Source organism: Myzus persicae, unplaced genomic scaffold, assembly GCF_001856785.1.
Source record: "Myzus persicae strain clone G006 unplaced genomic scaffold, MPER_G0061.0, whole genome shotgun sequence".
Lineage (NCBI taxonomy): Eukaryota > Metazoa > Arthropoda > Insecta > Hemiptera > Aphididae > Myzus > Myzus persicae.
The window spans coordinates 272,272-337,746 of NW_019100825.1; the positions used below are offsets into that span (position 1 = coordinate 272,272).

At 27.1% G+C, this 65,475-nt stretch overlaps 3 protein-coding genes across 4 annotated transcripts; 1 reads left to right on the plus strand and 2 right to left on the minus strand.

Annotated features, from left to right (window-relative positions):
- Positions 1–284: 284 nt before the first annotated feature.
- Positions 285–17,660, plus strand: LOC111026317 (epidermal growth factor receptor kinase substrate 8-like). Its single transcript, XM_022304377.1, has 14 exons — positions 285–1,205; positions 11,100–11,186; positions 11,248–11,315; positions 11,401–11,639; positions 11,705–11,845; positions 13,156–13,333; positions 13,455–13,620; positions 13,696–13,816; positions 13,902–14,137; positions 14,242–14,407; positions 14,482–14,669; positions 15,439–15,736; positions 16,466–16,648; positions 16,979–17,660. The coding sequence occupies exons 2-14, from the start codon at positions 11,134–11,136 to the stop codon at positions 17,120–17,122; spliced, it is 2,181 nt and encodes a 726-aa protein (XP_022160069.1). The 5' UTR covers positions 285–1,205; positions 11,100–11,133; the 3' UTR covers positions 17,123–17,660.
- A 10,158-nt stretch (positions 17,661–27,818) lies between these two features.
- On the minus strand, positions 27,819–44,679 carry LOC111026312 (tyrosine-protein phosphatase 99A). 2 transcript variants are annotated; one of them, XM_022304369.1, is made up of 14 exons: positions 44,180–44,679; positions 41,786–41,971; positions 38,017–38,306; positions 37,673–37,935; positions 37,241–37,527; positions 34,238–34,452; positions 31,422–31,547; positions 31,194–31,360; positions 30,822–31,110; positions 30,585–30,756; positions 29,844–29,974; positions 29,509–29,780; positions 28,920–29,055; positions 27,819–28,855 (listed from the first exon to the last, which is right to left on the minus strand). In XM_022304369.1, the coding sequence occupies exons 1-14, from the start codon at positions 44,289–44,291 to the stop codon at positions 28,667–28,669; spliced, it is 2,835 nt and encodes a 944-aa protein (XP_022160061.1). In that variant the 5' UTR covers positions 44,292–44,679; the 3' UTR covers positions 27,819–28,666. The 2 variants fall into 2 exon arrangements, with proteins under 2 accessions (XP_022160061.1, XP_022160060.1); XM_022304368.1 differs by having other exon boundaries at positions 37,241–37,545; positions 44,180–44,291.
- Positions 44,680–51,541: 6,862 nt separating this feature from the next.
- On the minus strand, positions 51,542–60,584 carry LOC111026313 (thioredoxin domain-containing protein 3 homolog). Its single transcript, XM_022304370.1, has 11 exons — positions 60,270–60,584; positions 59,791–59,896; positions 59,601–59,704; positions 56,167–56,238; positions 55,950–56,066; positions 55,758–55,854; positions 55,188–55,462; positions 54,384–54,619; positions 52,989–53,148; positions 52,600–52,769; positions 51,542–51,962 (listed from the first exon to the last, which is right to left on the minus strand). Exons 2-11 carry the CDS (start codon positions 59,876–59,878, stop codon positions 51,674–51,676), a joined length of 1,608 nt encoding a protein of 535 aa, XP_022160062.1. The 5' UTR covers positions 59,879–59,896; positions 60,270–60,584; the 3' UTR covers positions 51,542–51,673.
- Positions 60,585–65,475: the final 4,891 nt, after the last annotated feature.

Consider the following 65,475-nt stretch of genomic DNA (forward strand, 5'->3'; position numbering starts at 1 on the left):
TATATAATATATAATATCACAATAATGCAACATATTTCGTATCGTAACGCGGCTGCTCGCCGCCAGGTAGATAGATACTAACCAGTAACCAGAGTCGAGCGTGCTACGACGACAACAATATTCTGGTAGGGAGGGCGGACGGGCACCTGTTCTCGCCGATCGCGTATCGCGCAGTGCTGTTGGTACGTATTATTATTATTCTTGATCATCATCAGCATTATCATCATCTTCATCGTCATCATCATCATCATCATCATCGTCATCGTCGACGTCGTCGCACTTACTCGAAGGAGCCGTAAAGGTAAAGGTATATACTAAACACACTCCGACGACGACGGTCGGCTTTCACAACCGCTGCAACAGCGCGCACACGCGCACGCACACGCCGACGGTCGACGTTTCGCGTTTCGCGTTTTTGTGTTTTCTCCGCCGTGCGTGTTTCTCTTTTCCCGTGTCAGTACAGTCGCCGAATCCGTCGGAATCTCTCGCGTTGTACGCCACCTGTACTTGGTACATTCGTCTTGCCCATATCGTATTCATCATCGTTTGTTTGTAACAATCATTTTTGTACCAGTATTACGTGCGAATAGAGAGAACCGTGCTATTACTATTCCGACCCTCGTCGCGTACCTTTATCGATTGTTATTATTCGCCAACGATCGACTGCGGTCGATATATTATCATATTACTGATCGTGTACTTATGATATTGTAGGTAGCCAGTTAGGTATTATATGGTTATTATAAACAATACGGCCGCCCGCGCTCTCTCTCTCGCTCTTTCTCTCTCTATATCTGTCTCTCTCTCTCGCCCATCCGTGCCGTCGTCTGCCTGAGGAGGAGAGACGATAGATATAAAATAAAATCTCAAGTATCCTCGCCGCAAATTGTATACTAAATAATAGTGTTGCAAATTGTGCACCGCAGTCCACCGCAGTCGTCGGGGAAATTCGTGGACCGAAAAGACCTGAGAAGAACATCGCGCATTATCATCAGCGTCAACGGCGTAACGAAGACAACGGATTGGCACTGCACGCACATATACCTGTGGGCACAAAAAAAAATTATTATTATTGTTACAACTGTCGTAGCAGTTCGAGGCGCGTGAGTCTTCACAGCCGATCTATATTGATCCAGATTTAAAGATATCTCTACTCCTGTTCACACATGTTCGTCTCATCACCGCTGCTGGTCGTTGCTATCGAGGTATGTAAAACTCGCGATTCCGTCGAAATCATCAGTAGTAGATTTAACGGTTGTATAGGCTGTAATATATTAAATTTATTATGTCAGACGTTGCAGGAAATTGATTTTAACTGTTGCATAAGAAGTCGTTATAGGTAGGTTCTTAAATAAATTCCTAATAGCAAATCAAAATGGTAGAGCCGCCATCAGTGCACTGATTATTTCGATATGTATTGTATACCAATCATGTACCCAAAACGGTTAAAGGTGTATAACATCGTAATTTGGCACCCGACGGATTTCGACGTACTACAAATTATTTTAACTTCGTGTTATTTCTAAAATCGTATTTACAATTTACACTATGTACCTACAGTGTAAATGATAAAATCATTTATAAATTTAATATTATATGGACAGTCGGAAAGACTAGCTAGATATAGCTAGGTAGTCACATAATATGTACCATACTTAAATATAAGCCGTCTCGATAGACTACGTCCACCATGGAGATTTCTGCAACAACAGTATTGTAGCAGCAGTGTTCCTTTCACTGGAGTATGACAGTACACGACGTGTATTTTATATCTATATATGCACTGATATATATATTCACTGAGATTAGACGTACCTTCAATACAACTGGTGTAACACCTATTATTATTATTAATCTGGTAGGTACCTACCTATATTATCTATGGATATTATTGGTACCATATAGGTACGTGATGAAAACCACCACAAGCCGAATCGAAATCACCAGTTGTTTATATTGCCCATAACGCTGAGATTAGTAAAAAATATCATATTCATTTTATGTTATAATAATAATAAATATGTCCATACGAGTATGAGCGTTCGTTTTCAGTGCTGTTGATCGCAAAAACTTGCTCGGAGACTTCAACGGTGTTATTATTATTATCATTATTATTATTTCATATACGTGTCTGCTCGGCGTTGCTTTGAAATTCCAACGATTCGGCTTGTTTGATTCTAGTTCAAGAGGTTGTTGAATATTATATACTATGGTATGCCAGATTTAATATGTACCTAAATTATTTACTCATAAGTTATAAGTTACTTAACCCTCAATGTGCCGCACTGGCTGTAACGGGCCAATAATCGATTTTTATCTCCTCGGAATAATCAAAATGAATTTTGGTGTGCGCAACATACTTACATATAAACAAAGAACCGATTATAATACATACATAATAATTAATACATTATAAATTAAACATACACACCGTGATTATTTATGCGAAAACGTGACGTAGGACCTAATGGCACTGATTGCGTAGTAAATACCTAATCGTGGCTATACCTAATATTTAATACGAATATTATTGTTATCACTAATTAATACTATACTAAATATTATATAAGTAATATATATCCAGCTACATGTTGATATGCATATCCATATGGCCGCACAATATAATAATGTATTTACGCATTCAGGTTGCGATGTGTATATATTATATAGGTATGCATTATGTGGTGGTGAAAAACGTTCTGGAATGTTAAAACGATCCGCGCACATATAGGTGTGGCATTTTGATGACCTTCGGTATCCATTATTATGTTGTTATTTACTCATTCCGTGCGGCATGATAATAATTTTAATAATATGTCACATATTTAATATTTATTGTTCGATATTATGTATTTACGTACGTATCTGTAGTCTGTATTTATATTTATATAGGTAGGCATTCGTTGAGATGTACCTACCTAGATATATAGGTAATATTAAATATCTGTGGGTATATATTTAGCCAATATAGGAGGGGCTTCAACTATTACATATACTACGTATTATACATATTATTTAATAATATTTTACATTTTAAAACTGATTTTATAATGGGTACCTACTAAAAGTATGTATACAAATTATAAAATAATTAATACATAAATATAACTACAAATTTAGGTACCTATTATTTTTTGGATTCTTCCAGTGAGTAGGTTCTGACTTGAAATACCAACTCTAAAACAATAATTGTATGGATTAAATATACATAATTTTTTGCAATTTTGGATGATTATTTGTTCAATTTTGATTTTAACATGTTATTCAAATAACATTTTGATTTTATGCGTACCTATGTATCTAATATGTTTTTGGCACTTTATGCTATTTCTATTAGTATTATAGTATGAAGACCATATTTTGTGTATTCATATATATAATAAATAATAATTAAAAATATATCGAGTCACGAAATAACGATAAATTTAATTACCATTCGTCGTTATGCTACATATCTGCATATTACAATATATTAAAGTATTCGTATACAAATGTATTATAATATATACTAATCGGTTCAAATAGCCCTCGGATGTAGGCAAATAAATCTACTCGGGTGAATGTGAATGTGTTTGTATACCGTATCCGTATGGGTTCATTATCATATTATCCCGCAGTATGTCGAGGATAAAATGGAAAAGTTTACCTTTACTAAGCTGTACCTATACTGTATAGCGTGAATAGCTGTATAATATTATGATGTTCATTTCATTCTTGCACTTTATTGACTAGGGCTCGGCTTGGTCTGTTGAATTAATGAGTCGATTGAATTTACTATCAACATATAACTTAGTGACATTTCTCACGGATAAAATAATAACTTTAATTTTTAATTTTTTCCTGTAGGTATTTGTATTTAAATTATTTACTATTTAATAGCGTTATTATTCATTATTAGGGCTCAGAAGTTATAGGAGCTAAAAAAGGAAAAATATGCACAAAAACGTTGTAAAATGTGCAAAAAAAATAATGAATATTTATTCATCAAAATTCAGAATTCCATAAAAGTCCATTTTTTATTATTACGAATTTGCACTAAAATAAATATAAAATATAGGAAATGAATTTATAATATTTTAAATTTGGCAGTAAAACTGTTTGTCATTTCAAAATTTTATTGAACTAAAAAAGTAAATTCGAAAAGATTTTATATGCGCATCCCACCGTTGTCGCTAAATTAATAGACGATAACAATAAATACCTAAATTAAATAATATTAAATATAAAGCTCAATAGTATAACTAAAATACATAGCTTTAAAAAAAAATGATCAAATTTTTTAGAATATATTTAATAGGTGGCATAATAATATGCTTATGAAAATTATTATGAAATATTCGCTTTTTCTTAAATATTGACGAAATATGCAAAATACGCATCTTACATTTTCGATTTTTAAACTCACGATTGTTTAGCTCGATTTTCCATTTTGAACTACTATAAACTTCTACAATTTCCCAGTCCTAGTTGTCATATTTTACGAAAGTGTGTAAAGTAGACACAAAACATTTAGAAATTCCGTGTTAGGGAGTAATAGCTGCGATTAATAATTTAGACAAAAAGTTTAATCTACATAGTATATATATTATATATAATAATATGTTTGATCGATATTGTAATAAAATAATAATAATAATTATTATTATAGTAAGTATATGCATTTATTAGGGATTGAGAATTGGAAATAAAGAAATTGGATTCTGTATCTAACGTCATTTCACTATGATTTATGGAATTGTATTTATAAAAAACTGTACCAATTACATACTCGTCATTTGGAGGGGGAAGGGGGCTTAGCCCATTATTATAACTATTAACTATATAGTCACTCCACATGGTGTTCGGCCCCTTGGGGCAAGTATGGAGAAAACTTGGAGGTGCGAAAATTTTGATAAGTTCATCTAATTCAAAAGTCAGTACTAAGCATATATAATTTTAGAAAATATTTGAGGAAGGGGAACTTAAGTCCTCCCAAAAAATTGGGATAATTTGAAAAAAATATTATTTTAATCTAATTTTACTATTTCTATAGTCCCTAATTTTTAAGTGTCTGGTAGTACTGTAAGTGTAATTTTTTTTAATAAAGTTCAGAATATTATTTAGTACTGCGTTTAGAAAATGTAAGTCCACCTCCTCCCCAATTAAATACCTCAAATTGCACATATGACCAAATACCAATCTATATCATAAGATATTTATCTTTATTAAAAACAAGGTAGGTTAATATCATAAAATTTCGTTATCAATATGTGAATAATTTTGTATTCATTTTTGAGAAAACATTTCCTATTTACTTTACACATCGTTAATAAGCTAAAGTTAGTGTTAATATTAAATTATTTGTGAAGAAGCTACTCTTTCCTCTCATTTCAAAGATTCTTCGTAAACTAACTCTAAAAACTCAATAGTTATACACATAAGGCTGAGCAATTGATTATACGAGTTAAAAAGTGATACCTATGCTATACTTAAATGACAGTATAGTACTTTATAAAAACGTATTAACATCAAAATGTTAAATATAAAATAGGTATTAGTTGAATTTAATTGATTTTAAATTTGATGACCATATAAAAATATTTAACGCTGGTATTTTTTCGTACTCCTAATTCCTGTAATATAAGACGTATTGACACATGACGTATAAACTATAGTAAAACTAAGTCGACCAAAAGTCTTAAGTTACCAATATTTCTCTCAATATACAATGTACAATTATTAGTCTCTCAATATTTCATACTAATCAGTAATCAGGTCTTAAGTCTTAAGTATAGTACTAACATAGTACCTACGTTCGTAGTTTTTATTATTCAAGACTTATCACATTATTTTCAGTGATTTTCTGTATATCATTTTAAAAGTAATTTTGATTTATACAACTATTGTTAAACTTTTATATAGGCAATTAACAATAATGATATAATATAAAATTATGATTAATTTGTAATTTATAAATGTAAATGTATCAAAAGTGAAAACACAAGAAATTTAATTTTAATTAAAAATATAGGTAGGTACATAATAAAATATAAAATAATGAGTTCTTCAATATTTCAATTGTATAATTTTAAAATTATTTTTAAAAATACGTTTTTTTAAGATATCTATACATAATATAGATAACCTAATTAATATAATAATAAGAAAATAAACGCAAAATATTTAGCCATCACACCATAACTACTACTACTGATACAAAACAATTTTAAATTGTGAATGATACTGCAAATAATAAAGTACTTCATACATTTTTAGTATATGGTTCAATATCCAAGAAACAATTATCGAACTTAAAATTGTCCAATATTTTGAGATTTAAAAGTGTAGGTACAACATTGTGTAGAATGTAGATACACAATCAACAACATTTAAATAAATGTAGGCCCTCAAACATCAATCAATTAAATGCAATTGAAAATGAAAGTTAGTTTTTAAAAATGTATAATACATATTATATAGTATTAATTATATTATTATTAATTGCTAATTTATGCTATTCTAAAAAAAAATCCAAGAACCGAAAAGTTAACTCGTTGGGTGGGGAGATGAATAAATTTCGATAAGAAACACTTTTACGATAACGATTTCTCTTTATGATTTACTCTAGTCTCTAATCCCCCATCATCTTCGTCAATTTACTCCGTTCGGCGTTCTTTCACAACTTTCAATTCACCTCATATTAATCGAATACTGACGGCTAAAATATAGTGTACCTAACTATAATATGATGACACATTTTATTATAGGTATTTACCGTTCATTGTTATACAATTGTCTTCCACAAGTAAGTTATTCCTGTATGCATTATAAAATCTAATTAATTTCCGTAACTTTAACCTAAAGGTTAAGTTTATACCTACTTGATTATATGTAATGAAATAATAATGACCTCTGATTTAATACGACCGCACAGCCGCACAGGAATCTGTTGGCAACGCATTCAGAAAATAATATTATAATGGCACTACACTGTATAAGAACACACGTGTATTGTAAAGTATTCCAACAAACAGTTAAGCTATTATGTTGCATACTTGCATATAATAAAATATTAGGTACCGGTGAATACTTTGCACATTAATTAGTTTCATTGGAATAACGTTGACATTTTAATACCTCCTATAGTGCTATATGTGTAATAGATAATGATGGTTCTTGAAAATAAAAAGGCCATAAACGAAAAAAACAATAGATTTGTAATAGTGTAATGGAAAAATTAGCATAATGTTATATGTTTCTCATAAATATATGACTTAATTTTATGATTTTATTTAGAAAAAAAACTAACAAATATAATTTATCCTCATATTCTTATAATAGGTACCTGGTACCTACCTCTATTTATATGAGTGCTTTAAAACAAAACTAATATATGTAGGTACATGTACGATATATATATATATATAGGTTATTATGTATAATTCGGCATTAAAAAAAATAATTTTTAACGGGTAATTTTTAACTGGCGTAATTTTTACATATTTATATTTGTTTAAAATGCACGAGCCTGTTTTTATATATTGACATATTGTTGACCCACCTCTTGAAGTATCTTATACAAACTACCTATATAGAGTACCTGTAGGTTATATACCACTACACCAATATGCTACGATTATACAGTAACATCCGTTGTATACTTTTAAAAAAATTATTCATAACACTATTTATACCATTTAACAGAACACTGTGACTACCGTTATTTTATATTTTATCAATCAATATTCAGTTGCATGCCTGTTTTAAATCTGTACGTGACAAATGCGAGCTAATCCGTGAAGAACATTTATTAGCGTTTGTTTTCTTCGTGTTCAGTAAATGTCCATCAACTCGAAACGACTATAAGTATGTATAGTGACGTAGAGTAAAAATAATTGTTAGTAATTACCTATCGTTAAAAATGTTGTTTACATGCCGTTAGTCGTTTCGTTTATGTTGAAACAAATATAATTTAAATCACCGGGCGTGTGATAGGTGTTATTATATGAAGTATTTTATTTGTAATAAATAATAATAGAAATAATAGAATCAAATCATACATTTAAACTATAACTACAACTATACCTATGTAGTATTATACTTTTATTGAATTCTGAACGAACGTAATTAGGTATTACATCAGTTTAAAATATGTCATCATACACCTAATTAATAAATACATAATAGTTTATATTATATTTGGGGTTTATAGTAAATGTGTATTTTAAAATAAGTTTTAAACATTATAAAATACTTTACAGAAAATATATTATTACACATTTTATACTCGAGATTTTGAAAGAAAATAGCATTCCGAAATATTATCATAAACTAGATGTACAGGTACGCAGACATAGATAACTTGCATGGCACAGCGACCAACTGGTTATATAGGTACCTACTACAGAGTGCAGATATAATAATATGTATTCCAGGTCTAGAGTTGAACCGTGTCAAGCATAGCTACATTCCGGATGGGTGACGATAGTAAACGGCATGCCAATTACACATTCTCTTAGATATACGAATACGATTACGATATGTACTAGGTAGGTATAATATAATAGTGTTAATGGGCGTTGGAATACTAAATAGTAAATACCTTCATAAATGCATTCGAGGAAAAGAAATATGAACGTTTTTATTAATGAAAGACCGAGACAGCTAAACCGCGTATATCAATTTTTAAACATTGTATTTATAAACGTTTGTCCCAACATAGTTGGTGCAGATATCAAATCTATATTTCAAGAAAACCTATAAGTGCGACAATGTCAAAGAAAGTGAAAGAATTAGATATTATAGTAGGTTAATACCTATCTTATGATTGGAGTAGCATTTAATGAAATATCTACATCTATTTCAAAGACTTATTCAAACGAATTTTTCATATACCTAGTTGAACTTAAAAAAAATATACCAACCTGGTGTTGTTTTGTATTATTTATAATTTTATAAATTATATTTGAAAATTATAATATTATTAAACTGATTTTTTTCTTGTTCTATATAGTTGAACAATTAAATGATAGTTATTACACTAAAATATATTAGGTTTACACTTTATATTATATTTCGAAAAATTAATAATTTTATTATTGGTTGTTTGAATATTGAACATAGTTTTCTTACATGAATATAGTTGGATAGCTGATAAGGGAAAGGAAAAATATTACTACATGTATATTATATAAATGGTTTAAAGAAAAGAATAATTAAATATTTTCAAAAATTGTATTTTATAGTACACCTTTTATTTGTAGTAGATAATCGAAATTATGTTGGAGGTAATTGAAATATAATTTCTTTCGTAGTATTACCTACTCTAACTCAAATATCGAGACTACCTACATCTTATATTCGAAATTATAGAAGGATAGGTTTTTGAGGGATAGTTCAGAGAATTACACGACAATATAATATAATGTGAATACTATGCAATTGAAAATTACATCAACCCTTGGATGGCTCGATCCGTTTCTGAAGAGTCTGGATTGTGTCTGTTGGAGTAGGAAGAATGATTTTTTGATAAGGATTATTACATTTTATTACATAGGTACCTATAGTAATAATTTAAGTGTGTACATATAAAATTATACCTATATAATTGTAATCATGATGTTAGACAATTAATGCTTTTGAAGTTATTTATTATTATATGATAGCCACAATTACTAGTATATGGAATTTTATATAAATTTGTAAAACATGGGGCCTTGAATTGTTGTAGCCAAACGAATGTTTGCACTTGCGATAAATCTGGGTCTGTAGAGTGTAGGTTAATAAGTTGATTACTTTGAGTACCAATCATAATTGATACCCAATTTACTTATGTTGCCTAATTTTATCCAAACTTACCAATATTGTGCCTTTTGAACTTGCTTTTCTTTTTTAAGTTTAGTTAATACTAAATGTAGATCAAATGATAAAACATCGAAATCGGAAATATAATTACATATACCTTAATATTATTAGACAGTTATAATTCTATATTCCGGTATCTTTACCTAAATAATTGTATTTATAAGTAATTTAAAAAGCTTTAAAAAAAAAAAAATAGTTTTGTTAGTTTTGGTTTAGTATGAATGCGTAATGATAGTAAAGTAAATATATATTTAATATAAAACAGATGTATACTTCGATACTCGTGTGCGATATACATCAGTACATCACAAATGACAGTATGCCATCAGTACTTATTAATTATTAAAAATTATAATCAAATATATACTTCCCAAAATAAAAAAAACAATACAAATATATATATATGAATCTATAGATTTCTATAAATTGAAAAATTAAAGCAGGCATTTTCTTAAAAATAAATTAAAATAAACCCGTTTCCTAAGCATTATAAATATTTTTAGGTTCATATCCTTCAATAATTAATTTTGATTTTACCTTACATAATACATTCATTAACATTTTGTAAGTCGACGATATTATTTTGACTCAATGTCAATCTAATATTTGCTACAAATATCATATCGACTTTTAAAACTCTCCAAGTAGGTATCCATTTGAGTCTTCAAATAATTCGGTATTTGACAGTTTTTTATAGATTTGACGTTACTTATCCTACATACCTAAAAATAGTCCAGAAGTAGTGACCTTTTTGCTCTTGCAGCACTTATAAACCACTCGCAAGTCAAATTATTTTTTGTTAGTTATATCTAATTTCCACAATAAACCATATCCTTGATACTAGTTGAATTGATGTATGAATTACAAAATATTGTTTCCATTTTACGTTGGACAGGTTGTATGTTCCATTTATTTAGGGAACGACATATCTACCTATTGCAAAATATATTAGGCTTGCCGGTATTGCAAAATTTTCCCATAAAATTGAGTTTCCACGTTGTTCAGGCTCCATATATACAGGTCTTACTACTGAAAATAATATTCTACCAGGGAATTATGTTTAAGCAATTTTAAAAATATTGTAAACTACAGACAATGTTAATAAAAGTATAACAATTATAAATGAACACTTAATTTTGATAACATGGTATATGAATATTATTATAATTAGTTTAAATTTATTAATCTAAAAAAGTATAAGTTATATTGTAATCAATCATATAAATACATGGTTAATGTGCATTTTTTTATTGTAGGCTTAGATGTTGCCTCAATTCACTGCCTTAAGAAATGCCTGGATTGAAAGATATGTCGATGCAACAACCAGGAAATAATAGCAAAAGGTATATTTCATAATATTATGTATTTTTAACAAATATATAAATTGAAAATTTATATTAACAGAGATCTAAACGAAAAACCAATAATGCCGTACCATCGAAACAGCGTCAATTCAAATGGATACTCAACAGGTAATAAACGATCATACAATACAATTTAATTTTAAATTATAATTTTGGACTTCTTGAATTAATTAATTTTGTTTACAATTTGAAGACGGAGGCCAACAAAGTATCGCCGGTGAGGAGAGGAACGGTGATGAAAATAATTCAGCCCCAACTTATGTGATCGAACATTTAGCCACATTTACGGTTTCAAAAAGTACTGGTATAGTTTACCCAGCAGATGGCATGAGGAGACTATTACACCTTGAAAAATCGAACGGTATTTGGTCACAAAAAATGCAACTGCGTCTTGATCAATCTTGGGTGTTGATAATGGATTTTGAAACGGGTGTAAGTAAAAATACATCGAAGTAAAATTATGTTTTGAAATAAATATTACTATATTTTTGATTTAGGTTGTAATGGAACGATTTCCGATTTCATTAGTAAAAGAACCTACAGCTTTTACGAGTAACGATCCAATGGAAATTTATAATAATATTCTAGTATTTGTAGTTGGTCAAGTTGATTCACGATCGGAGATGCACATATTTCAAGTAAGAGAAAAGAGGTTATGAATTTATACATTTGTTATGTTCTTAAGCAATTTTATAGAAAATATACAATGTAAAACAGGAACTAGGAAGACCTGATAAATGAAATAACTTTTGTTCTAATCAATATTTCAAATATTTTTTTTTAATAATATTATATAATTTATTGATTATTGCGCTTCATGTTAATATGATTTCTTTTACTTTTTAATTTTTGATACTGAAAATAAAAAAATTTAAATCCGATGTAATCAATTAAAAAAAACAAACATTTTTTAAATCTAGATTTTAGAAAGACGTTGATTGCAAAAACATTAATTTAAGTTGTCTAGTTTATTTTTCATAATTTTTTTAAATATCATTATTTTTCTTAAATAAAATCTATCGTCAAAAATCTTTAAATTCAAAAAGTATAAACTTCTTTTTAAATATTTTTTTTAAAATAATTTTTACATCTACATTTCAAATTTGAAAATATGTGTATTATAAGCTGGTTCTACTTAATTACAGCGTCTTATTTATTTATTATTTTGTTGTTATTGAATGTGATTCATTAATACTTATTCTATTTTAAGATTCAAATGACGAATAGTACCATCTGGGTTTAAATTATATTGTTTATTTACGTAATAGATGTTTTTTCTAAACGAAGATGGATCCTATAATCACTATATTATATTTTAATGTTAATCACTAGTATTTGTACAGTGTAAGATATAAATTATAACTGTCAGTTGTCATTTTCGAAAATAATTGCATCGTTCAATACATATTTTATGAAATAGACAACAATGTTTAGGAAACTAAAATAAAAAATTGTTAAATTAAACAATAATTTGAATCTTGTTACACCGTTACATTAACTAATAAAGGAATATAAAAAATTAAAATTAAAATTAAACATTATTCCAGTTATGCTATGTTTTAACTGGTTCTAAAAAATAGAAAACATGGAAATATATCAACTTCCAAACACTGCAATATAAATTCTGAAATACCTATACTTAAATGGGCATTCTTAATATGACACAATAGTTTAAAGCCAATTTTTCTTTGTTCTGGATAGGAAAATTATTTACTATTTGATTATTGTGGTTGAAAATAAATCAATGAACATGCAAATATTAAAAAAAAATTAAATTTCTATGATAAAAATAAAAATTATTTTTAAAATAATGACCGATTCAAGTTTTATTGTTATTCACATTTAATCTGTACAATATACATTTAACATGTTTATGGGTTTGTAATAGATTGATCATATTATGCCACATAAGGTTAATTTTTAATTTTCTGACCATGGTATATTTTAGAGTCAAAGCGTACCAGCTCAAGAATTAGTTGATGACCTAAAGCTACTGAGGTCTGGAAAAGGAATTAATAGAAAGTCAAGACATGTACCACCTCCTCCTCCAACACCACCACCAAATCCACCATCAAATGGAGTCAGTGTGCGAGAACAAGTGTCCGTTTTCAATGCTGTTGCTCATCGTTAGTTTTTTTCTTATTTTTATAAACTTAATGAATTAAAACGTTTTACTATAACATATTACTATTAGTTATAATTAATCATATGTACAATACTTTGAGACATATTCATTTCATATTTTAGACTCTGATAATATCACTAGAGTTGATGATGAAACAAGTTCAACGTCTAGTGAAAAATATGAGAGAGATGTTATAGTACTGAATCACTGCTTTGATGATATTGAAAAATTCATTGCAAGGTTACAACATGCAGCCGCTGCATCTCGAGAACTGGAACGCCGGAGAAGGTAATTTCATAATTATTATTTATTTATATTGTTTTGTTTGTAATCTTACTAATCATAGTGCTACTTTGTTTTAAGGAATCGTAAATCTAAAAAGAAGGATATTGGTGACGGAATGCTTACAATGCGAGCTAAACCACCTCCAGAAATCGAGTTCATTGATATCTTTCAAAAATTCAAACTGTCATTTAATCTTTTGGTAAATGCATGACTATAGTAAAGACAAAAATATCTTACATTGAATCGTTAAAAATCTACTATTATTAATAACTGTTACTTTTTAGGCTAAATTAAAAGCTCACATCCACGACCCAAATGCTCCAGAACTTGTACATTTCTTGTTCACTCCATTGGCATTGATTGTTGATGCTTCTCATGACACTCAATACAAACCAAACATTCCATCTAGAGTTGTATCACCTTTACTCACAAGGGACGCAATTAATCTCTTGATGAACTGTGTAACCAGTAAAGAAACAGAATTATGGCATTCTTTGGGCGACGCTTGGCTTATTCCAAGGTATTTTTGACATTTTAAATTATCTATATTATTTTGTCATTCCCTTACTACTTCATTATGGCATTTACAATCTTATAATTAATTATAAAAATAATTTTTGATAGAGAGCAATGGAAAGGCTATGCAGCTCCTTACCATCCAATTTTTATGGATGGGTGGTCACCTGAATATCCAATTCCAGTTTCTGATGACCATTTAACCAATGTTCCAACTGCAGGTGTAATTGAATCAAAGAAATCAAGAGACGAAATTAAAAATTCAAATCCTGAGGTAAACATTATTTAAAAAAAATGTATTTACGTTTAATGGTTGTTTATTTGTATCCAATTCATAATCTGTTTTAGGGAGAATTGCGAGACACTTTATATCACCATCGTGATCGAGAACACACTGGTGTAGGTGATGATAGCAGTGACTATTTTGAATATGAACACGAACAATCGGCAATGATGGGTATTAGACCTCAGTATACATTTAATACTGGTGGCAACTATTCCGGCCATCATCAAGAACAATTTGGACCAGATGATAGGTAAGTTAGATTGTTAATTTATGGAAAAATTTGAGTAGTTAAATTATATTTAATTATTAGTTGTTGGTGTTTATTTTAAGGGAGGTCAGAGTGGTTTTTCTGGGGCTGCATTGGCATAACTGGGTAGAGCCTAGCTAGGTGAGACTTGACCAAAAGTATTCTCATGGTACCCCCTTCCTCCAATCAAAATACATGTTGGGGTGGATAACAACAAAAAAGTCACTAAAAATGTTTCCTTTGTGAGTCGAAAAATTGGCTATCCTTAATATGCAATAAATGCTGTCAATTTATTTGAGAAACTCGATATACTGGAAATATGTAATTTAAGGCAGAGCATTTGTATTAAATGTATATATATATATGAAATATATACATACTAATATACATTTATAACTATCATAAACCATTTTCAAATAATATACAAACTTAGACTTGAAGGCAGGAGAGTATACAAAAATGATCACACAGATTAATATAGAAAAATATGAATGCTACAGCCTCCCTTCTCCAAAGAAAAATAAATGTTGTAGTTGACTCTATGGCTGGGGTTCTCTTTTCATTTATGTATTAATAAACATTTAACGTATAAAAAATCTAAATTCTTAAAATTGGTTGGTAGGTACCCAGAAAAAATTATTTTAAATAATCGTGGCTCGGCACTTAAAAATAATTTGAAGATTTGCTACTGGTTAGTAGTTAATATATAAATGCATTTAGGGCAGAGTAAATGCCATCTATCTGTCAGTATTGAGATCAAACTTTTTTTCAGAGATGATTCACATAGTTTGGAAGGCGAATCTGAACCTGATTTTAACACACTATCGCTTCATAGTCCACCAAGAATGGATAAAGAACGAGCAGATAATATGGCGGCACGCAGTGACATATCTGCTGATTCGATTGAGCGTAATAATGCAAGTGGGCCGGGAAGTGAGAGATTTGAAAGAGCTCAAGCTAGGTGGTTGGAAGACATGCGAGCTCGAGGTGTAAAAATAGTTCAAGTAACCTATCCGAGAACAGCAAATAATGACAAAGAACTATCTGTTGTACGCGGTGAATTGTTAGAAGTAAGTCTGCTATAATAATTAATAACATATTAACATTTGAATATTTAGTCAAGTATATTTTGACAATATTTTTCAATGGAAATAAAGAGACTAGTGGTTTAAATTGTTTTGTCAATCTGATAACGTCAATTTTTTTGAACATTTAATTAAAAAAAATATTAAAATTTAAACAAAGCATTGGATAGTATGAATATCTAGGTACTTATTTATTCTTATAAAAATCATTAGCACATTAATTGTATTTTGTTTGTACATTGTATACTACATAGATTATGTAAATAAATGATAAAGTAGGTATAAATAAATAAATATAATATAATAATAATTAAAATTAACTTTGGTGGCTTGGCGTGGCATGTTGGCTGCTGCCAGCCGTAGAGTGCGACTGGGAGTAAGTAACGGCCACAGCTACTAGCTCCCGGATGGGTGACCACCCAGGTTCATAGTAGTTAAAAATCTTGCCACACATATACGTGTTTACTGCCTACCGTAATAAGTAATAACCATAACAATCGTAAAAAAAAAACAACCTACCATACCAACCTTACCCCTACCAAGTGTACAGTTTGTACAAACTTTAAGTTTTAAGATTTTAATATTAGATTCATACTATTAATATATATATATATGTATTTATTAAATTTAGATATAGTTATAGAGAATATAGAATATAGTTTTTATTCAATGTATTAAATATTTATGTAAGTCTTACCCTTTTATTTACTTTAGATTTTGGATGATAGTAGAAAATGGTGGAAAGCTCGAAATAATCGTTCACAGGTGGCTCATGTACCTCATACTATTGTTACTCCATTTAATCCAATGCTGGACTCAAACGATATATTTACAAATCCAGTGTATGCTAAAGGGTATGATAAAAGATCAGCTTCACAATCACAAAATTACACACAAGTAAGGAACTCTTACTGCTCAATAAGGTTATGAGTAAAATTGTTTATGTTATATACATATTTGTTTACATGTATGATAAATTATTAATAGAAACCTAGAGAAAAGGTGGATTGATCCTAGAGGTACATAATAATCAGGCATACCTATTTTAGTTATTACGTTGGTTACCAAATACCAATCACCTTTTATTATTTTGTTTTGAATGCATTCCACCAATATTATATGATTTCTGTAAATATTTGCCTGTAAGAGCCTGCTAAATTAGAAATTCTACTATCTAAAAAATACTTCATAGTTTTTCGTAAGTATATAATTCATATTTCTTTACAGGAGTCTATAAAAAGTGACTTTGTAGATCAAAGCATGAGTTCTGATCCGTCTAGAAATACTTCTGTACCACCACCGGGTCCAGCACCGGCTGATTGGGTGCGAAAAGAACGAATTGGTAAAAAAGGAGAATTTCGTTATTTTTAATAACAAAATGAATAAATATACTTCAATAAACCTTGATTGACAATAATTTATATTATTTTTTATTTTTATTTTTAAGGAGCATTTTTTTTTGTTTTTATTTGTTATCAAATTTGTTTTGTGAATATATCATAATAATAAGTTATAATGCATGTTCTAGTTCTGTAAGACATTTTGATGATTTTTAAAATTGTTGAGTTTAAGTTTTTAATCAAGTTTGTTGTCTTTTAGTCTATTCTACTATTCTTGAATATAATATAACTAATAAATAGTCCATTAAAAGTATTTAAAACACAAAGAAAAACTATTATTCAACTTCTGGGTTCTTTTTGTTTCTTAAAAAAAAATGTTTTATACATACCTATACACCAAAGTCATGTCTTAAAATATAAGAATGTATTATAGGGTTTGATTTTTTTATAATCTCTGCAATAGACAGATATGTTGCAAATGTATCGATTAGTTATATTATATTCTAATAGAAAAAATTATTGTATTATTGAAACTGTAAAAAGCATTATGTACATCATTTTATTATTATTCTCAAATAACATTTTATGTAAATAACACATTTTTTATTTCAATTTAGTCTATAAAGTATTATAATATTTTTTAGGTCATTTATTAGAAAATATTATTATTCGATAAATTATTAAAATTATTTTAACAATATATTTAAATAATTCATTTTTTAATAATTTTATTCCAAAGCCAATAAAATAAAATTGATTGAAAACCATTAAATTATTTAAAAGTAACATACATTTTAATAGTTATTATATTTTATATGATAGGATAAATTTTTCTACATTTATTTCGGACAATTTTGTGTACTTATACTTGTCGTTTAGTTTTGGGTATTTAAATACTTCTTTTATATACATTTAAACACAATTTAAGTCCAATTAAGTTATTAACATAAACTAATCAGATTTCATAATTATAACTTAGTGTTTAATGATAATTATTAGAGTAAATATTAAATGTAGGCATCAATATGTTAGCAAATTATTTTATTATTAATATGCCTACAAACAATTAAATTTTTTCACTTAATAATCATTTAAATGTGTAAAATGAATAAATAAACCCAATTATTTCAGTATCCAATTGTACCTACTTAACTTTATATTAGTGAATTATATACATAATATTGTTATTAGAACAAATTCAAATGATTTATTTTTGTTATGCATTTATATAATATACTTATTACATTATTTTTAATTTAAATACTATATATATTTCAAAATATATTAACTCCAATACCTATATATTATACATGTATGTTATTATATCTGTAGGTCATGGTTATAACAAACATAATGTTAAATTATAAAATTAAGCGTTTTTAACAAAGCATGAAAATAATATTGATAAATTTATTTTGTCAAACCAATCACTAATGAAAATAATTCAACATTGTTTTTTTTTTTTTTGACAAAAAATACCAAAGAATATAACTTGTATAATGAAGTAATAAATGTCATGGTCTTCTTATTATTTATTAGACTTTTTTTACTAGTGTCAAAACTATATCACTTGTCTATTACTCGGTATTCTTCTCATCAGTATGACAAACGAAAACCGATTTTGTTATAATCAACTTTTTAAGGTACTTATTAAGTATGTGTACTGCTATCAGTTACAAATACTATAGATTGATCACTAGACCAAGGGCGCATGGTTAGTAATGTATAGTAAAATAGTAAAGGTTAGTAGTCACGTCAACCAGTGAGCAATCTATAGTTTTTATAATGAATGATGTATACATATCTATATATAATACATATGATGGAGTATTACAAACATTTTTATGAATATATGACCCTCATTTTTACGTCAATATTTGCATTTTTAATTTTTATAAACCAAATGTTTAGTACCTTTCTACCTTCTAACATATAACTTTGATTGGAAAACCACTAATATTTTTTGTTTATAATTTACTTTTTTGTATTCTAAAGTACGTATTATAATTTAAAAAATTGAACCAATACCTAGTTCATTATTATTTACTTTTAACAAACTAATTTTCTAATAATTTTCCCTACTAGTGGCTGCACGTCTGCACAAGTTGATAGGAAAACAAGTCCCAAAGAAAAATATCTGAGTTTATAACATGACACCTAATTTTATAACTTAGTCACTTAGGTAATTAACATAATATGAAACTACAAAATATTTAAATTTAAATGTAAAAACTGTTCTTGTTCATTTTTTGTACCTCACATTATATTTTGAACAATTACTTTTAAAAATGGTTTGAATTCAATTTTATTTTTCTGCAAAACGTGTGCATAAGATATTTATTCATGTTTGTATTTTAATTGTTTTTTTCCTTTGAATTTCTGGCTGTAATTATTATTATCATGTAGGAACCGATGGAGTTACATTTTTAACATGTTTGATGTTTTTAGTTTTATTAGGCACTTTGTTTTCTGTTTCCATGACTTCTCATCATACTAAGACTTCAATGCTTATAAATATTAATAAGCTGTATTAATTACTTATGACTTATGAATAATAAAAAAATATATTAAGCACACATATGGAATTTTCACTGAATAATAGCGTTGATTATTACTTCATATAAGCAATTTCTATGCACCATAACATTTTTGAAATATGGTGACTATTTTTGAGAAATTTATAGAGGCATAAGAAAAGTTCAATTTTATTTGTTTTTCTTAAATTATTGTCAATACAAAATTTTTCGCTCAAAAATACTTACAATTGTTATACAAGGTTTCTTGTAAGTTTTTGTTAGTGGAAATTAAAAAAAAAAGTTGAGTATTAATTCATAATAATTTTTATGAGCATTTGAATTTAGAATTTTGATGACATTCATAAAAATCACTAACATTTGCAAATTATTTTGTTAGAAATTCATAAAAATTTTTTTATCTTTTCTATCTTAAATTTGAAAAATCAATACAAGATGATCTTTAGTTCAAGAACTTTAGTTTGTAGATCTCAGTTAAAAATAAAACAAAATGGATCAGAAAGTCAAATTAATTTTTTACGAGCTTGAAGTTAGGATATTCATCCGTAAATTAACAAATTCTCATAAGATTTTGTTATTTTGTTTTTTATCAAAAATAAATGAATGTAGGTACTTGAAATTTTCATCAAATGTTTATTTTATCATTTTCTATTAATGATAAAATGTTTAAAATACTTAAGACTATTTTTAAATAATTTATGGAAAATTTCACTTTTCAATTTTTTTAGTTTATTTTATAGGTAAATGTCAAAACAATTTTATTCATATAAATTCAATGAAATTTCATTCAATGTTTAATAAATGGTTTTGTTAAACTAAAATTTTTCAAAACAGTATTATATACATAGTTATAAAAACCACTCTTATTAGTGATTACTGATTAGTATAAGGATTTTATATCATTAATAATGTGATGTGATGTCAGTTTAATTGGCTTTAAGATAAGATGTTACGCCCTTTTGGTATACTTATAAATACGAAAGATTTGTTAGTACGATGCATCAAAACAAATGTCAGAAATATATCTACTTGTTAATTGAATATATTAATTATTGTTATATTCTATTACTCATAAGTAGAGCCCGGAATTAAATGCATTTGCATGTTTGTATTTAGTGTATGCACGTTGATGGGGGTTTGAAATGTCTATGGTTCATATAACACAGAATTCAAATATCAAATTTGATTTTGAATATTTGGAGAATTATTGCATATTAGTTCATAAATGCATATAACATGCACAAGTAATGGGTTTTTAATAAATTAGCTATTTTAATTGAAGATAAATACATTTTAGTAATTTTACAGGAGAAAAAAATTGTTGACAGTGTCTCCTAAAAGAATATTGTGTAAATATTGTCATGTTTGCAATACTTCATGAGATCGGAAGATGTAAAGATAGATACTAAGAACAATAAATCTCATACGCCCCAGTGTGTGAAGTAGGTCCCCCAAAAAAAATCAATCCAAACAATTGTAAGTTAAAGATCTTTATTTGTAAGTAGGTTTTCATCGATATTTTCATTATAGGGGGGCCAACTTCACACACATACACTCGCGTTCCGGCATACTATATTGTTACTTGTTATCATTTTGTAAATACTTTAATCACATTGTTTATTCTTACATTATTATGTCTTAAGACCTAGTTTGGTGAAACTAAGTATGTATTTGTCTTTTTTTGTAAGTTTTATGTTAGTTTCTGAGTTAAAGACATATAATTAAAAATGATCTATAATATTTACTAATGATTTAAATTTTTTAAATTTTGATTATCTTTTTGAAAGTATTACAATTTTAATTATTAAAATATTTTTTTATTTCTGATGGAATATCTAGAACTTTTCTTGGTGTAAATATTTGGTTTTTTTTTAAAATCACATTTCATAATGTACAACACAATGCATATAATTGCATATTTAGCCACTTTTGAATATTCTTTGAATATTTGCATCATATTTGACGCTTTTTAAATGCATATAAATTCGGGCTCTAATCATAAGGTTTACATCACAAATATAATATGGTAATACAGCTAAAAGGAACATGAGGATGTCCCGAACCCTCTCTTTTAAATCTGCCACAACTTATTTGTACTGGTTAACATACACTGTACAGAAGAAAAACATCCTGCCCCTGCCCCTCCCCGTATATGTGGCAGTGACTAGTACATCAAAAATACACAATTCAAAATAAATTCATGAACAATAAATAAGGCGTATAAATATAAAATTTATTTTTTCATTTGTTATTGCGTGAATAAAATAAAGTTGTTATTACAATTTACAATGTAACTTAGAAATGTATTGTATACAAATGAATTACATATTTCATTTAAACTATTTAAACTAATCTACAGTATATTATAGTATTAAACTATTATATTATATTGTCTATAATTATTATACTTTACAAGTACATATAATAATAATAATAATAATAATTTTGTTCAAATATGCATACAGGTAAATAAAATAAACATAAAATAAAACGTTTGTATAAAAGAAGACATGCAGATGTGGTAAGGATATATTTTGGACAGTAAAAAATATTGGTTTATGCATTTATTAAAAGTACCATAGCAAGTAATTATTAACCATACCAATGTAATTTTTCCTTCAAAAATTCATGAAATTATGAATATTTGTAAATTAATAAATTATTAATAAATTGTGTGTGTGAGTGTGTGTATGTGTGTACCAATAATTATATAAAGTGAATCAAAAACTTAAATCAAACATTTCTTTATAAGGTTTTTTAGTTTTGAGATTATACACTTTACTAAGTTAACAGTAATAAATGCCATTTTATATGATAATAATTTGGTTTACACAGTTAACAAGTATATTTGTTCGTAATTTAATAATAATAATAATAATAATACAAATTGTTTAATGATAACTATATAATTCAGTTTACATTTATAAAAATTAAAAGAATTAAGATCATTTTTTTATTTTTTGGTATTTTAAATAAACTTTACAACAAAAATAAACTAAAAAACCAGTAGAAAACAAAGAATTTTTAAAATGTTGACTAGTTTTCTATACATACTATTTTTTTTCTCAATAATTAGAATGAACAAAATTCAATTATTTTAGTAACTAAAATGTGTATACAATAATTAGGTAACTAATAAATAAACAATAAATATTAAGCATTTTATTCTACAAAAAATTATATTAATTCAAGGGACACAGAATTTAATTTAAATAGTTAAATAATTAAAAAAAAAATTAATGTAATTCTCCTCAAACTTGGAGTGGAAAATAATCACAATAAACCAGACAGTAATACTTATTAATTTTTTACAATTGAAATAGTCAGAAAATTACCAAAAATAATATCATTCATATATAGCGTCTACATAACTACATCTATACTATTTAATCAGACTTCAAAACATTAAAACAAAATTTGTTTTCTATAAGACAGTCAACACTGTCGTATATTAATTAAATTTTGGCACATTTTACTGACAACGTGTAGGTTAGGGATAGAAAATATAAAAAAATACAAAATTTGATTGAGCAAAATCAACATTTTAATGTTTCTTACTCAATGATCTGCCAGTCATTATTTAAAAAATTTTAGCTTACAAAACTTCAAATAGAAATACACAGTTCATTAAATAGTTGTTAAAAAAACGGTAAACTTGAAAATCAACCATTTAATAAATGTTTAGCACAAATATAGGTAACTCTATGAAATTAAAACACGTAGCTGTAATTAGCTTAGTTATATACACCTGCAATTTAGAGACAAAATTATTTAGAAATTTTAAGTGCCGAAAAATTAATAAATAATAAAAAGAAAGGCACTGTTATATTTAAATACATTTACTTACTCTAAAATAAGTATAAATTAATTTTATGGAACTTGATGGATATTTCAAACACCCCGATAAATAGGAAAATAATAAAAATAAATATAAATTAGGCCATACATATAAGACTAGTAAACAAAGACATTAAACATAATGGTAAATTTATACAATGGACCGTTAGCAAACAATTATAAATAGGTAGTGACATTAAAATTAAGTTATACAGATGTAGACATACATGTGTGTAACATTGCTTGGAAGTTTGTAAACGTTGTATTATGTAGAGTTTGTATAGATGAAAGGTTACCAAATATTCTGGAAAAACCCATACATACATACATATTTTAAGTGTTTATATCTAAAGCAAGAATATCATACATTGATACATCATAAAAAGAAATAGAACCCTTTGGGTCATGATTCCTAAAAAATAAATAATAATAAACATATATGGTTTTCCCTTGGCAAATTTGTATAGTAAAATCATTATTATAAACATATAAAATGCATAATAAACCTGTAATTAACTTCATTGATATAATCTGAGTTTACTTAAATTTGATAAGGTTCATTCTATTTAATATTTATTTAAAAGATGTATTCACTCGAAAAAACCTTTAAACTAATAATATTTGCAGCCAATCTCGAAGTGTCACCAGTCTTCTACCTCTAATTTAGAAAATGTATTAAGTTAATTTATACTGTGTGTATCATAAACCAAATATATGTTTATCATGCATATTTTCTACAAATATCAAATTAAATGATTTGTTTTAATACATGGTATAAAACAGTCTTAGTAAATATTTATTAACATTTAAAACATCTAATACAATTGTCAACTACATTTTTTTTTAATTATTGACTAGTATTAAAATAAAATACACATTAATGTTATCATAATCTTAAGAGGTTATATAATAAATCAGTAGCGTTAGACACAATTGGGTGTATAAATATGGTGCAGCATAAAACTAAATCTAGATTGTGCATTAATTAAAAGTACATAAATATATAAGCTTTAAGGATCAATTAAGTGAGCTAAAATGTTGCCATAACGTTTACTTAGGTACTTCGTTATTTATTGTTATTTAGATTGAGTTTGTCACAAAAGTATAAATATTTGTCATATCCTTTAATATTATACATTTACAGGACTAATTATAAATTATATGGAAGTTTTTATGATGGCACTACAATTTCTGAATTGTATTTTAATTTTGTAAATTTTGCCTGATATAGGAACCACGAGGGCCTAAACTTATAATTTTGAACTGTAATAATAAACTAAAAATATAAATATAAAACTGTAATTACAATAAATATATTATGAAATATGCATTATGTTTTCAAACTCAAAAAATCATAATTTATATTGTAAGAAGAACAACTTAATAATTAAAGATTTTAATTATATGAACATTGATCATTATTAATTAACTATTAATTGTATTAATTTTAAAGCATGTGTTATTTAATGTAATTAAAAAATATAAGCAAGTTACATCTCAACAAAAAGTGACTACATTTCTCCAATTGAATAATAAAGGAACAAAATCAATTCAAATTTTCGAAAAGTAAGATTTTAAATTCTCTGCTAAGTTATTCTAAGGATCAATTTTTTGCTTAGATATTTGTCAAGATAATAATTAAAACGTGATAACAACAATTCATATACAATTTGATCATATCAAAATTATAAACACAATTTTAGGAAGCAAGGGAACAATTCAAAATGAGCGGATCAATCTGAAGTAATTAGACATTTTTAAACTTAAATAATTATTAGTAAAATTAATTGATAAAAATGTATTACTTGACTGAAAATTATAAAGTAAAAAAAAGAATATTTGAAATAATTGAATAATTTTTATTATTGATCTTAAAAATTAAGTATCATCATACAGAAAAATTATTTTAATAGATTATGTTACTTCCTTTAAACATTAAAAATGTATATTTTGATCAAATAATAAATTTAATTTAATTAAGAAAAATTGTCGAATTAACTGATGAAAAAAAATTATATGTTTAAAAGTTTATAACTATTTTATTATTTATTATTTATATAATAGACCAAAAAAAAAAAAACACAATTTCGAATAAACAAATATCAATATTAACATTTATAACATAACTATTAATAAGTTTTAATAGAACAAATATTAATTGGATGTTATTCTTTTAGTTTCATTATTGCAATGTATTATGTACAATAACTCTGATATACTAATAATAATACAATTATTACAAAATATAAAAATTGGTTAGGTTTAGGTTTGTTTCAAGTTAAAAACAATTGAAATGTTACGTAAGGTAAATGGTTGATGTATATTTAAAAAAAGTAGTTAGATTTAATAATTTCAAGTAAAACATTTAAAAATAGTTGAGAAAAATGTGGTTGATGTCTCATGTTATTGTTTATTAAAATTAGGCAGGTAATAAACGTCAAAATATAAAATTGAGTACGAAAAATACTTATTTTCTTATTTTAAAAATTTGTATAGTGCTAATAAAATGATTGTATAAGTACAGTATTATTAGAAATTAGAATATGGTAGTAAGTTAAAATGCAATAGCAATATGTACAAACAAAATACTTTTTGGCGGCCTTTAACAGTTATTACAACTTTGTTGAATAATAAACTACTACATTGGGTTAAATTATAAAAATTCTAAAATATTTTGTAATAGATTTTTACACAAAATGTATGCCATACAAAAATATTTGAAAATTATTTTTATATCAAATGATTACATAAATAAACAGTAACTGAAATTCAAATTATGAATACTAGTTAAAAATATTCAATATAACTAATAATTTTAATACAACTTTACAAAACGATAAAAATTTGTATTTTAAATTCATACACTTAACTATAATAACAGATTTTTATAACTGGAAAAATTATTTGAAAATCGAATCACTTAATGAATATGTTTAAAAAAATATCCAATTGTGTCTCACAATATTTCTTTTATTGACAAGAATAATTAGATATGTCTAGTTTAGAATAATGGTTTTATAATAATTTGAAATATTTACATAGGATCAATAATAAATTTAAATTAGTTATGTATGGTACACAACTTAAATTTAGTATTGGCATATTACCTAAATTCAAATTATATAATTAATAGTGTATAAAAGTGTTATATAATTAGTAGTGTGATAATTTAACAAATTGGTTGGAATTACTGAAGAAATTTGAATGATGATTATTTTATATTAGTTTAATGGTTCAAGTGCCAATATAAATGAACTATGGGGAAAAATTGTAATTAGGTTATGAAGTGAACTTATAATATTAAATCAAACATAACTAATCACTTGTAGTAAATTTAGATATATATTTTTGAGTATTATTATGTTCATCTTTCTATGGTATAAATGTATATTTACATATTGTATACCCAATCTAAACATTTCACATACAATAATAATAAGACATTTTTTAGTTTTAGTACAAATAATAAAGATTTAAAAATATATAAACCATTATTTCGAAAAGGGTAAAATAAAGAGACCGCTGGTCCATATAAAGTAAAACACTCATTATTTCAGAAAATATATCTTGACATAAGTTTAAATAGTTCTAAAACAACATTTTTGGAAAAAATTATATTTTTAACTACATTTGTTTGAGTACTTAGATCTAGAAAAACCAAATTTTGGAAAAGAAGTTTATTAGTTATAATTTCAAATACTTATAAACTGATATGCCAGGTTGAATGAAAAATTTATTTATTTAATGGTTAGGTTAAGTAAGGTAAGGTTTATACAATTTAATGGACCAATCATGGGTGACTATTTTATATTTAAGGGACCATTATCTCACTATTCATTAGTTAAATATATAGTGATTAACTAATCTGGCAATTAATAACCAAACTACTTGTCCAAATATCAATTTTTATATGTCAAAGTACTTTAACAAATATTCTGTTTGGATTAAGGAATTAAAAATGAACAAGATTTTTAAAAAAGTAAAATAATTTAAAAAGGATAAGAAAGATAAAAAAAATATTTTGAAAAAGTATTAAGCTTTTGAAATGTGAGTGTCCTAAGTTAAATGCTAAAGAAATATATGCAAAAGGCCGCCACAGAAGTATTTTCCTATACAGTATATTGATGTAAAGTTTGTTAACACATATATTAGCACATATATATTATTCTGTACATCTATGTAATTAAATCCAACAAAAACATAAAAAAATAATTTATGTACAAATATACATATTATTTATAATAACATAATATAGCATCATACCAAAATTGATCACAAATATTTAATAGCATCATTTTTATTCATACTAAAAAATACATTTGTTTGTTGGGTCATTAATATTATATTCTTAGCATTGAATAAAACAAGATTTAAATTAAGTTATCAATTAACAGAATTACTTTATTTTTTAATTTGTATTTTTATGTGAATTATAAATTATAAAAATTACACAATTTTTGATCATTAGTCACTGGTGTTAGAAGACAAAAAAATAATACGTAAGACAAGAATGATGGGTAAATAGTTAAAATTATTTTTTATGATTATAATAAAGAACTACATAAAAAAATGATTAAGTTATTTATCTATCAAATGTATAAAATTGCTTAAATTGATAGAAATCTTGGAAATCAGGTAAGGTTAATGGAAGTAAAAGGGTATTTTTCTAGTTGAAATATTTAAAGTAAAAATACCAATCTTCTCATGACAAATTTAATCAACACAACTCAATGTACAATAAAGGCGAGGTGATCAACATTTTGAATGAAGAAGATGTTTGTGAAATGTTTTTTTAGGTATCTAGTGTGATATCTTAGTATTATATTAGTCTTTAATATCAATAATTTTGGTGTCGTTTATACAAACGAAGATTGTAAATATGCAGGTAAATCAGTAATTAAGTACCTTATTCAATATATTGCAATTATAAACTAAAAATAGTTAGTTATTATTCAAAATGTTGATGATAATTAATTTTTATAATCACCAATAATAATTATTAATTTATGTTAATTTTTTTTTACCAAGATTGTTTTTATTTCAAATTCAGATGAATTAACAGAAGGTTAATTGTGATATAAATTTACTAAAGAATTTAAACATACAATTTCTAAAAAGACACTAGACTTGTTTAATGTAACAACACTGTGATTGAGTTAAACTACTTAACAGCTACTTTTTAACTACATACTGGATATGAATTACTATGATTGAGAAATTAATACTCCATTTTGTTTATTTGGTGAAAGAGCATTTCCATTTGGTAAAGTGAGTGAACTATGACTACCATTTGCCACATTATTTATACTGGTAATTGAAGTTGATGGTAATACATTAAAGCAGCTTCCTCCAGACATAAGTTCCAAAGCCCGATATAATAATAAATAATTTTCCTATACAAAATAAATAAATAAACAGTACGCTTAAACATGATGGTTTTTTGATAATTTAACTTACTATATCCTTCCAAATGCCTGGTCTTTGATTATGGTACAATTTAGCATACAACGATATATCAACTACATTTTCATGTTGTAGTTGCTTACCTATAGTTGTTAAGCAACAAAATATTGCTGCTTCTGTTCCACCAAATCTACAATAAAATGATATTTAAATAAGCAAGTTAATATTTTTAAATTTTAATAGCTTTATAGTAAATATTTTAAATTTAAAATACATAAAAATGATACTTAACAATAAATATTAAAGGTTAACATCATGATTATATTTTTACTTTAAGTTTATTGAGATCAAGAATCATTGATTATAAATTATAATAATTGAATAATTGACTGCAGTATAAATATTTTTGTGATACTTCGTATAGTATGTCTTATTTGCACACAATTAAATTCATATTTAACTGTAAAACTATGTTTTAGAATAATATTCGAAAAAGTACTTTTATAAATGTTGTTAGCATTACGTTTGGTATTTTATAAATTAATAAAAAATTGAAAAATATAATATAATCATGTAACTAAATAATGGAATTATGGTATTTTTCATTACTATTATTTTATTTATAACATGTACAAACACTCACTTATCCACTACAACAATGGGGCCATTTTGGTATTCTAAATGCCACATTTGTACTATTTCTAATAATTTAATCAATGAAGATAATTCTCTCACAGAGTATTTACTGTGAATTAATCTAACTGGAAGCATAAAATCATCTTGTACAGATTGAATGACAAGATCTCTTGTTTCATAATCATCTCCTATTTTGTCTTCTTGAACACTTTTAACTTTGAAATTATCACTATCTAATGTTGTATCAGAGTCCACAGGCCAAAATTTAATGAGTGAGTCCTATAGTATAATAAAAATGTATATTTTAGTTAGTTTTAAATTACTATAGTAAAAATAACAAACCGTGTCTTCACTCATATCAGTTAATATTACTACAGTCTGTGCATTGTGGTCCCAGAGCATTTGCCAAAAATCTAAAACTGTATTTTCTAGAGGATGCTGTGTAACAATAAATTCCCCTAGCCGCTTAAATCCTGAAAATAGATAGTATGATATTTAAGTAATACAATCTTATATCAGAAACATTTTCCATGATCACAATTCAAATCGAAACTAATAATTTTTTTCCATGTGGGTTGTATTGACCAGTAGTATGGTCTAGTTAAGTCGACAGTTAAGAATTTTGTTTGGGCACCAGTAGGTTTCTGCCTGCCCGGTTTGGAGGATGGGTCTCTTAATTTAGACTATGAAAAGAGACTACTTAGTTCTAAGAAATCCAATTGCCTATCCAGAGACAGTTACGCACATACTATAATTAAAGTTTGAGTTACGAAAAAAAGGCTTAAATAAATAAATTATAAATAATATCTAGAATATTATAAAGTGTAAATTGTAAGAATAACTTAAGAATTCTATCAATTTTCAAATATAATCCCTTAAGTCATGGTAAAAGTAAAACGTACATAATGCTCTAGAGATGTCGTTTCAACAGGTTTATACACATAAGACAGAAAACTAATAAAACTCTTTACACTTATGTGAGTTTATTATGATTTCAGTTAACTTGTCAACATACCCAATTCCAATATAAGTCATTAGATTCATTCAATATTTAATTATTTCAGTGGAATATAAAATAGTTACCAATTATCCACGAAGCATTAATGTAATCACTTCCTTCAATTCCAGGTTTTGGTGTTAGGTGCACTCGAGAATTTTCTACAGGAACAAATTCTTGAGATCTATTTTTATTTCGATTAAAGGGTTTATTTGCAGATAATAACAAATATTCTTGTGGGACAAATGATGTTATCATCTGATAAAAAAAAAATTGTAGATTCAAAATTATTTTTTCTAAAATATATTTTGTATTATTCAAACCTTATAATGTTTTTCAAAATCTGAGGCAAATGATGCAATTTTACAATCGTTTATGTCAGTTTGAAGATAACTTGTGAGGGTTTTTCTATTAATACTAGAATACATGCAATTTATTGCTTCTAATAAAGCGTCATGGATAAATATATATTGTTCTTCCGTTTGAACTAAAAAATTCCTTTGCTGTCTAATGTGCTTTAAGAAATCAAATATATTTACTTCCTTTTCACTTTTAATTTGCTTTAGCATAGTATCTAATACAATATATGTACCAGTTCTACCAACACCAGCACTACAAAAAAAATTTAATTATTATCATCTATCAGTATTTTTAATTTGAAATAAAATTTTAAAATATTAAGTTTATTAACATACCTGCAATGAACAACAATAGGACCAGCATCAGCTGGATTAGCACCAGCTGATTTATTCACAAAACTTAAGATTGGCAAAGGATGATCTGGTGTACCATGATCGGGCCAATTAGTATAATGATATTGATATATAGTTCTACCTAATGGTACATTTTTTTTCTTTTTAGCCTAGAAATATAAATTTTTTAAACATATTTTATTTTTAAAATGTGAAATATAATAATATTACTCGTGTATGATGCACTTGGAATGTACGAACAGTATACATAGCCATAAGTTCTTCTTTTAATAGTTTAACCTGAATAAAACCATATGTTTCTATACCTTCATTTGGCCAATATAAATCACACTTTCTCTATTACAACAAACAAATAATAAGACAATTAAACTTTTTTGAGCTACTGTTGATGAAAACAAATAGATTCATTTTTTTTTTGCTAATTTTATAATTTAAATTGCATTATATTAAACAGAATATTTTAATGGAAATCTTGAAGGAATCAAAACCAATATTTGATTATTAATAATATATTATGTCATTAATATATTCTTTAAGGAGTGCAGATTCAACTAGTATGTATTACATTTATTACATTTGTATTTTTCTAAAAGTATTCAAAACTCACAGTTGGATCATTTATTTTAAGGAATACTTGTGTACAATAAAGCTTCACATAAAACCTGATTAGTTGGTTAACTAGTTTAAAGTAGTTGTTTTGTTTTTCAAATATGATTTACTATGTCAGGAATTTTTTAGTAATTTAATGTATACAACTACTTAGTAATTACTGAAACACAGTTACTTTTTACGTAACTAGATTAGTATGTTTCTAATTATTTATTTTTATTTATTTAATTTAGGGGTATATAAGTTATGGCTGGGGGCATTTCAAATTTTAATACAGGTATTTGGTATTTGTTTACTGCCGGAAAAACAGAAATTACCATAGCTCAGTAATTGGTATTTTTGATGACTTTAGAAGTGTTTTATTTCAAGAAGATTTTACATTTTTTTTAAAAATGATGTTTATAATCATTATGATATAAATGTATAAGGTATTTTCGGTAATTACCAAATCAAGAAATTCTAGGAAACAAAAAATACTAGTAATTACCAGTATGCCAAAAATATAACTTCTTTTTTGAGTAACAAATGTTGGAAATCATGTAAGTAATTTGATCTTTATTAATAGTTGTTCTGAATAATAATACCGTAGATGTATTGAACCACCTTATGAGAAAATGTATCATCACAGTTATAATAGATTTGTACAGTACGCACATCTCCTTCATCTACAACCTATGTTGTAGTTCTCCACTTCTAATTGGTTGATTTTTTCTATTTTCTATACATTTCTTTATATGATTGACAACCAAAAAGAAGTTGAGAACTATGACATAGATGAAATAAAGAGTGTAGGATGCGTATCAAATAACTGTGATAATACCTATCTATTTTTCCTTCCAACTATTCTACCCTGGGTTATTAATTGAAGTAGACTATATTTTTCTGGATGCCGAATAGTCCCTAGATATTGAAGTTTTTTTTTAATATTTTCACTACTTCAAGGTCTTTCGTTCTAATACGTTGATATTTGTTATTTGATTGTCACGTGCACCAACTAGTTTTTAATATTCTGTAGTACATCCATATCTCAAATAGACAACAATTACACAATATAGATTACAATAATAATAATACTGAGTTCATCATTGTCATACTGGTAAGATGTAAGTAATCAAATGTTTATTGATTAACATTGTGATCCTGTCATAAGAAGATGCACATGCCCAGACACCCACAGTTTTGTCTTACAGAAGTACAACAGCAAACCAAATCTAAGTTTGGCAGAACCAACCTTGGTCTATAGTTTTAATATTGATATTGAGTAAATTGACTGATCATAAAACTTTAAGTTAAATCATTATTTGTTCTCTAGTTGGTTTTAACTGTATTTTCATTTTTAAGCAAATAATATGTAGTATAATACAATTTAAAAGCACTTATTAGTCATTTAACAATCAAAATATTGTAAAAATCCAAATAAAAACACAAATAATATTCTTACCTTAAAATTTTAAAATAGGCCAAATTAGTAATACTAAAGCTAAAAGCACATAATTAAAACTGCTGAACACAAATTTGGTATGTAGTCTGTTTATAAGATGGATACAACACGTGTAAGTTTGATGTTCTTTTACTAGTGGTATCAGACTAGTTTAAGTCAGTGGTATGGTACTTTTATGTAGTTGAAACATGCAAGTTATATATAATGATATTACGCAATCATAATGAAAAAATGTGCTAAGCTTTGAATGAACTAAAAATTTGATACCCAAGTATTACGATATATCGCCCTAATAAAGGACTGAATACTGCACTGAAGAATGTACTTTAAAAAATTTAAGTATTTTTAGTTGTAGATTTTAATTTTAATAAATTCGTTATTGATCAGACTATAAGTAGTTTTAATTATTACTGAACCTCTATATCAAAAAACATGTAACACAATTGTTCAACTTGATTATTTATATCTTTTGTGAACTTAATAAGATTATTATTATCTTAGAAACAAGCTGTTATAAAATTAAAAATAACAATACCAGTCACTGGTAGTATTCCAAATATAAAACATGAATAGAGGGTAAGACTTTGGTTACATATTATTAAAAAGGATGGCTTATTTTTAAGTATGGTCTGAAGTTGAAATTATGAATTTGGGGTGTTTGGTTTTCAAACCGATATTGTTATGCTAAGAATATTAATATTTAAAACTATAATAATGTTTAATGTTGTAAAACATAATATCTTTAAAAAGTATAAATCAAATTTGGGGGTTCCAGTTATTTATGAAGAACAAACTTAAAACAATCTCTATCACATGATTTTAAGTTAATTTTTGACAGGAAACTCTCTTAGAATATATAAAAAAAAATTGTGGTAGTTAAAATACTTAGTTTTAAAATTAAAACAATTAAATAGTTTTCATTTTTAAATTAATTTTAAGACAAATTTTAATTATACTATTTCTTAAAATATATTACCCGACCACGTTCCACTAAATTTGTTATCATCACAATAACATGAACATGTTGTTCCCATATCATTTGCCAAAAGTCAATAATTGTTGATGGCAATGGTCCTTGTGTACCAATGTATGCATTAGCTTTTTCAAAACCATCAATATAGTTAGCATTTATATAATCAGAATGACTTCCTGGGATATTATTAATGTGAAGTTTAACTCTGCTATGGTCGTCTGTAAATTAAAATATTATCATAAAAGTCATTTAATACAAAATTTTAAGCAAAAACTATAAAAAAAACATAAACATAAGTTTGTTAAATAGTATAAATTAAAACCCATTTTGTATATATATTACGAATAATGATGACATTAGTAACTTGTTATTTAGCTTCAGCCACAAATGTGCTCCGAGTGCTAGCACGGCCGGTACTACTAGTTCCCGGATAAGTGACCACCCAGGTTCTTTGTGGAAAATCTCGCCACCCATACACTTGTTCCAAACCAACTGTATCCTCCCAAACAGTTAAAACCCCATTTAAATAAATAACCGGCCAATAGCTTATGTCCGCGGATTAAATAATAAAAAATAAATAATATGATGAAATTTGCTGAATAATGTAATAGCCAGGAAGTTAATATTAACAAAGAACAAATAAGAAATGACACTGTACAGTGTGATAAAATAGTGGACGCCTGTTCGTGAAGTTATGAACAAAACCAGTGGAGGCTCCGCTTAGAAGTTGGTACATTTTTATTGTACATAGAAACAGTATGTATTACAATATTAAGTATAGTCACTTTTAAATCTTTTTAATTTAGCTTTCAACTGTTTTTTGTTAATTAACTATATACATTTTTTTGGTTATATCATTTATTAAGTAATCAAAAATAATTTTGTTATCAACTATCAAAATCAGCCCAGGTGAAAGTTAAATTTTGGGCCCCCCCTAAATATAATAATAGGGTCTTTCAGAGGGTGCACCGCACCTCCAGCACCCTCAATAATCGTGGCACAGTGCAGTACTTGTCAAGCATGTCATTGTAATGTGTTATATTTTAATTCAATGATAAATTGTTGCATACAAAAAACGATTCTGAGCAGGACGTTGTGTCATCCTAGCACACTTGTATATATAATCAAAATTCATAATTTTAAAAAAAAGTTTAATAAAAACAGAAACTATCCAATGGCTATGTAAATAGCATAACTTTACACTGATTTTTTTTTTTTGATAATGGTAGAAAACTAGTGAGGAAACTTTTATTACAATTTGCAATGTTAGCTATGAAAAGAAACTTATGAATTTCTGACTTAAAAATAATTTACAACATTTCAAAATTTTTCATGGCAATTATTCGCTAATATGAGTCAAAATATGTTAAAAATGTTATCATGTATGGACAATACTGGTGAAAATTTCAAGTGTCTACTGTTAGTAGTTTGAGTTATATCTAAAAAATAAAATTGACATTTTTGTTTTTTCCGACGCTTCCAAAAATTACTAAGAATTTTTAATTTTGACCCCACAAAAGTACTAACTAAACCAGATTCACTTTTCATCAGAAAAAACAATGATGTCAAAAACCTATCATCAAACTTTTAAATAAAATGTTAATCGTTTTCTCTCGTTGGTTTTTTTCGATATTTTAATTTTAAGTGTATTATAAGTATTTTCAAACATAAATATTGTACATACTCATAATTCACTCAAAAATTAAAATAATATCGTTAAAAACCAATGAAAGAATGTTCTTATCTTAAAAATTTGATAATACATTAAATTGTCAAAATTAACAACACACTATAGAAACAGGTGAACAAAAAAAATTGATATGTTGTACGTCTGTAAGACAAAGACAGTATAATATGAAAGTACGAGTGGTATGACGTCTCCTTAATTATAATTTTTTTTATCAAGTTTTAGCCATCACCCAGTCAGAGGCTCAAGGTCACTCATTTATTTAGTACTGGAAGGTAGAGAGTACTTATCATTCCCTGATATAAACAACCGAATTCTGAATAATTTAATACTAACTTAGGACCATTAACACAATTTTTTTTACAATTTGTTTTGTTAAAAGGGTTAGTTAATCCAAATTACAATTATAAATCGACCTCAAGGAAAAAAGGTGTCTGACTAAAACAATTAACATATTACATTATATTAACAGTGAATAATAAATGCAATAATCGAAATCAAGGGTATTAATTATTATTTGATACAAAAAAAAAAAAATAATATACACTACAGATAGGAGCAATTATATCGGAATGCCATTTAAAGTCTGCAATAGGTGGATACTTGGACTTCCCATGATGTGAAGAACAAGTAAGGAGTACTGATAACTACACATACAGTTAGTTTTCAACAGATACACAAACATGCAACTGACTTTTACTTTTAAAAACTTATTTTTATAATTGGAAGCCTACAATAAGATATTAAGGTGTAATTCCAAACCAAGAGAACCCCAGACAAAACAAGCTTACCAAACTAATGAGTCCACCAAAGCTAGTAGTGTTTACTGTTTAATAATTAAAATTATGTTGAAAATTCCACTGAATTAAGATTAAATCTATATAACGCCCATATATTTTACCTATATATCACTGAGATAAATTAACAATATTTATTTGACCCGTTCAGTGGGGTTCATTATCTTCCCCAAGGCTACATAATTACCTTAGCCGAAATCCGTGGATTATGTCAACATTATCCGTAACATATATATCAAAGTATATGAAAATAGAGTGCTCATTTGGGATGTAAACAAAAATTAATAAAACAATGAGACAAATTATGTAAAAGAAAACTGAAATATATTAATTATTTTGTCTGGAAATATTACAAATTTTGGTATGCCAATAAATAGAATTAGTTTATTGGTCTATCATCTTAGGACTTAGACCAACTGAGCGCTCTGTTATCAAATACTCTTTGCAAATTTTCTTAGACTATCATTACAAAATATGTGAATAGATTACAGTAGCAAAATTATTTATAATTTATTTGCTTACAGGGAACTATGTTGAGGTATCGATTTTTTGATTTATTTTCTGGTAGTTGAGATGATTCAGTTGAAAAATCAAAATTCATAGACTCTTCTTGAATAATTTCATATTCTTTGCTAAAACCAATATCTCCATCAACATGTAAACTAGCTACATGCCTAGCAAAACCGTCCACTGTTACAACATGAGATTCTTGTTTATGTTTCCACCAATCAGAATTTGGTAATGTTGGTACAGTATGTGACACAAATGGTGGATCCTCCAGATAATAATAAGCAGCATGAAAGTATACCCTACACACAGGATGGCATCTATAGTACAAAACATTTATTTTATGTGTTACATGTAAAGAATCACACATATTGTTAGCTATGGTGATAAAAATATTCAAGTGTTAAATATAATATTATAATGTTTATCAACAAAATAAATACTTACTGCCAAAATAAAACAACAGCTACAATAAAGAGTAATCCCAATACGCAACATAAACCAATCAAAAGGGATTTTGTATTTTCAATTAAATTATGATTAATTTTTGAAGTATTATCATTATCACAATCTTTATGTAAGTAGACTGATCGAGGTTCTGATGCTTGACCTTCTATTAAATTATTACCTAGGAAACTATTTGTCGCTCCATTTATTTTTAATTCATACATGGTATTGTCTGTTAAGTTTTGAACAATGTATTGATTATGCTATAAAATAATAATAATTTCACAATTAATTAAATCAAGTATTATGTCGCGATGCTATTTTAAAGCCCATAATTTACATACATTTGAATTGATACTGTCTTTTGGTAATGAAATGTTAAAATTCTTAACAATATCAGAAGTATCCGAAACATATATAATATATTCATCCACTGATTTATAAAATATTTGAGGTGTAGTCCATTGTAAAAAAATAGATGTACCATTAGTTCCTGGTACACATGAAGCATTTGTTATAATTGGTGGACCTGGGCCATCAACATCAGTATATTGAATTATTGTATCTGAAGATTCACTTTTTATAAATTGTTCGCATTTGGCTACAACGTGTACTTGATACTTGGTGAAAGGTACTAGAAATTTACAAGTGTAAGTTAATAAAAAAAATATTTAAACACATATAATTGAGATTAGACATTTTGTTATAATAATAAATAATTAGATAAATAAGTACCAATTTACAATAACAAAATGTATCATCTCAAAATTGTTGTATTACCATACTTATATTAATATTTTTATTTAAAAAAATAACCTAGCTACACACAAGGGCTCCTTCCCTAAAAATAGGAGCCTGTGATAGTGGCCGGCAAAAATTATGGCATTAACAGTAAAATAACTGAAATTACGCCCTTGTTTAAAACCAAACCCTAGTAATAAGTGTCAAGAAATATCATCTAACCCAATCTATTATACACTTAATCCACACATCAATAAAACAAAAGTTCTTAAGGATATTATGTGAGGTGTTGTACTTTCAATAAAAAAAAAGGAAAGGGAAGGGATCAGACAACACAAGTATTAAGTTTCTTAAGATTTGAAGTACATTCAATTTAAAAAAGAGTAATATATTTCACTATATGTTTATTGTTTATTTATGTATTAGATGCATTAATTGTTATTTAATTTAAGTTAATTAGTTGTTATGATCATGACTTGGACAATTAATTAACAAAAATAATACTTATTATATTTTAATCATTAGAAGGTAGGCACTTAGAATTTCAAAGTTCTGTATATGACTTCTAATTTCAACATTGTGATTTAAAAATTAAATTCTAACATAAGAACAAGTAAAATAAATATGATCAGTTCAATTTTTTATCATTGAAAAAAGTTATCATATTATTTGTATAGGACAGCAGAAATAATTATGAATAAAATAAAAATATTTAAATAAATTTGAATATCAAGAAAAGTAGATATTGCTGACAAAAAAAGCTATGAATACTTTCATTAATAGTTATCTCTTTATCGTATATTGCAGTCGTTCCTAAACTGTTTTGGTCGATGATTCTTTAAATATTAAAATTTGATTAATACACATCTTAAATGTTAAGAAATAGCACTATAAAGTTTAGGAGTTACTGGTTCTACAAACTGGTTAATATATAAGTCAATATATTTGATAAGAATCATTCACATTTTAAACTGTAATCACAATAAAATTATCTTTATATTTTAATAAAGAAAACAACGAGAAATCTATTGGTTTTAAAATTGCATTTATAGCTTATAAGGATTTATTTTGGATCATCCTTTTTTTTTTTTAAATCTGAACAATCTGAAAACTGATAAGTTAAGGTCTATTTCTATACCTATGTAAAATTTAAATACCGGTTGAACTTTAAAGAAGTCAAATTTGAATTTTCAGATTCAACAATTATTAGAAATATTACAACAAAAAATATAAAAAAAAATATAGAAATAATTGAGTAGACAACATAATATGAAGCAATAATACATTCGATAAATAAAAAATTGGAAAATTTACTTCTGTTGTATGGTAGAATTTGAGTGTCCTATGTTACAAGTAGTTAACAGTAACAAATGCATTAAATGTGAATTCCATGATTAAATCATATCATTGAATACAAAAAACAATTCTGAGAGAAGGAGATGAATGAATCAGATCCAAGTAGAGTTATGTATTTCTGTAAAATTATATTTTTCCTAACATAGTATTTTTTGATTTGGTAAGTTAAATTAATTTTTGCCAAAAACATCACAAACAATTTGAGAACAAAAATATTTAATTTGATCAAAATTTGAATTTTAAACACATTAAAAAGAATATTGTACCCATGTATTTGTAATTAAAAATTTCAGTAAAAACTTATGAGGAACCTTGTATTGAATTATCAAACCCTGATAACAAAAATAAACTTAAAAATAACTAATAAATTAAGCAAATTAGAACATTTCAGCTGTGGAATATACTGTAAATAACCTATAAATGGTTAAAAAATATAAATAATATTTTGATTTTATTTTATACATAAAATGATAATATTAGTAAAAGTGGAATGTTACAAATTTCTAATATATTTTGAATCATATATTCAATAACTATATTGTTTAATGGAAAACCATTACATTTATTTTAACTGCAAACAATATTATAAAAAATTGTAACTATACTTTTGAATTTTTAAACTGTTTAAAAAAACAATTAATTAGGTGTTGATTTTTTAAGACAAGAAACAAAAATTATTTTAAACAGTTGAAATTTAATTTGTTTAAAACATTAAAAAGTTACAAAATATTTTGAAAATTATATTTTCAGAAAATGTGGATAGAAATATTTAATGAAAATAATAAGTCCCTATGATTATTTTTTTTTCAAACAACAAGGTCAAAAACAAAAATCTATTTGGTCTAAAATTAGCATTACATAAATATTCCTTGAAATATTTTCCCCCTATTTTTGTGATTTTTTTCACTGATAAATTATAATACCAGAAACCATTATCAATGTTGAAGTTGCAGCAATCTTTATGTTCTAAGAGAAAATTTTTTAAAAATTCATCGAAAGACCAAAACATACTGCTTGCTCCATTTAGAATTTAAAATAAAATAAAATGTACCAATAAATATATTGACCTATCAATATCAAAATTAATAAAAATCCAAAGTCACAGTATAAAATGGCGATGATTTTGTGAACATTGATTACAGTTTATTAGAATCATCTATACAGTAGAAATAATCAAACAATAAATATCCACAACATTTTCGCTCAAATATTTTACGTAATATTGTAGAATCTTATCAATAAAAAATAGTTGAAATGTATTCTGTCAAGTAAGAAGTAGAAAAAAATGTAAATTAATTGAAGCAGATCCGTTCAAAAAAAATATATTAGAATTTATATTATTATAGTATCTTTCGTTCTAAATAAATTCAATTTATTATAAATTATAAATTTGTATGACTTTTAAAAAATTGACCCAAACATTTTCAAGATTTAATTAAAAATCTTGTTGTTGCTTACACATTTCAATTTATTGTACTTTTACCAAAGACAATTAAAACTAAAAAGATGTGAAATTTTATATTTGACATTATATAATTTACAAATACTCTAAAGTCTAAGTTATTGGATATTGGGTACTTATCAATTATCTCGATACCACGACTACTGTATTATAATATAAAAGATAAAACCATTATGAACAAACTATTAAAAAAAATATCACAGGTTATAATATCAAATATTATCACAGTAGTGCAAAGTTAAATAATGATAAGAACACCTAAAAAATAAAATTCCATTTTTGGTGACCAATTTTTGTCAAAAATTTTTAAATGATTTCGAATTGAAAAAAATGAAATTTCATATTATCAAATGAATCTCCATTTACACTGCTCAAGATAGGACTCCAAATGATGAAGTTTGGTTCTCTAATACTTTTTATTACTCAGACATTTTTTGGTAAATTCCGAAGACCAATAATTATTTTAATTAATAGTTAATACTAAATTATGACTAAATAATAATGGAATTAAGAATAGTCTGTTTAAAATATTATAAAAAAAGTTATATACTTACTGAGATCTATAATTGTATATATGTGTGTATTTGCCAATAATTTTGCATATGTGTTATTATCATAGGAATAATAAAGATTGTAATTGGTTATTCCATCCTCACCATCTTTTGGTGCAAGCCATGTTATTGTAATTGATCGACTGGTTACATTAGCAACAGTTAAATTTTGTGGTTTGCTTTTGGTTACTATAACAATATATATATTTTCACAATTACAATTAAATACAAACTATTTCATTAATATACACACAATAATACTATATTAAGTTATAATTTGTTATTTCTGAATAAAAGAATTTTCTTATTACATAATCAAAGTAGTTTATAGGTAATAGACCGGGTAATATACATAAATTTGACTCAGCAAGAGCACCTATCTATTTTTTTAAATAAGATATAAATTCATAAGCAAATAATTAAATCTGATATTCCAATAAAAATTAAGTCTATATTTAAATTTTGTAGAAGTATTAATTTTATATGTAACTGAAAAATGTTTTTTTTTTTAAATTAGGTATTTAGGTACATAATATAAATATGTGTTGTGTGGTAGGTATTCATAATAACTGTACAAAATGTATCCTTTAGGTATTATGTTAGTATATTATTGAATACTGATATCTAGATTATGGTTTATCTTTTTTAAATAAGATAGTTTACTTTTCTTGTGTAAGTCTTTCAAGATAGAGGTTTATATTGGTTTGAGTCATGAAGGTACAAAAATAATTTAGTGATAGAAATCTATCTAATCTATAAATACAGAAGGAACTATGTTTATGATTTTCTCAATAAATAAATCTTATTTTAGACATAATATGCATGGTTTCACTAATGAGAGACTGTAATCACACTTCAAGTAAACTAAAATAAATAGTAAGGATTTGTTTAAACAATTAGGTATAATTTAAAAGCATTCACAAAACATACCTCTATAGATGTAGGTATTTAGCCAGTAAGATACATATATAAAAATCTTTTATTAAGTTTTTAGTTGTTTAATTCAGAAAATAAAGTGTACAATATTAAAATATGTAAATAAATCAGTCGTTTAGACCTAAGTGGATTATTAGAATCCAGGCTCATTTTAATGTATTGCTAAATAAGAACGAAAAAAAATTTAAAAAAAAATTCTATTTGAAATTCTATGCTGTAAATATAAATGATTATTTTTGGAACCAGATAATTACGTGTGGTTTATCTAATATTTACCAACATTTTAAATTTATCTTTGTAAAACAATGTTTTTTCTTTTTTAATCTATTTTTTTTCTTTGCTTGATAATTTGGTATGTTTAATAATCTTATTATAATAATATTTTAACACTTTTTTTATTTCAATAATTATACAATTACATACTACCTATATATTTGTATGTTTTAATATTATTCTCTGACTCCACAAGCAATAGCTTAAATAAGTTAGATAAATTAATTTATTAATGAATTTACTGAATATGTTATGTCTCATGTACATCAATTGTACCTCTATCTCCAACACAAGCTTAGCTTAAAGGACATAGATGGTTGAAAATTATATAATTTTTAAGATCATTAAGTATATTCTCTCTCCAATCAATAGAAAAAAATTGAAAAATGAAGATCTTTTTTAACAAACAGAAAAAAATACCTATATAGTGGGCTACATAGTACCTACCTACTTATTATTTATACTAACAAACTTCAATTTACGGCAGTGTATCATTAAGACTATACACAAATACTTTTTTATCATGTTGTATAGATAATTTTATGGTCTACACTTTTATAAATAAAACTAAGAGGCATATGAACTAAAAAAACATGAATATAAACTATAATATGTGCTACCTATACGTGACTCAGTAATAATTCAATTGTTTGCAAAAATAAAATAAAAATAATAGGTATATTATTCAAAGTTAATTCTAGTAAAAAGGTAAGTATTATATTATTATATCGAGAACAATTTTTTTAACCTTTAGCAACCGCCCCATAAGAGCATCCCGTAGTGAGCCTGTACTTATCTGTTTATACAAGGGGTCTCTAATATTAAAATAGGTAATCACTATCTTAAGGTAGTTACAGTTTGCTACTTGAGCTGATACAGCAGACCTCCTCAAATTTAGGCATAAATATGATAAGAAAAATAAACCACCATATTAACAGGGTACAGTTAGAGAAAAGTACTCAAATGAGTGTATGAAATTACTTAGCAAAATCAATAAAATGAGTCAGTGTTGGTTGATAATCTGAAAACTGGCAAAACGTTTGAACCGTGTGTGAAGCCGCCAGATGCGGACGTAACAAAGCACTATTTTAGCTATAGGGGAGCAAGACGAGGGACCGCCAGCCGGGACCGCGAATATTATGAACATTAAGGTGAGAGACACTTGCTTACAGCACATCGTGGACTTACCCTGAGAATCGCAGTTGCTTTTGTTTTGGGCGGCTGCCCGTCCGATGCAAACGTACAGGCAATTGGGACACGAGAACAAGACGAAGCTCAGACACCATGTTGCTATCCACATCTCCTGGACGGTGTGTGTGTACGGTATGAGCGGGCGTTCACGACGCGGCGTGGCGTACCGTCACGATGGCACCGTCGTTGTTGCACTGCCTTTCTGATTTCGGTAACAGTGGTGCGTTCATCGCATCCGCCGATTAGCGACCGACTGACGGCGCGGCGCGGGCGAGCACGTCATTATTCCTAATTCCTATTGCAGTTGTAGTCGTACGGCACACGACGCGGTTCGCGCAGCGAAAACGACGACAACGACGACGACGGACCGGCAATATGATGCATCAAGGAAACCGGGCGACGCGCGCTTATAATTATTACTACTGTTGTTCACGATTTACGGCCGTGGAGTCGTAATCGCTAGCAAACGTAGAAGTTATAATCACAGACAAATTATATTTAAGTATTAAACAGTTCATATAGGTATTATAATACATTTATGAATTATAATATTATTATGAATGTGGACACAGTCGTACACCACCGCACTGCCGCACTGCCGCAGTGTTTACGACGATAGCTTATCAGTTTATCAAGTATCAACGCCATCGCCGACGATGCCGCGGATCGAGGTAACTGCGCCGGCGCGGCGGGGGCAACGGTGGTTTTACACAATCTCACGCACGCGCACATAAATGGCAATATACCATGTATATAGTGCTGGTCGCCGCCGTAAGGCTGAGTGAATTTCAGCCATGGTTGAGCTCACGCTTGACAGGACGGGACGCATAATTTGCAAAAGCGAGTTCTCGTCTATGGGTACGATCGGACTCGGGTAGAGTTCAAACCGCCTTTCTTTCTTTCTTTTTTTTTTACTTCTATGAACACGGGCGTTCAACAGTGTGACCAGAAGAAGCTCACTGCGCGAGGTCGATGTGTATGCATAGTAGGATTCGATTGTTTCGAGAGTTCCTCCTCTTATTCGCCTTTGAGTAGGTCATATTATATAATGGATGTTGTTCGATTCATGAACAATACCGGTTTTTTTTTTTTGTTTAATATCAGATTAGTAAGTACTATGGAATTATTTCACATTTTTACATCACTTAACGCTTGAATTTAGAAATAAGAAAACTACCAATTAATTTTGAAATTGTTAACAAGTTGTAATTTAAAAATATAAACTATAGTAGGTAGGTTGTAGGTACTATACTAATTGTGGACAATGAAAAATCTTACTACAGTACTACACCAGCAAAGTACTGATGTTATAAGCTTGTTAAGACCTTAGACTTAAATCTAATGAACATAATTCACACATAAGTAGTCATGTTTTTACTGTTACCTACGTTTAAGATTTTCTTATTATCAGTATAATTGTAGTTATAAGATTAATTAACATTAATGTCACATTCTTATCTTGTTATTTAATTAATTGTTGAGCTATAGAAACTTTTGGTTGAGCTAATAAAAAAAAAAATGCACGTATAGTAATTTATTAGTAGTACCTATACTGGCTATACTAAAATATTGTGTATTTTAAAAAACCTTAAGCTACTTAAAAATTAGGGTTCTAAATTCTGGTGTATGGCGTAGTACAGTGTGCAGTGTGCTACGCGTACTTATCTCACTATCTGGCTATCTATGCATGAAGATATCAAGTTACATAGTAAACATGTTTTTTTCATAAATATCTTTTTGTTTTTTCATACACGGTGATTATTAATTAAGAACAGTATAGAGATTAATAGGACCCGCATAAGTTATCTCCGTCTTACAAATGTTCAACATTGCAACAACTGTTTTGCGCGGAATAGAACCACTATTTTATTTTTTCGATATCACAAATATGAAAAAAGTTATTCAAGTAAAATTTGCTATGTTACGTACTTGTACGATCAACATTGTATCAAAACTTACTTCTAAATATTTATAAGTTGATAATTTTTTTAAGTGCACGTTGCATAATACATGACTGGTATATTCGATAATTCAACTGAAAAAGTAAAAATAACAACAAAGTGTTTTCGACAAAAAAAAAATCCAATTTCAACTAGAAACTACTGAGTTGGTACAAAAAAAAAATGAGCACGTAAACAACGATATCATAATATGATGCCCTAACTTTAACTCTATCAACCTGGGCCCTGGCATATAATATATCATAGATCTATAACCTCAGATTTCTGCTGTATAAAAGCAATTTAATACACACATTGCACTGGTACTGTATTTTGTTCACAAGCGTCCTTCGGTTATAGGTGTTATTATTCATTTGAATGATGTTAGTCCCTCTTTAAAAGGTCACAATTGTCACACGTATTTGAAGGCACCAATGTAATAACAATAGATACGTCCAAATTTACAATTTTCTTCAGGAGACGCAAAAAGCATTTTTTATATGCTATAGGTGTAAGAAAATTTTTAAAATGTCGAAGTATCATGATTTATGATATTCTTTGATACATTATCTATTTCACATAATTACTTAATAAACAAAATTTAATTATCTAATAAAATACATACAATAATAAAATTATCATTACTATTTTTTTTTTGTTGCACCAATTGATGTAAAATTGCATTCAAAATATTTTGATGTAAAAAGTAATTTTTGAACATTTTAGACGTATTTTGTTATCTCAACGGTGCTTTCATTTTCTAGTATACTGTTGAATGATAGGCACACAAAAATTTAGGTAACTGTAATGTCAGACTTTTTTAATATTTAATTATATAGTATATAATATAAAAATTCGTAAATGTTTTCTCCAAAACGATGCCGTGGATTGTCATTTATGGTTTATTAAAATCGATTAAAATCGACAGGCTTTCAAGCTGGTATTTGTCGTATTATTATCATTATAAATAACTTTTTGTGGACCTAAGGTATGCAATGTTATGCAATGTTGTTCTTATATAGCAATTAAAAAATATCGAGAGTATATTTTATGTAGGTGTACATTTTTATTTGGTAAATGTTTATAGTTCAAACTTTTTGTCTCCTTTGCTCAGAAATGTTTTTTTTGTATACTTACAATGATTTATTAAATTAAGTGAATACTATACAGCAGAAGAAAGTTCTTCGGGCTTTTTATAACATATTTTTAAATAATGAAAATTGTTTGCTGTTCACAAAGCACTTCAAGCAATATAAGATTTTTTTCAATAAAAATATTTACCATCATTACTAAAATATTATGTATATATTATGTACAGTACTTTTATATTGAGATTTCGGACAATATTTATATTATATCTATATTTGCTTTTAGGAAGACTTGAAAGCCTTTTTAGTACGCTAAGCCCCTCAAGCCCCCAATTCCCACCATCAAATCAATCAAATTGATATTATATAATGACTTATAGCTTTGATATAATGTATAATATGCTATATGGAAACATTGGTAATCCTCACTTCTAGTCTTTTATGTTTGAATCGTGTACAAAATTTTACTCAAAAATACTATTTGTCGGCTCTGGTGAACCTCACCTAACAGAGTGAATTGCATATACTATGTATTTATAGTCCGCTTAGGAGGTTTATTCCAAATTGTATTTCTATTATTTATTATTATAGATGTTAGTGCCTGTGTTATTTTTTATTACATCACGGCATGAATCACGATGTATTTTTATGATATTCTACAGTATCGAAGTATCATCGTATATTAGTATGCATTAACTGCTGCAATAAGTTAAATAATATTCTGGACTTTGGTGTGTAAATCGACACTTTATTTTTAGGACATAATAATATTATTGGGTTAGCGGTGAATTACCACTGGTTCTTTATTTTTATTATTCCTATTTCCTACTATGTGCAAATCTCTGTGGCTTTAATTCATTATTGTACAGTAGTTAATTATTTAAAGTGAATGTGAGTTTAATTTTCTTATTGGACTATTTGACCAATCTACGATACTAACCAAACTCCGTACGATTATTGTTTTATGTGCATCTATATTATACCTATTAATTATTTATTTTATTATTATCTGTATATACCAGACAGTGGCGGTCAAACAGGTTGTGATAAGGGGGATAGATCCCCCCCATGACCTTTTTTTCTTTAATATTTATAACAATTACATTTTTGTATATTGTACTAAAATGTTAATGTATTCAATTTTACCATTAAATTTTAAAATTGATTTAATATAATACAAATATTTTACTTAAAAATAAAGTACTAATTAAAAAAAAAAATATTATACATAACCATAAATTAAATTTTAATTATTAAATAATGCATGTTAAGAAAACAGCCACATCCTCCCCCATGACCACCACTAATATCAACTCAACTACTTGTCAGCTTATTATAATGTACAACAGCCAAATAGCTGCCTTAAGTTAATCATTAATAAACTTATTTTGTGTTATTTCTTTGTAAATTGTTTGTAATACAGAAAAATAGTTATTACCTACCATTTATTCTAATTTATTTGTGTTGTACACAAAGTACGAACACATGTATTTAAATTATACACATACTCACTAGCATGGCTATCGATAATAATATTATATTATCTTTAATCGTGCCACTAGTCATTACTCACTATCATAATATATCACATAATATTATTATATTCATATTACATTCGTAGCCCAACAGTGTCGGCGAGTCCGATCACTGATCATTTAGTTACACATAAATGCATAAAACATGTACATTTAAATATTATCCAGTCGGTGTATACATATACTATATTATTACTATTAATAGCTATAGTAATTAGTAATAGTTAAGCTAAACGTTTAAAGTATTTCGGTGACCACAGATCGAATAATATTATTTTATGTTTTCGGCACGTACATTTACAATTGTATTATAATTATTTATATCATGTTCTCGTTGACTACATTGGATTTTGAATTTTTTTTAAATGTATAATATTTGATATAATAATACATAGTATACTAGTCGTTATAATATCATCATTTTTTTGAATCTATGTGTGAATATGGGGCAACCATACTGGTGCCAAGTGTACTTTGTCATTGGGTTGATAACTGTAATGGATGTGTTAAATTTGTACTCAATGATAAATCGTACGTAAAATGATTCTAAGCAGAGAAAGTTTGTGTTACTAAATAGGGCCGTGGCCTGGTGAGGGTGGGAGTGGGAGTTCAATCCCCCCTTACAACAATTAATGTATATAAATATAAATATATTTATTTTTTAATTTAATCATTATGATAACCCCCCCCCCATATTTTTATAAGTATGTATACCATTTATATTTTATATTTCTATTAATTATAAAAAATCCTATAATTCAGCCATTGATTATAAATAGGTACCAGTATTTGCAGTATAAATAGTTCAAACTGTTTATTAAATACAGGAGCTAAGTACATTTTCTATACATTTCAATTACTATTATAGTAGTTTGTTCAACTATTAGTAAAACGTAATACCATAGGTTGTTCAAAACATTGCATTTACTAAATTATTAATTATTAATTATTATAATAGTTTATATTAATTATACTCATGTCCTATATCATATATTATTTTTTTTATAACTCTTGAGTGAATACCGATTTGTCGTGTGTGAAAGGGTAAGTGCTATAAGATAGGTACAATATTTTATTTTTAATATTTTAGCTTAAAATTGATCTGAATATTTTGAAAAAATAATTTTATATAGACGTATAGACTATAATAAAAAATAATTATATACATAAATGATAAAACTTTAAAAATACCACACGAAAAACATTTTTGAATTACAACAAAAATTAAAATCGTTTAATATCTAATTTCTTATACATGGTAAAATTATGATAATTTTGATAGTAATTATTACAATCAGTTTTTTTACAAAAACTGTTGCTTGAATGTTGATAGCCTCCTGAGCCCTGCCTAAGTTTTTCCCGAACGAAACCGTTTTTCCAAACGTTCATTTTCGGTAACAATTAATTCCGTACGTCAAGGTCGTAACGATTTCTATTGCGTAATCCCAGGATACCGACGAAACTTACTACCAGAGTACCAGGGGCATAGTCGGTACTCGTTCTCAGTTTCTGTCGTAGGTCGGCGGCGGCAGTGCAAGTTGTAAAATATACTTCTAGCAATCATTATCACTGCATAGGTTCCTAATACTTGTATTCTCATTGTTTCCGAATATTTATATTTTCTAATTTATATAAAGACGTTTCTACAATGTTACGCGAGTCAAACCACTCCATAGCTGACTTAGTGACGTTTTCAGAAACATTTAGTACCTATGTACCCCCCTTTTAATTTTAATTTTATATTTATTATTATCATTGATTGATTATTAATAAGGTTATTAAACATATTACTTATATAATAAATTATATTTTTTTAAATTCCTTCTTTGAATTAATTGGTAGAGCTATATTGGATTGCTATATCCCGGTACATCAGAACCAATTTTTAGATTCTGAGCAGAGTGATAATATTGTGTTGATTATACAATTATGTGAGTTTTGTTTTTATGTTTGTCATCACTTTTTTGATCTGTAAAAATGCTTCGATTTTCAACTTTGGGAGTGGGTTCTGGTAGCAAATTTCATTTGGTTGGTAATTGGGGTGTTCAAAAGAAAAAAATCCAATAAAAGTATGTACTGCAGTTTATAAGAATCGAGATAAAACAAAAAAAAAATAAACAAAAACAGTTTTTTTGATCTAACTCAATCTACTCTTTAGATATTTGAAATTTTCACCAAATGTTTATTTTAGTATTTTGTTTGTATATGAAAAATGTTTTAATACTTTTTGAGATAGGTTAGATGGGGTTGGGTTAGATGGATTAAGTAAAATGTATGAAATGTTAAATTTTTATAGCTTGGTTTTTAATATTTAAAACCAGGTTTATTTATTTATACTGTAACCAACAAATCTTAAAAGTATATAAATATAGTTTTCCATAGATATCTTAGTTCAAATTTGGACGAAAGTTGATATTTAAACGAAGAATAATGATTTTAGTTATTTCGTTGTAAAATATTATTAATGTGCACTTGAAACTTTTAAAATAGGTGTTATTATATTGGAAATTATACAATGTAATGTTTTCGGCAAAAATTAATGAAACCAGAACCTTGCAAAGTTTCGACTAATAGAAACTAAAATGAATACATTTTATAACAATAAAAATATATCATAAAATATACTTAGTAATTAGTAATAAACGTTATAGGTAGACTGATTCGCAAAATGTTTGCAACCTCTTATTAAAAACTGAAATAATACAAATGTATCCACATTAGATTTTCCATTAAAATAATATGGTTAACTATAAAATATTTACTGTGATTATAATGACATATAGCCATATAGGCCATATTTGTATACACATATTATTACAATTGTTAAATATTTAGACCAAAATATATTCTTTTCTTCATGCCAATGATTGAAAATAATCGAACTTGCAGTAGGTACCCGTGGGAAAACACAATGTTTACTGAAGACAGTTACTTCGCTGGAACGTGTGAGGAGTCCTGTTCTTCAATAATTCCCTCTTCACCTTCGCCAAATTCATACTCTTCGCCTATACCCTCCTCGTTCTGCGCCGTTTGCTGGGACAGCCACAATTTTATCTCGCCTTCCATCTCGTCAAAGTCATATGGGAAAAACTTAATTGCGTCATCGATGCCTACTTCGTGATCCGGGCTCACGTATATCGGCCCCAATTCGACTAACCGCAACAGACTTTTGTCCTTGTCGTCCATGAGCACAGACAACACCAATTTGGCCTCTTTGCTGTACAAACAATTTTATGTATGTATTTATTATATGTATTTTACCAACTATATGACTTACAGATACAATTTTTATAAAAACAATTAAAACAATTATGTATCCTACCCCAGATGTTGTAAAAAATGTAAGACTAAAAATAAGTTTAATAATATGATATACAGGCATACAGTGTGTATCACCATGTTCGACCCCATCAAAAGCTTTTTTCCAATTAATATTTTTTAAATTCGAATTTTGATAATAAGTATTAGAGTATAAGATCCACAATTATTGTAGTTTGAATTGTTCGAAGAAATTTTTAATAAAATAATATTCATTACATATATTTATATTGTATTTTTGAAAAATATTAGGATTATAATACACATACAAAATGAAAAACAAAAACTGCCTAAATTACTGGAGTGCTCAACACCCTGATAATTATTATTCATTGGTATTTTCAAAATAAAATACCTAAATATATATCGTAGGAAGTTTTATAGTTTTTGGTTTATATTTAATTGTAAACCATTAACTTTTCTATTTTAATGGCTATCTAGCCGATCTTGATTCGTATTTATTAAATCTTAATTTTTATATTTAAGAGTTGTATGCCACTATATTATTATAATAATAATACTACCTAGGTACCTACCCAACTCTCTCCGCGCCATAAATATCCAACAATTCAGGGTCTTTACACAGTAACTTGGTTTTTTCGGGATCGGCGTTACGGAAAAACCCATAGTAGACGACTGTGTCTTCTAGATCCTCGATGACTGGTAACACGGTGTTGGCTTTGTTGATATCAAAAATGATAAGGTACTGCAAAAAAATAATACATTGAGTTATGTGTAAACTGTACAGTAAGTACCTATAATATGACAAATGTGTAATTTTTTTTGGGATTGCGCCTCAACGACCAGCACAACAAAATAAGTAGTATAATAATTTATAACATTATAGGTTTCTATATATAACGTAATATATTATATGGAACAAAAAAGTCCTACCGTGCACTTGTAATAAAACTAGTTCTTTAACCTGTGGTGAAGGAGGTTGGGGTGCGACGTATCCATGGTTTCTGCAGAATTTATTGAACAAAATGGTGAGCGCTGAAGCTTTACTTAACGGATTCCTAGGAGTGTATACTGATGGTTTTTTTTGTCCGTATTCGTCTACTACCGCATGTATATCTGCAAGTCTAAATTAAATATGGTCACTTACTTAAATGACGTTACAAACTGAATTATTGGAACATGTATATTAAAAAAATATTAAAACACGAGTGTCCTACAAAAATTAACTTAATGAATATAATTTACCTATACACATTTATGAATTAAAAATATGTCACTTTATGATTTCTTAATTTAAATAAAAATGTATTAATAAAGTGTAATAAATAAATTTGTACACTATAATTTATTTTTTTGATGTCTAGTGTTTACTGTCTTGAATAGTGAACACTATATTAATATATTATACATTTATACGATGATAGTATTTATGCGCATCTATGCATAGAAATATAGTGTTTTTTCTGTTTCTCATAAGCTTACATTAAATAATACATATAGTTACAATTTTATTTTACAAGAATTTGATGTACATTTTTACGAAATTCGTCAAAATCATGAAAATTTGCATACTTTAATTGTATAGGTGGTTAAAATTTATAAAATTTTCAATTTTTATAACTTGTGATTAAAAATTTACAACAGGAGTTTTCATGAGTATTTTATACTGTAATCACAGTTTTTTTTTACAGACTTTTAAGTTAAAATTTTGGAAAAAATAAGATATTTTAACAAAGAATACAATTTTAATTATTTTGTCGTAATTTGAATATATTATTCGTTGTACTTGAAACATTTAACATAATATATCATTATATTTTATGAACACCACGATATTTTAAAATACAATTTTTCATCAAAATTAATTCAATCTACTACTTAGTACTTAGTACTACTTACTTACTTACTTACTTACTTACTTCTTACTTACTTACTTACTTACTCACTTACTACTTAGTACTTACACTACTGTTAGTAAATTAGATTATCTTAATAGCAATATAGATATGATAATATAATATGTTTAGTGTTTACTGTTTAGTAAATATTAATATTAGTAACATATAGTTTTCACTCTGGATTGTTTTTTATTACAATGATATAATGCCGTTGAATTCAAATTCAAATTCAACACATCCGGATGTTCATTACAGTGACCTTATGTACAATAGAGCAATTCACACTTGCCCACCTTTTTAAAATTATATTTAAGTGTATTTATTTATTTATTTTTTATTTATTTATTTAATTATATTTAATTTTACATACATACTAAGTTAACGCATATAATTCGCCACACATACGTAGTAGGTAACATACATATTTAGTTAGGTGCTCACTATTTAGTTTAGATACTTACGAATCCGGACCAGGGTTTAACGGGCTTCCGCCACCGTAAATTATTGTGCTCAACTTTAGCTCTATTTCCCCCATTAGGTCGATGGGAACAGGTGCATTTTCGGGTGTATCATCTGTAGTTGTGTCGTGTTTGACAGTAGGCATTGACAACATTACAGAATACACATTTTTATTCATCAGTTCTTCGATCAATTCTTCCGAAAAACTTTCCAAAAACTCTTTTTCCATAAAAAACAACTAAAACGGAAGGACGGAATATAATTCATGTCTACTTTCCAATCGATATATGTTAGTAACGTACTACCGTGGTAAGCATAGTTCTGTATGAAAATAATACTCTTCAACTTATTTATAACGTACCATACAGTTCAAAATATATTTTATTTTATTTTTATTAAATTAATAAATGTACACCTAATATGTAATTATATTTAAGTGAAATTGATAATAGATGTCAATAAAACAATTAGACTGTCGTAAACAACGGTAGTCGAGATAATCAACTAGTACCAATTATATAATTTATAATTCGATATGTGTAATAATCAGTTTATATGTACACAAATATTAATGCAAGTTATCTAGGTACACGAGTAATTTATTCCGATCCATTTAGTTGTTAGTTGTTATTTTATGGTAAAAATATTCAGTAAAGTATGGATTTTGAAGATTGTCCTAAATATTTTTTTTTATAGTACCTACTGAAATATTTTCAATTATTATTTCATCAGATTTTTCAATATCATTGAATATTTTTACCGGCTACTTTCCTGACCGATCATATTTAAAATATATTTATATTTACCTGGTACAAACTGTCTTCCGTCAATTTCACTTCTTTAGCTTCAATAACGATCAGTTCCTCATACTTACTAGCACACGAGTTGGCCACCTCACATACCCTTTTTTCTATCATCACAGGTTCAGGTGGTTCTTCGAGTTCTTCGGCGCCCTCTTCCAATGGTTTTTCCACCATAATGTATTTGACTGTGTGGGGGAAAAACATGACACATGTTTGCATTTGGATGTCATACGAAAATTGTTTCAAAGCTCGTTCTTTTATTTTCATCATTCTTCCATCTGAAACCAACAAGTACGATTTTAGTTTTAAGTTGCGTAAAATTGCATACAAAACCCACTTGAACCATCATTTCACAATAGGAGAAAAATATAAGAATTTATTAAAAAATATATACCCCGATGGATATTAAACCGGACTATATTATCTAGGTAGGTATATTATATTATAATATTATAACTACTTTTATTATAAAATAATAAACAAGGATTAACATTATTTAATTAATTATGATGACTGCCAACTGCAGATTGATAAGCAGTAGGTCAGCAATCAAAACATAAAAGCAATACAAACCTCTAATTTTTTTTTCTTTCCTCGCTCTCTGTTTTTGATAGTTTTCAATTTTCATTTGTTGTTCTCGCTCCTCATCGGTTACTTTACTTAATGGTATCTTAATATATACGTAAAAATTTGATATTTGGGTATTACTCAACGTTAATGATGGCATTCATGCACAAAATTACGAATTCTATATTGTATACTCACAAACTCTTTATGAATTTCTCCATTCTTGAACTTAACATACTGATCCACTTCCTCTACTATTAATTGTGTTAATCTAGAAGCATCGACGCCAATAATGACATTGACCAATTTCCCATCCTTTTTAATAATTAATGAAAAATAAATTGTTAAAGTTAGTACTCTACTAAAAAAAATGTTATATTCACTGTTAATAATCAATAGATATCAAGGTACTTACAAAAAAAAACAACCAATGTGGTTCACTTTTATGTCGAAACCTTTTTAACACATTTATTTCGTCACATTTTGCCTAAAATTTTAATATCTTAATCAAACAAAATTTTGGATTCTGAGCGGAGCATTGAGTGTATTGATTTTACAATGATGTGTGTTATTTTTTGTGGGTCTGTATACAAGATACATAAAAGAAAAAAGATTTAATTTTTAAGACATCAACATGTTTACTGCTTGGAAAGTCAATCTTGTTGGTACCTAATTTTAGGTAAAAATTAAAAATTCCCATTACTTTCTTAATAATTTGGAATTGAATTTTTACTCAAAACCTATTCATTTTAAAACAAGTAACAGTAGATACTTGCAATTCAATTATCACAAAGTGAATTAAATGTTAACATAATATAACTATATTACGTTTATATTAGAATTTTCTATACACCCATATTATTTAAAAAAGTTGTTGATTCTTTTTTAGCTATTTATTGGCGATTGTCATTTTAGATAAAAAAAAAACATATTGTTTAAAATACTTGAACATTTAGTTCAAAGTTCCTCATAAGTTTTTATCACTGGAATAAAAATACATTTTTAAGTTAGTTCCTCAATTATTTTTTTTAAAAGCGTCTGAAGTTTAATTTTTGACAAATTAGGATATTCATGCCTAAATTAACGATTTTAGTTGTTTTGATGTAGTATTGTAGTATTCAAAAACGGTCAATCGAATAAACCAGCGGTTTTTAACCTTTTGTAGAACACGGACCCCCGATGAAATATTTTTAGAAATCGCGGACCCCACCCACCATTTTTTTTCGAATACTTTTTTTTACAAAACATATCAAGTTATCATAACCAAAATTATAATAACTATTTTATATTACAAATTATAGAAGTAGACATAACAAAATATACATATTTATAATTATTTTAATTAAACTTTCATTTTAAACTTTAACATCATTAAACACTTAAATTTAAAAAAAATTGTAATATAAATTATTTTATCACGGCCCGCCGCGACAGACAATATAAGATTATAATTTTATATGAAACAAAAATAATAATCCAAAAATATTGTAATAATGCACTCATGTCACGTATTAACTTATGTTTGGTGGGGGCCGCGGACCACAGGTTAAGAACCGCTGGAATAAACCATAGATAGGTACTTGACATTTTAACCAAATATAACTATATATTAGCATTATTTATGTATATTGTACATGATATAAAAAAGTAGACTCAGCGGCCAAAATCGATTTTTTAAAAACAAATAACCGTGAATACTTGAAATTTTCACCAAGTGTTAACATACTAAATAAAAAATACTCAGTACATATTATTTTCAACATATTTTTTTTTCTTTTTGACCAAATTTTAGACGTTTCAGGTTTTAAATTTTTTTTTAGTTTTTTTTCTGTTTTATTCAAAAAAATTTATTTGTCAAAAAGCATAAACATTCAATGCAAAATTCCACATAAGTAGTTCTCATAACTATAAGTCATAAATGCATAAAAATATTATACATTTTTATAGCTTAAGCTTGGTAATGTAATGCAAGGTTCCTCATAACACATAAGTAACTAAAAAAATAAAATAATATATACATACATTATATACTTACCTAAATAAATTTTTTGTGTGGACATTTTAAGTTAACATTAGGACAAAATTTTATTTTTAAACAAAATATAACAATTGGTCTCCTCTATTATTAGAAAAAATACATGTATTTGGTTCCCTCGATAATTCAAAATGTATGTCGGTAGTAGACAAACAACAATTCGAATTTTTTTGCCAGAACCTTTATAATTCGAATTTCTTTAAATACGATAGTACAAAGATTACCTATGTATATACAAACGACCTATTTGACGTACTCGTAATAAAACCACGGTGATAAAATATTATTTTACTTTATTATTTCTGCCTATCTGTAAGTTAGATTACGCCATAGACCAGATTGTGGCCAACAATTAATAATAAACAAAATTAACAGATTTCTCTAATAGGCAATAGCATATAACAATATAATAAATAAATGAATGAAAGTGTGTAATATGTATTTAAAAACATTTTCACCTCTCTTTAAATCGAATTATTTTTTTTCCCTCAATTATTCGAACACCCGGGAAATCAAAAACCTCTATAAATCGAATTTTTAGTTCTGTCCCTTCAATTTCGAATTATCAAGTGACTAAACTGTATCTATACAATAATATTAAAGATTTCAAAAAACGAAATCATAAATAATATAAACAAGTATAAATTAGTTATGTACCTAAACCAGTTATGTACTAATAAAAAAATAATTGAATAAAGCTTAATAATTGTCCTATTAACATAGTCACTAATCAACAAATTGCAACGTTTATTTATTCGTTTTTTATTTATTTATTGATTTCGTTTATTTATTGCGTGTTTTACATTATATACAATATACTGTATTTAGGTAGAAATAGGAAAGATTAGAGGGTTAAACTTAACCAAATAGTATGATATCCACCAACAATTTTATAGGAATAACGTTATAACTTAAAGTGATTGGTAAATATATATTTTTGGGAATAAAGGCGGTGTCGGATTATTCGTAGGAAGTAATTTTTTTGATAGCTGGCTTATTCTAGCAAGTACCTATAGGTAGACTTTTCTCAAATACCTATATTATACCTAATTCAAGTTATTATTTCCAGAGTATGTCATTGCGTGTTTAATAAAATGTTATTTTAGATTCTGAGCGGAGCGATGAATGCATTGATTTTACAATGATGACGAGTGTTTTTTTAATTTGATTTTTTTTCGAGTCTTTGTGTTCACGATAAGTAGTCGGAAATAATGCTTCGATTTTTAATTTCAGTATATTTTCCGTTAGAGAAGTGAAACTGGTTGATGCATTTGGGAGGTCAAAAGTACCGGGAAAAACCAAAAAAAAAATTTAAGGAAAAACGAGAATTTTTTTTCAAAATCGAATTTTGACCAAATCGATTTATATTTTTGGTGCAGCTCTAAAAAATGACCGTAATATATGACATTTTCAGTTTATGTTAGATTTTTATATACACCATGAGATTTCAAAATATATTGACTTATTTTGAGCTGTTGACAGATATTTCAAATTTTTTAGTTTTTTTCCCTACAAATGTCATTAAAGTTATTCATTTTAAATCAAGTATAAGTTTAATATGCATACCTATGTGTAGACGGAAAGAGCGATCGAAACAATATAAACAGTGTAACCTTAAATTGGTGTTAACCTGCAAGTAACCAATACAAAATTGTATTACCATATTATAATTAAAATTAAAACTTGTAATGCCTATCTTATTCAATAATTTAGAAATATTGTCGTTTTATTTCATTTGAACTATGTTTTAACTTTTTCTATAGGTGTATTGGTCGCATAATATATACAATAAATAATAGGTGTAGAATATTTACTATGGCGAAATGTAGATTATCATTGTCCAATTCCATTTTGATTCTTTTTAAATATGTTGTCATTGCTACACAAGGGCCGCTAAATTCAGCATATACGTCAATGACTAAAATAACAAACGAATTACTAAATACTAATAAATGTGCAAAATGTTACTTTTTGGTTATTCTTATATTATTGTGAGGTTTTTACCATACATTCCTTGGAGTTCCATAACTTTTGTCCAATCATCATCGTTATTGATTTCTTCTTGAAGTATTATTTGTCCTCTTTTAGCCATTCGTACTGATCTTTTTTTCTGATTAAATTGTATTTTATTATTTCAAAATATATTAGGTTAAGTGTTTAAATTTAAAGCATACATTAAACACCCAAAATTATTTGATAGAATAACAACATTATTTTGCCTTATTATTTTCTAGTTGTATACTAGCATACATTTTTTAAATTACCTAATAATAGATAAGGTTTTCTTTTATATTAATTTATATAGGTTTCTACTAAAGCTTATTTGCATTTTTAATGTGCCCTTTTCGTCATCATTTTTGTGTTTAAAATAAATATTTCATCGTTAACTAACGTCTGTATAAGTTACACATTCATTAAAGGATAAAATAAGAATACGTTATAGTCATTACAACATAAATCTAAAGTTTATATTTATTACTTACGAAACAAATAGGTTTTCTTTTTTGTATATGGCGCTATGTCCGGGAGTAGGCCCGAAGGCCTAGTTCGGACGCCTATTTGGCAGAATTTCTAGTTAGACACTCGTATATTTTAAATTTAAATGCTCATAAGTCCCCAATATCTGAATTCGTTATCCAATCAGGCTATTATTTTTTATTGTTATATTTTATCTTGTAATTTATAAGTACATTTAAAAGACTAACATATGCAAGCCACTTCTACTTGTTAAGACAAATAATAGTAATTTCGTTTGGAAATAATTGGAGAAATAGGCGAATGGGTGATTGATGTTTCTACTTTAGTAGGTTGGTGTTACTGTAGCACGTGTTAGTTAAGGCCATGTAGTTATAGATATAGATTATTTTCGAAATCAACCTTTCAACCTACTGTGATTTGTATAAACGGCGGTGTATTATATAATTTATAAATGATATAGGTAGATAGGTAATAATACAAATAGATGTAATTTTCGAAGGATGAACATTGAACACACACGTCTACACGTGCCATATAATATATTGGTATGAAACGGCAACAAATATAAAGATTGCACTAGCAGATGCCCACCGTAAGAATATTCATCACAATAACAAGGATTTCTTTGCAGTAGCATATTGTTTTCCTTTAATCCAAATACATTGGTTGTCAGCTATGTCTCATCCCGAATCGAAAAGAATAAAATTAATTAATAATATTATATACATATTTATTTCGCATATCTTTGGATTTTTTAATGAAAATGCATTTATAATTTAATATTTAGGTTTTTCGAATATTTTTTTGAAAAACCTTACATAAAATCATATTTATCCATTAGATCTATAATGTGCATTGCTTAGTTAATTTGTCATACATATAAAATGTATAAACTGACATGATCGTTGATTTAGGTACGCAATTTATCACGTAAAAGATAAGATTTTATCTTAATATACGCTTGTGGACTATGGTTGTTGCTAAATTGTATGACTTGTATTTGTTGTGTAAATACAAAATTTTATATTTAGTGTGGGACATTTAGTATTTTAGAATGAAATTTATTTAGACAACTTAGAGGAATGCCAAAAGTTCAAAGTTAAGTTTCTAAATTATGACAATTCACTGAAGAATTGTCTATGGAAATGTTCAAAACCGATAGGTTAGTTAGTTACTTAATTATATTATTTGCGATCAATTTGTATACAAAAAATAAAATACTTAAATTCTTTTTCGTCATATTTTTGTATATTTTTTCATTGTTTATCGCATGTAAATCTTGTAAACACTATTCATCACAAACATTAAGGTAATACTTATTTATATCATATACTAAATATATAAGAAAAGAAAAATAATTAATAATCACATCGGTAGGTGTACATTATCATTGTTACACCGATCAGATGTGAAAACATACATATTTTAAAAACGCACTGCGTACTGTCACGTACTGCATTCGGTCACGCGCTCCGAAATATTATTATCAATAGGTACCTACCTCAATGACCAACCCAAAAAATTACAATGATAAATTATATATAAGTTATATTAGGTGATTATAAAATCAATCAGAATACCAGTTACATAAAAAGGTAATGGAAAGGTTTAAATGTTTAATGTAAGCTTAAACGATTTTATTTTCTTAAATGTGGTGGGGATATGGAAACTCTGCCAGTTGTGAGGCCTTATTTATATCAAACTTTGTAGTATATCTCAACTAAATGTCTAAATTAACTCAAAAATGCAAAATGAAAAAAAAATGATAGTGTTAGAGAACGTTATAAATAGTTATAAGAACAGATTTATATTAGACTTAACAATTTGGGTAAAACGTTAAGAACTACTCATTTGACGCTAGAATTGAAACGCCCAGGCGTTGGCGGTGCCATGTAGGTATGCTAAATTTAACATTATATAATTTAACATTTAAATATTATATTTATATGCCTGTTAATTTTCCCATCCATGATAATATTGTCCTTGACCACCCAAATATTGGGTGTTGGTCGATTGTCCTTGTCTGATCGATTAATTGTCCTGTGCCCTGTCGGTCGATTCATTATCGGTCGTCGGTCAAATGACCCCGCAAGCCACAGACCCCTCATGCCTCGAACTCAATGATGCTACTATGCAGCCATAGGTGCTCGTCGAGATAATTATTTTTACCAAAGTTAGGTATGGTGGTTAAGTAGTACGGTTCCAGAAAGTTATCGAAAACGCTAAAACCACTCGCATAAAACATACTTTCCCACACGCAAAACCAGCTGTGAAAGTCCTAGAGGATAACGTTGTTATTACTGTCTAGGTCGATAGATGTTGTCGGCGATAGATATACATTTGTAATTTTTACACTTTTATATTATACGTGGTAGAGGATATAATAGATATACCTATTAAATATAATATTAGAAAAACCTACCCCCTATAATCTATACTTTGTAGTAGACAGTACCGAGTGGTTCAATAATAATATATCTGGTTAGTAGTTAGTGATTTTTATGTATAGACGATAGTTAATACTCACAGTTAATTATAGAAAGAGCAGGAACTTATAATTATGAAATTAAAAGTGATACGAACACTGACCGAGGTGAACTAGTTTAATTTGTTTCTATAGGTGTTTTCTTCGAATTTCACGATACTGAAATAAAAAAAGATTCAAAAACCGTGTCAACAGTTTAATATTGCCAGAGGCGTCTCCCATGCCTTATATATTGTTCCCATGGATACGATGGTGGCGATATTTTGCAGCACGTTTAAATGCGTTAACAACACCTGTATAATATACACATAGACACTATAATGCCGGATTCCATATAACCAATCACTAAACATGTAATGAATTGATACTAAGCATGATTTAGTGGCCCATAACTAGTGTTCATTACATTTTAGCGAACCATTAAATGTATTAGTTATATAGCCTATAGGTACAACCTGATATCATAATATTATTCGAATATATTGATTTAATATTTTTGGTAAAACTGGTAAAGGTATGATGCTATTTCATACACATTTAAGAGTTAAATTTCGTTCAGGGCCCAAAGAATGAGTGTTGATTTAACTACTCTATGTAGTCATATTTTTCCATTAATTCTATTTTTAAATACAGTGACAACAAAATATATCTCTACGTATACAAACTTGGCCATATGTTCCCACTTACCATGGTCATGATGGGTGGGTGACTGGCTCCCCACGATCGTTAGTCCAAACAAGAAAAAATTTAAATATTCTTTTAGGTACTATAATAAGTACCAATTACCATTCAATGTAATTTTGAGCCAAGAAGACGTCGATGGGCCCTTTACATAAACGGGCCCCAGGAACGTGCCGCCCTCATTCAGGTTTGATAGTCATCTATTATGGGATTTATAACCTAATGCCTATCTTACTGAGCCACTACCTAACTTTCCAATTATAAGGAAAACGTTGTTATTTAAATGGAGACCTAAGTATATATTTTTTGAAGACTGAGGTAAGAATGTAAGATAAATGGTTCATTTGAATGTATGCATTGACTCTCGATGTACCTAAAGTTTATTTTTTCAAATTTATCATTAATAAAAGAATTTATTGAGATTACCTACATAAAAGACAATATATTATCTATATTTTTTATACCAATAGTAAATTCCCTGCGTACTCAGCGTGGTTCCATAAAGTACAATTAATATGTACAGTAAATTATACCTTTATAATATTAGGACTTAAAACAACAAAAATCAAAATAGGTATAAATGCAGCAATTATTGATAGGTAGTAGGTACCGAATTTTAATATTAAATAGTAACAAAAGAAAAACGCAAATTAATTATGCATAACCACTCGTGGGTGGTGATAACAGTGACTGATTAAAAGAATTGAGCCGTCTCAATTTTGAGAAATTTTTTAATATTTTAACTTCAATATTAAATTAATATGTGTTAAAAAATTATTTTTCTAAAAAAAATCTGAATATTCTGTTTTTGATTATGCCATGTTTATTTCCTTTAATAAACCATCCTTCCATGCATATGTTTAATACAAAATGTTTCGATATTTTACATCTGCCAGGCTTCTCGCGACAACTCACTTTTTTATAAGTATTTATAATATTATGAAGTTAAAATGTTACAGTCAAACGTGAAATGCGAGATATACGCGAGTACAAGGAGTGTAGTCGAACACTTGTGCTCCTCATATTGCTCCGCGTCCTAGGAACTCCTCGGAAATACTCCCTAGGAACACTTGGAATTTTGGTCACAAGTTTTAAGGACCCACGGCAGGAGGCGAGGTGTAGCGAGAATAAGAGTGTGTAGAGGTTGCATTTTGAATTTTTCATAACACAATCATTTTATGCGAGGGTAAAAATATATTAGCACTATGAAAATATATAGTATATAGTCACGTAAGAATAAACAATATATACATGCACAGAGATTTTGATTCGGATATTATAATACCTTAATCAAACACTATCACAAATTGTTATGGTCGAATCAATGGGATATGACAAACGTCTGTATAGAATGTAATAATAATATAGATGTTTCGATGTTTGATAATATAACTATTGTAAGTTATAACTTAAATCGGCAGGGAATTAATTGGTATAATATTATGCACATAATATTATTCAGACATTAGGCGTACTTCATTGACCACTTTCCATGTTGTAGATAATATTTATTTGTATGTATTGTAGTATAAGTTGTAATAATGTTTTTGTATGTTTCCGATAGTAATCTGAATTATGTGTTTATGGTTTAGATTTTTAGAATAAATTAGATATAAAAAAAATTATGTACACAGTTTAAAGCTTAAACAAGAAATTATCCTAATTTTCATGTAATGCATTATTTTAATATTCAGTAAATTACCTTTAAAAAATAATCGGCACAACTATGTTATATCGGTCTCCTTTTAATATTACCTATTATTTAAATGATGATAGCAGACCATTTATTTCTTACAATAGCCACTTTATTTAAACTGAAGAATCAATACATTTAATTGTTTTAAAAATTGAATAAAATCACGTAAATACAAATGTATTGGTAGTTGGTACAAACGGTACCGATTGCTTGTTGCTACTATTATTATTTGACTTTGAATATAAATATATAATATCTCAATAGTCCATACATTCAAGCTTTAAATTTATAAGACTATGAACAAACAAGAAACTACATTATTATAAGTTATAATTTATAGGTAACTTAT

Bases quoted from the DNA above. Each gene is read 5' to 3' on its own strand.
- LOC111026313 (XM_022304370.1), bottom strand. From the start codon at position 59,878: ATGGCTAAAAGAGGACAAATAATACTTCAAGAAGAAATCAATAACGAT. The intron at 59,705-59,790 runs GTAAAAACCTCA...TTGTTATTTTAG, and splicing joins GGAACTCCAAGGAATGTATG to TCATTGACGTATATGCTGAA. The intron at 56,239-59,600 runs GTAAATATTCTA...TTAAAATTTTAG, and splicing joins ATAATCTACATTTCGCCATA to GCAAAATGTGACGAAATAAA.
- LOC111026312 (XM_022304368.1), bottom strand. From the start codon at position 44,291: ATGTGGATAGCAACATGGTGTCTGAGCTTCGTCTTGTTCTCGTGTCCC. The intron at 41,972-44,179 runs GTAAGTCCACGA...ATATTGTTATAG, and splicing joins AAGCAACTGCGATTCTCAGG to TAACCAAAAGCAAACCACAA. The intron at 29,056-29,508 runs GTGAGTGTTTGT...ATTTTATTGTAG, and splicing joins CCCATTGTTGTAGTGGATAA to ATTTGGTGGAACAGAAGCAG.
- LOC111026317 (XM_022304377.1), top strand. From the start codon at position 11,134: ATGCCTGGATTGAAAGATATGTCGATGCAACAACCAGGAAATAATAGC. The intron at 14,408-14,481 runs GTAAACATTATT...AATCTGTTTTAG, and splicing joins TTAAAAATTCAAATCCTGAG to GGAGAATTGCGAGACACTTT. The intron at 16,649-16,978 runs GTAAGGAACTCT...ATTTCTTTACAG, and splicing joins AATCACAAAATTACACACAA to GAGTCTATAAAAAGTGACTT.